Here is a 70,482-nt window from a genome sequence, read left to right on the forward strand (position 1 = left end):
CCGTGCTCCCGCCTTACGTGCGCTGATTGGCTGGTGCAGAAGCGGAAGTAAGAGGAGGGGGCCCTGAGCTGGGAGGCGGCCCCAGAGCAGTGCAGGGCCTGAAGTGGGAGCTGGGCTGAGCCTGGGAAAGGGCGTGAGCCTGGAAGGGCACCTCAGCTGGGCCAGGTCCTGAGTGAAACTGGTCTGGAGCCTTGGACTGGTGTGGGATGTTAAGTGGTAGAGAGTCTGGGCTGGGCCTGGGCTGGGCCTAGAGGCCTGGGCTGAGTTGTGACTTGAAGTGGTGCAGAGCCCTAAACTGGAACAGCTGTCAGCTGGGCTGAGACCTGAACTGGGCCAGGAGCTGAGCTGGGACTGCTGAGAAATTCTTTTACCAAACAAGGATTAGCTTTGAATGTAACAAGGCCTATGAGTAATTAACGTGTACGGAGAAGATATCCTACCCTTGAGAACGGAAACCTCCTGGCAGGATTGCCCAGACAGGGTTGATCAGGAAGAACAGCTTGGCTGGACAACAGAGTTGGGAAACATCCCAGGAGAACAAACTGTCCTCAAAGACTTGTGACCATAAAAGGGACAAAGGAGTGGGGGGCTAAGTCCCCAAATGGCCACCGGCAGCCACCTGAGACCCCGCGCATGCATAGTGTAGCTTTGCAACGCCGGCGTTATGTACTAAAACAAAGTATTGGAGAGTTTCTGATCCCATATTTGTTGACAAAGGCTCCGGGGAGACCTAATTGTGGCCTTCTAGTACCTGAAGGGGCCTACAGGAAAGATGGGGAGGGACTGTTCATCAGGGAGGGTGGTGAGAGGAGAAGGGGGAATGGGCTTAAGCTGACGGAGGGGAGATGGAGATGAGATGTGAGGCAGAAATTCTTCCCTGTGAGGGTGGCGAGGCCCTGGCACAGGTTGCCCAGAGAAGCTGTGGCTGCCCCTGGCTCCCTGGCAGTGTTCAAGGCCAGGTTGGAGGGGGCTTTGGGCAAGCTGGGCTAGTGGAGGGTGTCCCTGCCCACGGCGGGGGGGGGTGGAACTAGATGATCTTTAAGGTGTCTTCCAACCCAAACCATTCTATGATTCTGTGATTCTATGAGCAGCATGACACAGTGACTTATCGGGCCACCAATGGGATGGAGTGACACAGGGCTGGTTGTTAGAGGGGCCAAAAGAAGCAGCAATAAATCCAAATTTTCCACCTTTTTCTCCTGGTCATCCCACAGTTGGTGTCTGAGATGTTTTCCTCCACAATCGTTGGCAAGAGTGCACCAAGTTTCTCTCTGTTTTCCCATCACACCTCCAGAAAAAAAGTGCATTTTCCTCAAGGTTTGGGGTCCAAATGTGTCATCAGAAGGCTGCTTTGGCCAACAATGTTCTCCTCCAAGCAATTGTGGCCTTCCAGTACCTGAAGGGGCCTCCAAGAAAGATGAGGAGGGACTGTTCATCAGGGAGCGTGGTGGCAGGAGAAGGGGGAATGGGTTTAAGCTGACGGAGGGGAGATGGAGATGAGATGTGAGGCAGAAATTCTTCCCTGTGAGGGTGGCGAGGCCCTGGCAGAGGTTGCCCAGAGAAGCTGTGGCTGCCCCTGGCTCCCTGGCAGTGTTCAAGGCCAGGTTGGAGGGGGCTTTGGGCAACCCACCAGGTTTTGCCTTTTCCTTCCCATTCTCCTGCCCACCTCAGCGGGGGTGAGGAGTGAGCGAGTGGCTGCGTGGTGCTCAGCTGCCAGTGGGGCTGAACCACGACAGGGCCCCACGGCGGCCACCGGTGAAACAGGGCATCGTCTCAGCACCCACTCTTAGCGCACAGGTGGGAGCGAGCGCGGGCGCCCTGTGTCGGCGTCTCCCCGTGGGGTTTCCCTGTTCTTCGACGATCTGTCACAGCTGCCCACCCCAGCACCAGGCCAGGTGATCACCAACACACAGGTTATATAGAATCAAAATGTACATATTCATCATCTTTCTCAGAAAAGGCAGTCATATGAGAATCATTTCTTAGAATTCATTTCCATATTCTCCTCCCCATCACGCATGCTCAGTGATTTGAGTCGGTGGTCCTCAAGGGTCTCTGGTGGTGGTCAGTGGTCTTGCACCCATGTCCGCTGGATGACCCCCTTCATGCAGGCATGCGCAGTATCCTTGTTGCAGGTGCACCTGCACGTGTCCATAGAGGTGCACCTGCACCTGTCCATAGCAACTTACTTTCTAAGATTAATATTCCCGGGCCTATTGTCCGGTTGGGTAGGGACTGTACAAGGAACATAGCAGCATTGTATCTTGCCACGGTCACCTTGCCACTTGCCATGGTTTGTTAGCTTCATTACCTATTACCTTGGTTACAAACTACGGACCCCTATCCTACGGTTACAACACCAGGGCTGGTGGTAACCCCCTGCGTGTCTCCCCTTAGCTCCCCAAACCCCCGACCCCTCCGAGGTGCTGGAGACGGCGCTGTGTGGTGCTGCCATGGCTCTGGGCATCCTCCTGGGGCTGCTCGGCATCGCCACGATCCTGGCGGCGTGCCAGAGCAGCCACGGTAGGGCCTGGATGCTGGGGTGTCCCCCCGGAGAGGGGGTGTGATTGGGGGGGGAGGGGTTGAGGAGGGGACTGTCACCAAATCCCCTCTTGTGTCCCCTGCTGTGGTGGGTTGACCCTGGCTGAGGGCCAGGTGCCCACCAGAGCCGCTCTATCACTCCCCTCTTTCATTAGACAGGGGAGAAAAGGTACAATGAAAAAAAAACTTATGGGTCGAGATAAGGACAGGGAGAGATCATTCTCTAATTATCATCACGAGCAAAACAGACCGAACTTAGAGAGGGAATTCATCTTATTTATTACTAAGCAAAACAGAGTAGAGGAATGAGAAATAAAACCAAATCTTAAAAACACCTCCCCCCACCCCTCCCATCTTCCCGGGCTCAACTTCACTCCCGGCTTCAACCTCCGCCCCCCCCAGCGGCACAGGGGGACGGGGAGTGGGGGTTGTGGTCAGTTCCTCACGCGGTGTTTCTGTCGCTTCTTCCTCCTCAGGGGGAGGACTCATCGTTCCCCCGCTCCAGCGTGGGGTCCCTCTCACGGGAGACAGTCCTTCACGGCCTTCTCCAACGTGAGTCTCCTCCACGGGGTGCAGACTTTCAGGAGCAGACTGCTCCAGCGTGGGTCCCCCACGGGGTCACAAGTCCTGTCAGCAAACCTGCTCTGGCGTGGGCTCCTCTCTCCACGGATCCACAGGTCCTGCCAGGAGCTTGCTCCAGAGTGGGCTTCCCACGGGGTCACAGCCTCCTTCAGGTGTCTCCACCTGCTCCGGCGTGGGGTCCTCCACGGGCTGCAGGTGGAATCTCTACACCCCCTCATCCTCCCTCCATGGGCTGCAGGGGGAACAGCCTGCTTCACCATGGTCTTCACCACAGGCTGCAGGGGAATCTTGCTCTGGTGCCTGGAGCACCTCCTGCCCCTCTTTCTGCACTGACCTTGGTGTCTGCAGATGTTCTTACATCTTCTCACTCCTCTCTCTGGCTGCAAAAGCGCTCTCTAACTGTTTTTCTCTTTCTTAAATATGTTCTCACAGAGGTGCTGATTGGCTTGGCCTTGGCCAGCGGCGGGTCTGTCTTGGAGCCGGCTGGCATTGGCTCTGTCAGACACAGGGGAAGCTTCTAGCAGCTTCTCACAGAAGCCACCCCTGTAGCCCCCACGCTACCAAAACCTTGCCACGCAAAACCAACACACCCGCCCAGGCTGAGCACAGGATGGTGCAGAGACCGGCGCCGCTCGTTGCAGGAGTGGAGATGGTGGGGGGGAGGGGGAAGGTGGGAATAAGCTCCCTCCTGCCCCGCCCCAACCCCCCAGCAATTAAACTCCTCATCCGTGGCTGCACCCCGTGTCCTCGCCTGTCCCCCACCCCGTGCAGTGCTGGCTTCTCCACTGTCTGATATTGGGGTTCAGCTGCATCACGCCCCCCAAAGAGCCATCCCAGAGGAGAGTGCCTCAGTTTCCCCACTGGGGAAGGCCGGGAGATGGCTGCAGCCATGACTTCTCCGCTGCCTAATATTGGGGTTGGGTTGGTTCATGCCTCATCCCCAAAGAGCCATTCCCCAGAGGCGTGCCTCAGTTTCCCCACTGCCAAAGGGTGGAAGGGCAGCAGCTGGCCACAGGGAGGACGTGGTGGTGGCTTCTCCGCTGTCTGATATTGGGGTGCAGCAGGATTGCGCTGCCCAGAGAGCCACACCCAAGAGGTGTGCCTCAGTTTCTCCACTGGGAAGGGACAGGCAGGATTCCCGCGGTGCCAAGCCCAGCCCTGGGGCACAGTCCCCTCGGGGCGAAGCCCTGCGCTGCCCATCGCCGGTGATGTGGGGTGCCGGGGCCAAATCCCTGGGGATAAGCCCTGAGGAGGAGCAGGAGGAGGAGGCGGAGGAGGAGGAGGAGGGAGCGGGCCGGTGGCGGAAACGAAGGTCGGGCACTGCAGGGAGAGGCCGGAGCTCATCCGCCATGCCGGACGCACCGGCACCCACCACCGCCCATGTGGGTGGTGGGGGTGCTGGGGCTGGTGCTGAGCTGCTGGGGGGCAGGTAGGATGTGGGGGGACAGCGGCGTGCAGCAGGTTTGGGGGGGTCCAACCCATGGGGACCCTGCCCACCCCCGTGTCCCCCTCGTAGATGCCTTCCTGGTGCACGTGGCCAGCTCCTGCCCGCTGGCAGCCAACGGCTCCATGCTGGATTTGAATTTGGCCCTCGTCTTCAACAAGAACCCGCTGGTCTGCTACGACCCCGAAGCCCGGCGCTTCGTCCCCTGCGACTGGGGGCTGCTCCGCCCCGTTGCCACCCAACTCGCCACCGTCCTCAACAATGGCACCGCCTGGGTGCAGCGCGCCGAAGCCCGGCGTCGGGCTTGTGACGACCTGGCCCCCTAATTCTGGTGATGCGGTGGAGTGAGCCCTGCGGCGCACGGGGGCTTTGCACGGGGGCATTGTGCACAGGGGCTTTGCATGGGGACGTGGCGTAGGGTGTGGGGTGGGGTGTTGCATGGGGATGTTGCACGCGGGTGTTGCATGGAGCATTGCATGGGGATGGTGCATCGCACGTTTCACGAGGACGTTGCATGGAGCATTGCATGGGGATGGTGAATCGCACGTTGCACAAGGACGTTGCACAGAGCATTGCACAGGGACATTGCATGAGGGCGTCGCATGGGTGGGGAGGGGGCTCACTGACCATCCCCCCTCCTTGCTCCAGCACCACCCCAAGCCCGCATCATCCCCTCCACGACGGGCAACGCCCGGGCGCCCGTCCTCCTCATCTACCACGTCTGGGGCTTCTACCCCCACCGAGGTGACCCGTCATCTGGCTGCACAACGGGGACATCTTGGGCCCCGGTGAGCACCTCCCCATCCCCAACGGTGATTGGACCTACCAGATGCAGGTCACCTTGATGGCGGCCCTGGTGGCTGGAAACACATTCACGTGCTCGGTGCAACATGCCTGCCTGGACCAGCCCCTACTGGAGCACTGGGGTGCATCGGGGGGGGACGAGACACCCACCAAGATGCTCGGGTCCTCGCCATGTCATTGCTCACCCCCACCGTGTCCCCACAGGTCTCGGCTTGTCCCCAGGGCTGACGGTGAAGATGGCCGTGGCCACAGTGCTGATGGTGTTGGGACTCAGCACCTTCATCGCCGGCCTCTACCAGTATCGGGCCAGGCCACCGGCACCGGGTGAGCAGCTGGGGGGGTACAGGGACGTAGACGATGGCTGAGGGGCGACAGGGACTGTGGTCTGCGGTGACACAGAGCCTCCTCACCCCCTCTACTCCCTCTTGCAGGTTACACTGCCCTCCCCGGAGACAACTCCCCTGCAGGTAACGGCACATCCAGCCCGTCCCTGCCCCATGTCCCCAAGGGGCATGTCACCCCTTCTGCTACCCCGTCTGCTCCCCAGGCAGCATCTGAGGACCCCCAGGACTGTGACCTCCTGGGCCGGATGGCCCCCCATGTCACCGTCACCCCAGGGGTGACGGCTACTCCTCTTCCCCTCCTCTCCCGCAGCAGAACTTCCAGAAGGAAAAGAGGGAGACACCCGCAAGCCTGGAAGAGGCGCAGAAGGTAGAGGGGAGAAGGAGGCCCGTCCTGACAGGCTCCGGGAGGGGGGTGCCAGTGCACCCAGCTAGCGCAGGCTGAGCCGGGCACAGGGCGAGGGACCGCTGGCCGGGGGCGGGTGTGCAGGCGGCTGATGGGCGCTGGGGCGTGGGAAGCTGGGGCAGCGCCACGGGCGAGGCGGGTCTACGTCTGTGCCAGGGAATCTGATGGTTCCCCATTCCTGCAGGCAGCAGAGGCTCCGGGGACCGATGGAGGAGCCGGCACAGATTCTGTGCAGAGCTCCACCAACATGGCAAAGAGCAAGGAGCTACTGCAGCATATGGTAGGTGTGGAGTGGCTCCCGGTCCGCGGGGGCCGGGGCTGCAGGCCCTGAGCCCCTGCTCTCCTTTCCGCATGCAGGAGGAGACGCATCGGGATGTGCGTGAAGCAACAGACAAGTTCAACAGCAAGGTCGGTGTCCTCTCCTCTGCACAAGTCCCAGGGCAGAGTCGGCTGGGGCTGAGAGCTTTGAAGGGACTTCTGGAGGTCATCTTGTCTTGTCCAAACCCCCGCCGCTCAAGGAGGGTCACCTCACGCCGGTCGCCCAGCGGCTCTGGGCAGGAGCGTGACCGGGGAGGACGTTTTCCCCAGACACTGGGGGCATCCACCACTTACTTCCCTATGCCTGGCCCTGCCAGTCGCCCAGTCTCCCAGTGCCCTGGGGCTGGAGGGGGGTGAGGGTGCCCAGGTCCCAGCCCAGCCGCCCGCACGATGCGCCCGTTGTTTTGCAGGGGGACAAGCACTATGCCCAGATGAAGGCCTGGCTGCAGGAGGACAAGCGCTACAATGAGGTAGTGCCAAAAGTGCTGGGGGAAAACGGGTGGGTGCCCACGGGCCCTGCGCGACTAGGGGGGGCTGGAGGAGGGCCGCGGCGGGCTCAGGGACTCAGACCCTTCCTTCTCCCAGGTGCTGCGCCAGGAAATAGGGCAGCTTGAAGAGGCAGTGGAGCAGGAAGAGATCTGGTGAGCTGGGCCCCTGCCCCACACGGCTGTCCGGTGGGGGGCCTCTGCGGCACCCGGAGCGATGGGGCTGCCAGTGCCGGTGCCAGGCAATGGGGTGGGGGGGGACGTGCAGCACGCACATGTGCAGCATGTGTGACAGGGGAGCCCAGTCCCTGCCTGGGGTGGGGTATGTTTGGAAGGGGACCCCCCGCGTGGCCGTGGAGGTCCTGTAACTCGTCCAACCAAGCCCTGTTGCCTGCAGGCAGCAGCAGAGGAAGAAGGAGGCAGAGGCGCCGCAGACTGTGCTGCCGGAGGTGGTGGAAGCACAGCTGGTAAGCGGGAGAGGGGTCCGTGGAGGTCAGAGCCATGCGTGGGCTGTAGTCCCGCGCAAGGCAAAGGGGCACCGCGCAACCCCAGCTGTCCCGACCGCGCGGCAGTGCCTGACAAGTGTCCTTGCTCTGTGTTGACCTGCAGGAGAGGGACCTGCTGGCAAGGAGACGTGGCTTCACGTATTGGCTGCAGTGAGTGTCCCCTCTGGGTCCCCTGGGGCCCGCTCCCGGGCAGCGGCTGCGATGGGCCGCACACCTGCTCCAGCCGCCGGGGCTCACAAGTCCAGGCTGCTGGGGAGCTGCTGGCCGGCTGTGGCCTTTGCCGCTGGCGAGTGCTCAGCGTCCGTTTACCCTGGGCCGGGGCGTTCTCCCAGGCTTGCGGAGTCTCCTGCCCCACCCTGCCCGAGGCAGCAACGCGAAACGGCTGGGGAGGCAGCCCCCGGGACTCCCAGGACAGCCCCCTCCATCCCATAGGCAAGATGGGCTGGCGATGCATCCACCCTGCCCTCTCTCCCATCCCTCTTCTGCCCCACAGGATACTCTGCCTGCTCCTGCTGGGCCTGCAGCTGGCCGTCGGCTTCACTCTGGCTGCTGCGGTGCTCTACGCCGCCTCCTACGACCCCGAGCTCTTCTACCGCCTGCTGCCGCATCTGCTGTGTGAGGAGACCTACACCCACCTGGCCTACGCCCTGGGAAAGATCCTCCCCGTGGCCAGTGAGGGGCTGCTGCCCTTTTGACAGCCCCCGCCAATAAAGCCTTTTCTGTCTCCACCTCCATCTGCTCGGGCGTCTTTGCTGGGGCGCAGGGAGAGGGTCCTGCCCCGCGTGCCGCTCCCCCCAGCCCCTCCAGGCCAGGCCCAGTCTCATCTGCAAGGCACCGGGCGCCGCCACACTGCCTGCCGCAAGCCAGGCCCCTGCGTGCCAGCCTCACCCGGCATCCCTCCCTCCCTCCTCCCTCCCTCTGTCCCCGCAGGATTGATGGCGCTGGATAGTCAGGTGGAACCCCTGGTCTCCTCAGGCCATGGTCGGGGTTTTACTCCCCCTTTTCGGCAGCCCTTTAGCAATGTGCAGGCCACCCCGTAAGCGTGGCTGAGACTGCTCGGGCTCCAGCAGCCAGGGACTCATTTACACTGAGGCAAACCGACACTGACAGCAAATGCTGTCACCCACAGACCCTCCAAGCCCCCTCCCTCCTCCCCACAGCTCCCCACTACCCCCATAGCCCCATCTTATGGCCCCGTACACCACAGCCCAACGGCCTCACAGCCCCACAGCCCCATAGCCCCACAACCCCTGCCCTTCTCCCTCCTCACAGCCCCATGGCCCCTGGCTCCTCCCTCCCCAGACCCCTATTCCTGGTGGCCCCACAGCCCCAGCAGGCCCCTCTCCCCATCCCCAGCGCTGCTGTCCCCACGGCCAGTTGCCATTTGCCCCCCATCCCACGGGGCCCGTTGTTCCCAGTTCCCTTTCTGTGTTCTTCCTCTGTGTCACCACTCCCTTTTGGGCAGGAAACAGCTCCCCCCCTCAGCCTCTCCCTTTTTTGTGGGAAATAGCTCTCTGCCATCTCCCCCTGCCCAGATTGCGGGGGTGGAAGCACTCCCTCCCATCACCCTTCCCCTGTAAATGCTCCCCCAGCCACATCTGACCCCGAGTGTGCCGTCCTGCCGGGTACCATGAGCGTTGGGCCTGGTCAGGGCCTGGGCCGGGGGAGTCTGGGGGGAGCAGGACCCTGGGGGAGGCAGGTACCAGGGGTACCTGAGCGGGGTTTGCGGGGGGGAACTGATGGGATCGAGAGGGTCTGGGGGGATGGGAACTGAGGGGTCCGGGTTGTCTGGAGAGAACTGAGATGATGGGGGGTGTCTGGGGAGATGTGGAGGCAATGGAGGGTGTTCAGCGGGGGAGTGAGGGAGTCTGAGAGGACCTCAAAAGTTTGGGGGTGTCTGAAGGGGGGAACTGAGGGGATCTGGGTCTTCTGAAGGGGAAACTGAGGGGATCAGGGGTATATAAGGGCATTTGAGTAGACTAAAGACATCTGAGCAGGAGAGCTGGGATGCCTGGAAGGGTAACGGAGGTGATCGGGCTGTCTGGGGGGAGCAGAGGCATCTTGGGGGTGGAGGTTTCTGGGGTGAACCAAGGTGATCGGGGGCACTGAGGGGTAACGGAGAGAATCAAGGGCATCCTGAGCAGGTCTGGGGTGTGTGAGGTAGCAAACAGGGTGTATGGGGAGCTGGGGGGGCAGGTGGGTGGAGGCTGTTACTGTTACTGAAAAAACGGAAATGAACTCCTAACGCTGATGTAGCATTAAAGAGCAGGCATTCTTTATTATGGCGACGGATGCACGGGGGATAACTCTGCCTATCGTGCATACCCTAAAACAGAAGTTCATCCTTTATATACCATAAGACATGAATAGTCATAGATTTTCTGAGAAATCTCCGCCTCTCTGCCTATCTACTACATTTACGTAACGCTGGCATTGCAAAACTACACTATGCATGCGTGGGGTCTCAGGTGGTCGCCGGTGGCCATTTGGGGACTTAGCCCCCCACTCCTTTGTCCCTTTTATGGTCACAAGTCTTTGAGGACAGTTTCTTCTCCTGGGATGTTTCCCAGCTCTGTTGTCCGGCCAAGCAGCTCTTCCTGATCAACCCTGTTTGGGCAATCCTGCCAGGAGGTTTCTGTTCTCAAGGTTAGGATATCTTCTCCATACACATTAATTACTCATAGGGCTTTTGAAATTTAAAGCTAATCATTGTTTGGTAAAAGAATTTCTCAACATGTATGTAAGGGGTTTGCATGGCAAGGTGTTGGTAGTGGGGGGGGGGGGCGGCGCTACAGGGGTGGCTTCTGTGAGAAGTTGCTAGAAGCTTCCCCCATGTCTGACAGAGCCAATGCCAGCCGGTTCCATCCAAGGCTGAGCCTATCAGTGATGGTGGTAGCACCTCTGGGATAAGATATTTATGAAGGGGAAAAAAAAAAAACCCAAACAACTAGTGGGAGCTTTTGCAGCCAGAGAGAGGAGTGAGAAGATGTGAGAAGGTGTTTTAAGATCTGGATTTACTTATCATTGCTTTACTCTGTTTTGCTTGGTAATAAATTAGATGACTTTTTTCCTCTAAGTTGAGTCTGTTTTGCCCATGATGGTAATTGGTGAACGATCTCTCCCTGTCCTTCTCTCGACCCACCGCCTTTCATTATATTTCTCTCCCCTGTCCAGTTGAGAAGGGGGTGATGGAGCAGCTTTGGGGGCACCTGTCCTCCAGCCTGGGTCGACCCACCACAGTGACTAATTTGACGGGGGCTCATCAGAAGTCATCCTTGTTTCAATTTGCAGAGCTGAGCTTCTGTAAAAAGGATTCTCTTGCCCATGGTTTCCTTTGAAGAGGCATCTGGTGTTCAGCTGATAGAGAAATCAGAAACCTTTAACTAGAATCCATGATTTTATTTTTTCCTTCTTTTTGGGTTGATGGTAGTGGATCATTTATCAGCTAGATAGGTCAAGCTTGAAGTGCAGGAGAGTGTGTTTAGGAACATGGTGGAAACTTGAGTGCGATAATGGAGCTGTGGTTTAATTTAGAGATGTGTCATTCCTGCACTTCATTTTTAACTAGAGTCTTAGTAACTAGTTTTAACAACTCTATTTGGATGTTACATTATGTCCTTTATCTGTTGTGGTTGCTTTAGCCATTAACTCCATCAAACATAACCATAGTTCTGGAATTTCGGACATTTTCTTCTATTCTCTTACCATCAAATAGCTCTATGCAACTATGCTTTAGTTTTGCAATGGACAATATTTTTTGTCGGCATATTTCCAGTAACTCCTAGAAGTGCAACCGTGGTGTTTAGTTTGCTTGGTGTTTGCGTTTTGGATTTGGTGTTTTTGGTTTTTTTTTTAGTGTACACCATTTCATCAAAGTTTGAATGGATTTCATTGGCATAAGTCAGAAGACAAGAATGAGGTTGCAGAGAATCCCGACCCTCTGCGAGTATCACTTGCTTGTTGATATCTTTCCAATTTTTGAAATGGTCATGATCAAATGATGTATAAATATTTAGCCATGTAAATATTGATTGTACAGGATGCTGGGTAGTGTTTGAGTAAGTGCATATGGAAAGAAATTTTGTGCCCAAGAAGGAAATTTCTAGAGCCCTGTGGCAGCAGGCAGGAACTGTGTTGTGTGCTGCAAGATACCCTTACCCATTGAAGAAAAACATCAGGATACAAGCTCATGGCACTGCTAAACCATGCGTTTTGGAAGTAGCTCACTGATGATCAATAATTAGAAATGCATATGAGCTAGTCTTACTTTTTCATGGATGTTAAACAGCCCGTGGTAGGCTGCACCTAAGCAGTGCGTGGTTGGTATGTGTGCCAATGGCAAAATAATTGGTACTGGACTTAGGTCTAACATAAATGCAAGGCATTTGACACTGTCCCACATGACATCCTTGTGTCTAAATTGGAGAGACACGAATTCGATGGATGGACCACTCGCTGGATAAGGAATTGGCTGGATGGTATCACTGAAAGAGTTGTGGTCAACGGCTGGGATGGATCTGATATCTCGTCTCATTGCACGAGTGAATCTGCTAACGTAGTTTCAAAAATCTTAGCCATCTTAGATTTTAATTAAACAGCAATTTTAGATCTCTGCAGAGTTGAACAGGCTATGACTTGCCTTTACTACAGCATTTTCAAATTGTCTTTTAAAACCTGCCTTAGCCATACTTTCAAAATTTCACAGAACCTAAAGTCGGTTCCTCTCCTAAATGAACAAAGAACAAAACAACAAACCTGAAAATTGTCACATGGCTGTGGCAGTGCATTGAGCTGCGTACCACTACGCTGAGTCAGCTCATTTGGCACTGTCGCGTAAAGGGTAGAGTCTGATGTGTGGCTGCGGGAGGCCCCCCATTTAAGTCCCCAGGTTCAGAAAGGACCCCCTTGCTTTCTAGACTCCTTCTCAGAGAGGAGCCTAGGTGCAGTTAGGTCCAGTCTTAGTCCCAGACTTGGTCAACGGTCCATGTCCAAAGGATTATATATAGCCACATATGCGAGGCAATGTTTGCCTGTCAGAGCCCCCAAAGGACTTTCACTGATGCAATTTCACAAAGATGAAACTAATAGAAAGTTTGTTAAAGTGACAGATATAAAATGAGTTCAGAATTGCCGTTGATAAATGCACTTACTGCAAAAGCGCTAATATATGATTACAATTATAATGCTAGCAAAAATACAATCCCGGGTATTCTCACCGAAAAGCTGAAGGCACAATGCTTACCAAGAAGGCATCCCTATCTCAGGTGGAGGAGAAGGAGCATAGCCCATTGACCACCTCTTCGGGGTCTGCAATTTCTTCTCTCCCCCCATGGAGGTAACTTCCTCAATTTCCTTTATACCCCAGCCGTAGCTGTCCCCTCCCTGGGGTGACGTTTAACATGATTTGGATGGAGAGTCATATATGTTTAGCATGTACTCCTTTTAGCTCATTACCATATCTGATGGACGTATGTCTGCGTGGGTTCAAACCCACGCGGTTTGAAGGTCCTGAGTAGGTTCACTGAACTGTCTTAAACCAAAACTAGGATTTTGAATTATTTTATTTCAATATTAAAAATCATTATTAATGCATATTCAAGTATCATTCACCCTATTTTAAAGAGTCTGCTGTAAAATGGATGGTCTCAAAATGAGTCTTTGGAGACCCGAGATGGGGCTTGGACCCTAAAAATGACAAGCTCGATTTGACAAATGAAATTTTGGACCTTAAAAATTAGGCCTTGGACTCTAGAAATGGGGCTTTGGACCTTCAAAGTCAGACTTTGGGCCTTACAAATGACACTCTGGGCACTGAAGATGAGTCTTTGGACCTTAAAAGTATAAATCTTGGAACTTATAAATGAGGGTTTGGACCTTAACAATGAGGGTTTGGACCCTAACAATGAAACAGTGGGTCCTGAAAAAATGCTATGTGTACTAAAAGACAGGCTTGGACCCTAAAAATGAGGATTTTGGCCCTACCAATGGGGCTTTGGGCCCTAGAAATGATGGGCTAGATGCTAAAAATGAGGCTTTGGACCCTGAAAAAGAGGGGAACCTATTGGTGCCTCTAAGGATGCAAGACATGAAGCTTTGGTCCCTAATACAGGGCTTTGGGCACTACAGTTGAGGCTTAGAGCTGTAAAAGAGGGTTTGGACCATAGAAATGAGAGTTTATGACCTGGAAGCTGAAGGCTGGGGCCTTCAACATGGATCTTTGGGCCCTTAAAATGGGGGTTTGGAAACGAAACCGGTGTTTTGAAGCCTGAAATTGTGCTTTAAAATAACTCTCTGGTACCAAAACTAAGGCTTTGCACCCTAAAAAGGAGTCCTTCGATGCTCCGAATGAGTCTTTGGACAATAGGAAATATAGACTTTAATCCTTAAATGAGCAGTTTGGATCCTTTATTCAGGCTTTGTACCCTCAAGATTCATATTCTGTCAAAATGAGGCTTTGTCCTTCAAAATTTGAGACTGGATCCTAAAAATTTAGCTCTGGTTTCTTGAAATAGTGCTTTGGTCCCTATTAATGAGGCTTTGGAAAATAAAAATAAGGGGTTTTTTTCCAAGATTCGGCCTTTGGACCCTATAAATCAGCCTTTGGGCTCTTTCAGTGAAGCTTTGGACCTTCAAAATCAGGCTTTGGTTCTTTGAAATAATTTTCTGGGCCCTTAAAATGAGTCTTTGAATCTTAAAAGTGGGCCTTGGAGGTTATAAATGAGGTCTTGTGCTCTAAAAACGTTGGTGTGGTCTTTAATAATTCGTATTTGGACTCCTCAAAGTTGGCTTTGATGAATTAAAGCCTATGCTTTTTGCCCTACTATTGAGTCTTGCATTATAAAGTAAGGGTTTGCACCTTAAAAACTCAGGGTTGGATCTTAAAAATCAGGGGTTTGACCTTGTAAATGGTGGTGTAGGCTCTACATTTTTTCTTTTGGGCCTTTAAATAGTTTTTTTTTTATTATTAAGATTTAGGTTTCAACTCCAAGAATGAGATTTTTTAATCTAAAGATGAGGGTTGGGACTTCAAAAATTAGGAGCTGGATGTTAAAAAGGAGGGCTTTTTTACCAAAAGCATGCGCAGATCTTGTAGCCAGAGGGGCAAGACTTTGGTGGTGTTTATATCTCAGGTGAGCATGTCCTTGAGCAGCCTGATGGGACCTGCTCTGAGCATGGGATTGGGCTGGAGACCTCACGATGTCCCCTCTGACCAAAATTATCCCATGATTTTAGAATTTCCCTCTGTAGAAAGACCCAATTTGACAAGCTCAGCTGGACAGGGTGACACTACAGATTCCCCGAGGAGACGCATCTCCCCTCAACACTGAGCTCCCGGTTCTGGGTAGATCTCTCAATTTTGGCTCTTCAACAAGATCTTCCAATTCCCAGCCGGGCACCCTCGACTGCCCAGCTAGTCCCTGAGCATGACTTTATATGGTATGGATATCCCTTTCATCAGTTAGGGTCAGCTGTCCCAGCTGTGTCACCTCCCAACTTCTTGTGGACCCTAAACTATTCACTGGCAGGGCAGCGTGAGGAGCAGAAAAGGCCTTAGTGCTGTGAAAGCACTGCTCAGCGGTAACTAAACCATCAGTGTGTTATCAGCACTCTTTTCAGAACTAATCCAAAACACAGCCCCATACAAGCTACTATGAAGAAATTTAACTCTATCCCAGACAAAACCAGTACAGGTGGTCAGCTCTGGTTTTCCATCACCCCTTAGGCCCATCACCCTTGGGGTAGTTAAACGTGGGGATCAATCAACCATGGGTTGGTAAAGCCCAGCATCCAGTCTGCAGAGGGGCCCATCACCCTTGGGGTAGTTAAAGGTGGGGATCAATCAACCATGGGTTGGTAAAGCCCAGCATCCAGTCTGCAGAGGGGCCCATCACCATTGGTGTGTTTAACAGTGTTGGACCATGATGTCTTTGGCCCATGACCCTGAGGGTGCTTAACCCTGGGACCCCATAACCCCTTGGATCCATCACCTTTGGGGTGATTAACCATGGGGGTCCATCACCCCTTGGGCCAGTCAGCCTTTGGGGTGGCTAACCCCAGGTGCCCATCACTCCTTGGGCCCATCAGTCTTGGGGTACTTAACTCTGGGTTCCCATCAAACTTGGGGTAGATAACCCTGGGACTCCATCACTCCAGGGGCCCGTCACCCTTGGGGTGGTTAAAGCACATCAAACATTAGGCCCAACACTGTTGGGGTGGTTAACACTGGGGGCCCATCACCACAAGGGCCCATCACATTTGGAGTGGTTAATGCTGGGGGCCCGTCAACCCTTGGGTCTATCACCCTTGGGGTGCTTAACCCTGGGGCCCTTTGTGCCTTAGGGCCATAACCTTTGGGGTGGTTAACCTTGTGGGTCCATCACCCCTTTGGCCAATCACCCTTAGAGCTATCAACATTGAGGAGGGGGGCCATCACATGGGGTGTGCTTAACTCTGGCAGCCCAATACCTTACAGCTCAATCACCCTTGGGGGATAAGCACGGTGGGACATCTCCTCCTGGACCAATCTATTTTGGGGTGATTAATGCTGGGGACCCATCAACCCAGGGGCCCATCACCCTTGCGGTGGGCTGGGGACCCGTCACCCCTTGGGCCAGTTATCCTTGGTGACTTAACCCTGGGTGGCCATCACTTATTGGGCCTATCACCCTTAGGACGGTTCAACACTTGGAGGCCCATCACCTCTTGGGCCCATCACTTTTGGGGTGATTAACCCTGGGGGGCCCATCAGCCTGGGAACTCATCGCACTTGGGGTGGTGAAACCTGGGTTCCCATCACCTCTTGAGGTGGCTAACCATGGGGGCCCACCAACCCTTGGGCTAATCACCTTTTAGGTTGTTAACCCTGGAGTCCCACTGCCCTGGGGTCCATCACCTCTGGTGGGGTTCACCTCAGGGGATATCACCCTTGGGGTTGATAACCCTAGGGACCCAACACCATTTCAGCCTATCACTTTTGGGGTGGTTAACCCTATGGGGCCATCACCTCAGCGGCACATTACCTGTGGGTTGATTAATACTGAGGGCTTACCAGGCCTAGGGCCCATTATTCTCTCAGTGGTTAACCCTTGTGACCATCACCCTTGGGGTGGTTAACCCTGGGGTCTGTCATTCTTGTTGTCATTAGACTTGGGGACCCCTCAGTGCATGGACCTATCACCACTGGGCTAGTTAACCCTCGAGTTCCCATCACCTCTTTAGCCCCATCACCCTTAAGGTGGTAAACCCCAGGTGGCCATCACCCCAAGGGCCCATACCCCTTGGAGTGGTTAACCCTGGGACCCATCATCCCTTGGGCCCATCACCCTTGGGGTGGTTAACTCCTGGGCCCCATCAGCCAAGGCACTCATCAACCTTGGGCTGGTTTACTATTGGGCACAGCACACATAGTTTTCTTAACCTTGGATGCCCATCACTGTGGGGGCCTATTGCCCAAGGGGTGGTGAAACTTGCTTTCCAATCACCTCTTGGGCCTATCACCCTTTGGATTGTCAACCCCCACCAACCGCAGGGGCACATCACCCTTGGAGTTGTTAACCCTGGGCGCCCATTGTACCTTTGGCCCACCAACCTCGGAGTGGTTAACCTTGGGGCCCCATCACCCCTTGAGCCCATCACCCTCAAGGTGGTTAAACCCCAGGACCAACCACCCTTTGAAGTGGTTAACACTGGTGCACGTCACCCTTGGGGTGTTTAACTCTGGGTTCCCATCAATCCTTGGGCCCTTCGCCCTTGGAGTGGTTAAACTTGGGATCCATCAGCCTTACGGTGGTTAACCCTGGAGGCCCATCACCCTTGGCGGGGTTAACCTTGGAGGTGGTTAATCCTGGAGGCCTATCATCCTTGGGGTGGTTAAAGCCAAGGCCCAACACCCTTTGGGTGCACCACCCTCGGGGTGGTTAACCCTGGGGCCCATCACCCCTGGTGTTTTTTACCCTTGGGGCCCATTAGTCCTTGGTCCCATCATCCTTGAGGTGATTAACTCTGGGCCCATCAGACCTGTGGTGGTTTACCCTTTGGGCCTATCACATCCAGGGCCCGTCACCCTTGGGGCTGTTGACCCTGGGGACCCATCACCCTTGGGGTTGTTGACCCTGGGGGCCCATCACCCTGGGTGCCCATCACTTTTTGCTTGGAAGGACCTTGAGGCTGTGGTGCCCACTAAGGTGGCGATAAGTAGCAACATGTGAAGAAGGCTGTTACCATCCTGGGTGGCACTCGGAGGGGTTCTGTGCTCCTTCCTCTCCACTCAGCACTGATGAGCCCACCCTTTGAACACTGGGTCCAAGTCCTGGGCTACCAGTACAAGAGAGATGGAGCGACTGTGAGAGAATCCAATAAAGGGCCCTTGAGAAGCTCCACGGCTGGGAGCTTCTTGGAGGGGCAGCGTGAGCCAGAGCTCTTCAGTCTGGAGAAGATTTGGCTGTAGGGAGTCCACCCAGGTGAAAGCTCAGCAGTGGCAGTGACAGGACAAGAGGCGCATGGCACAAACCTAGATACAGAGTGATATGGGAAGACACTTTTTTACTGTGGGGGTGACTGAGGCTCCTTGGGGAGGTCCTGGGGTCTCTAACTGTGATGGGATAAAAGGCCAGCTGGATGTGGCTGTGGTGGTCTCCCTGGGGCTTGCCGGAGCCCCCCAGCACCCCTTGAAGGGCCCTGCCTCCCCCCAGGGTCTCGCAGGGGCCCTCCTGAGCAGCCCAGGACCCTTTGAAGTTCCCTGCAGTCCCATTAGGAGCCCTCCGGAGCTGTCCCAGGACCCTGCGAAGGTCTTGGCTGACCCCCAGGGACCCTCCTGAGCACCCCCAGCACCCTATGCAGGTCTCTGCTGACCCCCAATGACCCTCCCAAGCCCCTCCAGGACTCCATGAAGGTCTCTGCTTCACCCTGGGGACCCACAGGGGTGTTTCTGGGAAGGGGACAGCAGGTGACACCCAGGATGCAGTGCGGGGGGGCTCAGCATCTCCCCCAGGCCAGCGCGTGGAGGCGGTGGGCAGCATCGCGCAGTCGCCCACGGTGCTCAAGGCAGCAGTGCAGCCCCGGGGGGACAGGCGCCAGCCCCCCCCGCAGCCCCCAGCACCCAGCGGCGATGGTCCCTGTCGAATCGTTGTCCCCGCCATGCAGGACCCCCCTGGCACACAGGTCCTCCCAACATCCGCCGGCTGCCAGCAGGGCCTCCAAGGCCACCATAGGTGCATCATGGCCGCTGCGCCCTGGCCACCCCTCCAGTGCCCAGCCAAGGTATGCTGCATCCCGCTCGGCCGGTGATGGAAGGGATGGCACCTGCGGCGGGCCACGACCCTCCAGAAGCCCCCGGGATTCCAGGTACCTGCAGGGACATGGGGACATTGAAGTCACTGTGAACACTGGAGTCACTGAGGACATGGGGATGCTGGGGTCACTGGGAATATTGGGGTCAGCAGGGACACCGAGATCAGTGACGCTGGAGACATGGGTACACTGGAGTCACCAGGGACATTGGTGTCACTGCGGACACTGGGGTCATTGGTGTCACCAGTGACACTGGGGGTCACCAGGCTGTGGCTCTCCAGTGGCCCCAGTGACACCAGGTACCTGTGGGGACACTGGGGACAATTGGGACACCTGTGGGCATCATGGCAGTGGATGCAGTGGGGACACCAGTAACACCAGGGAAAGCAAGAGCAGCAGGGACATCAGGGACCCTGAGGTCAGTGGGGTGTTCAGTGGCCCTGGGCCACAGTTCTACAGCTGAGGATGGCAGCACTGGTGGGGACACTGGGGACATGGGGACACTGGGGGCAGCAGGGACAGGATGCGCACCGGTGACCCTGCGGGCAGACTGGGCACCAGAGTCAGCTGTGACACCAGTGGCAGTGGGGCAGGGGACACTTGGGGACATCGAGGTGCTGGCGCAGAGCAGCGACACCAGTGACACCGGTGCGCTGCGCTGCCAGGACTGGGAGAGAGCCTTGCAGATGTCAGTGACACCAGTGACGCCCCGAGCCCCTCCCAGTATCCTCCCCAACCCCTTCCAGTGCTCCCAGTGACCCCACAGAACCCTCCCAGTACCCCCTCACCGGTGCCAGGCATCTCCAAAGAAGGGCCAGGCGGCAGCGTTGTCCCCCACGGCCACCCCGGCACCTTCCACGTAGTCCCATGCGAGGGGCAGGACCCGCAGCAGCTCGGCCCCCCAGCGCTCTGGGGGCTCCCCCCGAGCCCCCAGTGCCCCAAAGAGGGCCACTGCCAGTGCCCCGAGGTACCCTGCGGGGACAGGGGATTCAGAGGGGCTCCAGTGTCCCCTCCTCCCTGTCCCCTCCTGCGTGGCACCCACCTGTGGGGTGGTGATGGGTCATGCGCCCACTCTCGATGCTCACCCGGATCAGTGTTGGCAGCTCCCAGGCATGCGGGTACCTACATTGGCATCAGCCCTGTCGCTGTCCTCCCCTGTCCCCTCCCTGTCCCTGTATCCCCAGCCTTGTCTCTATCTGCATCCCACCTCCCTTGTCCCCACTGTCCTTGTCCCCGCTGTCCCCACCCCCCTGGCCCCACCACCTCCATGTCCCCCTCCCATCTGCTCCATGACCCCTCTGTCCCCCCTCCCTGTCTCTGTCCTCCTGTTCTCTGTCCCCTCAGGCTCCCCGCCCCATCCCCACTGTCCCCTGCCTCCTGGCTCCAGCACCACCATGTCCCCAGTCCCCGGTCCTGGTCCTCCCCCACGTTCCCATCCTCCTCTGTGTCCCCGCCCCCCCCACCTCTTCCACCCCCATGTCCCTGGTGCCCCGTCCCCATCACCTCATGTCCCCTTCCCTCCAGCTCTGACACCCTCACGTCCCTCTTCCACAAGCTCTGACATCCCTGTGTCCCCATCCCCATGTGTCTGCGTCCCCCCTTGTCCCCGTCCCCCATGTCCCCATCCCCCCAGCTCCGACACCCCCATGTCTCCATCCCCGACTCCCCTACGGCCCCGACACCCCGTCACCCAGCAGCCCCATGTCCCCATCCCCACCTCTGACACTCCAGTGTCCCTGTCCCCCTGTGTCCCCCTCCTCGCCGTGCCCCATGCCCCCCCAGCTCTGACACCCCCATGCCCCCATTGCCCCATCCCTGACATCCCCATGTCCCCATCCTGTCCTCGCCCCCCCCAGCCCTGATACCTCAGTACCTGCCATGTCCCCCCCCATGTCCCCCCCCCCAAACCCGGCTGCTCTCCTTTCCTGTGTCCCCGTCCCTACCGGAGGCCGATGGCCAGGCTGCGCATAGCAGCTCCGCAGCCGGTGCCGGTGGGGTTGAAGGGGATGCGATAGCCCCCGGGCTCCCCAGGCCGCAGCTGCGAGGTGCCTGGTGGGGAGGTCTGGGGCGTGAGACCCCCTGACGCCCCCTAACACCCCCTGAGTGCCCCCAGACCATTGGACCCCACTCACCCAGGATGCTGGTGGGCCCCGGCTTGCGGCCCTCCATGTCACCCATGGCGGCCACGTAGCGCTGAGCCAGCTCCTGCAGGAGGGGTTCCCCCTCCAGCCCTGGCGGGGAGGGGGGGAGCAGTGAGGACTGCCCCTCCAGGCCACCTAAACTGGAGGAGAGGAAGAGGCCCCACACCCCCCAGAACTGAAGGGGAAGACCCCCATGGCAGGGAGAGGAAACACCACCCCACAGACAACCCAAAACTGAAGGGGAAGGAGGACACCCCCCCCACGGACCCCCAAAAATGGAGGGAAAAGGGGACACCACCAACAGGCTCCCAAACTGGAGGGAAAGGGTAACATCCCCCATGCACACACCCCCCAACGGGAGGGCAACTGGGACAACATCCACGAACACCCCAAAACTCAGGAGAAGAATCCTCCTGAGTACCACAAATCGGGTGGGCTCCCCCAAATTCGGAGGGGCAAATGAGCCCCCCCCCAGCACCCAATATGGGAGGAAAGGGAACAGAAATTCCCACAAACTGTGGGGAAAAATAGGACCCCCCTGAGGGGAAATGGGGACCCCCCTCCTGGTTTTTTTTTGGGGGGGGAGAAATATAGAGCCTCACTGGAGTGTCCTCCCTCCCCCTGGGGGTGGCTGGAGACACCCAAAAGCCCCCCCCAGGGACCATCCGGTTTGGGTCAGGGGTATAATGGGGACCCCCAAACCTCAGAGGTAGCTCAGAGGTATAACGGGGACCCCCCAACCTCCCCAAGGACCCCCCCCCATACAGCCCAGGGGTATAACAGGGACACCACCCCCCCCCAACACTGCACTGTACAATGGGGATGCCACCCCCTGGGGACCCTCCCCTGTGTTTGTGGGGTGCAATGGGGTCCCCTGCTGCCCCCCCCCCCAACCTGTGGCCAGGCCCTCGGCGGTCGCAAGGTGGAGGATGGTGTCATCGCTGACGGGCCACTCGGGGGGGCTGCAGGGTGATGGCCTCCAGCCCCCCTAGCTCGGCCAGCTCGGCGTGGATCTGGGGTCCCGAGGTGCAGTACTCCCAGCGGCCCCCCCGGTAGCCAAGCGCATCCCCCACCCCGCTCAGCACCATGGCCGCTTCGTAGGCTTCCACCGAGGGCACCCTGGGGGAAATGGTGGGTTTGGGGGGGGGTGTCAGCAGTGGGGGGTATGGCGGGACCCCCCCACCCCGGGGGCACTCACGTCTCCTCCATTGCGGTGGCAGCTGGGGATGCCCATCAGGATCCGGGCACGGGGCCAGCGCTGGCCGGGGGCCCTTAAGGAGGAGGAGGAGGAGGATGAAGACATCCTGGGGATTGGGGGGGGCACAGGGGCGCTGCCCCCACGGCAATGGGGACGAGTGGTGGGGGACCCCAGGCCCTCTGTCCCTGGGGGGTGTCAGGGTTGGGAAAGGCTCTAGGGGGGCCCCGAAACGCACTGAGAGGGGACTGGGGGTGCTCTGGGGGGCACCCAGAGGGGCACCCAAAGGGGCAGGGAGGGGGCTGTAGCCAGAAAGGGCTGGGGGTACCCAAAGGGGCATGGAGGATCCTGGGGAGCAACCTAAGGGGGCTGGGGGACACCCAAGAGGGAGATGGGGGGGACCCAGAGGGGTGTGGAGGCATACAGGGGGCACCTAAAGGGGCCGAGGGGGCACCCAAAGGGGCCTGGAGGCACATGGGGGACACCCAAAAGGACCTGAGGAGTACCCCAGAGGGGCATGGGGGCACATGGGGGGCACCCAGAGGGTCATGGAGGCACATGGGGGGCACCCAAAGGGGCCTGAGGGACCTAGTAAAATTAATGTTTGGTTGTCGGCAGCGAGCAATTAGAAGATTGTCCTTAAATTTCAGGGCCTTAATTATGGAGTGAAGCAGCAAAGCCTTGCACAGGCCCCCTGCCAGTCCCGGAAAAGTGGAACTCTCGGCTCCCCAGCACTCACTTTTCATCCTTTTTTTGGGCCAAATTACACCAAATGAGACACAAATCTTTGATCTGTTGGTAAAAATCATGTTGGGGTGGGGGGAGGGGGCGGGTGGTAGTAAAATAGGTGAATAATCAGGTTTAAAATTCATCGTCAATTTGGAAAAATTAAAAAAAAAAAGACAATTGGGGCACAAACCCCCACAATTTTTTGGACAATTTTTTTTTTGGACATACAGAACTTGAGGTTTCATCCTGCCACGCTCAGAAGAGCATGGTCATGCCCTGAACAAGAATCTACAGACCCCGTGGTTCAGGGTCAGGAAAGGGTCAGAGCACCCCCAAACCCTGCGGGTCCAAGACCAGACAGGAACAGGGCACCCCAAATCCATGGATCAGGGACAGGGCTCCCCCAAACCCCACAGGTCATGGACCAGACAGGGACAGGGCACCCTAAAATCCAGTGAGTCTTGGGGGTAGCAGGAAAAAGGAACCCCCAAACCCTACAGGAAAGGCCAGGGCACCCCAAAACCGCAGGAGTCAGGGCCAGGGCACCTCCAAACCCTGAGGTTCTTGGCTGGCACAGGGCAGGGCACCCCCAAACCCCAGAAATCACCCCCAGGGCAGGTGAAGGGAACCGCCAAATCCCACCGATCCTGGGGCCAGGGCAGGGGAGGGGCACACAGACGCAGCGGGACACCCCCAAACTGTGCAGGTCATTCCCTGGACAGGGGAAGGGGCAGGAGCCCCCAGACCCCATGGGTGCCGGCCAAAGCGAGGAAGGGCACTACCAACCTTTTCGATGTCACTGGTGGTTTAGCGTGTGATGTGGCAGGACCAGGCTTTGGACGTTTGCAGGTGCTTGTGATGGCATGAGCGGCTGATATTGCAGGATCGGGCCCCTGGCTTGTGCAGGTGCTTGTGACGTCGGTGCTGGCTGAGCCGCAGCTTTGGCGGGATCAGAACTTTGATTTTTGCAGGTGCTTGTGACGTCCGTGAGGCTGGGTAGCTGATAAGGCAGGATGAGGCCCCTGGCTTGCGTGTGATGTCATGCGAGGCTCAGTGGCTGACAGGGCAGAACCAAGCACCTCGCATCTGGTAGTACTTTTGATGTCACTTGAGTTAGAGCGACTGATAGGGCAGGGTCAGGCCCCTGGCTTGGTAAAGTTCTAGTGATGTCGTGTGTAGCTGACAGGGCAGAACCAAGAACCTGGCCTGTGTGACGGCATGTGTGGCTGAGCAGGTGATGATGGCGGGGTCAGGCCCCTGACGCGTGCAGGTGCGTTTGACGTGTGTGACTGTCACTTTCTGTGACAGAAAGAGCTGAAAGGGTCTTCGGGTTTGCGTGGCAAGGGTTTGGTAGCAGGAAGGAGTACGGGGGTGGCTTCTGCCAGGAGGTGCCAGGAGCTTCCCCCATGTCCGACAGAGCCAACACCAGCCGGCTCCAGGATGGACCCACCACTGGCCAAGGCTGAGCCCATCAGCAATGGTGGCAGCACCTCTGAGATAAGATATTTTAGAAGGGGAAAACCCTGCTGTGCAAGAGCAGCCAGAGAGGAATGAGAAGATGTGAGAAACTCTGCAGACACCCAGGTCAGTGCAGAAGGAGGGGCAGGAGGTGCTGCAGGCGCAGGAGCAGAGATTCCCCTGCAGCCTGTGGTGAAGACCATGGTGAGGCAGGCTGTCCCCCTGCAGCCCATGGAGGAAGGATGATGGTGGAGCAGAGATTCCACCTGCAGCCCCTGGAGGACCCCACTCTGGAGCAGGTGGAGGCACCTGAAGGAGGCTGTGACCCCGTGGGAAGCCCACTCTGGAGCAGACTCCTGGCAGGACCTGTGGCCCCATGGAGAGAGGAGCCCACGCCAGAGCAGGTTTGCTGGCAGGACTTGGGACCCCGTGGGGGACCCACGCTGGAGCAGTTGGTGAAGAACTGCAGCCTGTGGGAAGGACTCACGTTGGAGAAGTTGGTGGAGGACTGTCTGCCGTGGGAGGGACCCCACGCTGGAGCAGGGAGGAGTGTGAGGAGTCTTCCCCTGAGGAGGAAGGAGCAGCAGAGACAAGGGGTGATGACCTGACCACAGCCCCCATTCCCCAGAGGGAGAGAAACGGGGGGTGGAGTTGGGCCCAGGAAGAAGGGAGGGGTGTGGGGAGGGGTTTTCAAATTTGGTTTTATTTTCCATTACCCTGCTCTGACTTGATTGGCAATAAATCACATTAAATTCCCCGAGTCGAGTCTGTTTCGCCCAGAACAGTAATTGCGGACTGATCTCCCCGTCCCTATCTCCACCCCCTCTCCCTGGATTTTCTGGCCCCTGCTCAGCTGAGGGGGACGGACCCGCCTCAGGGGGCACCCGGCCTGCAGTCAGGGTCAACCCCCCCCCGGTTCTCCTCGTCCCTCTGGCCATCTCCCGCCGCTCTCCGGCCACCCCTCCACCCTGCCCCCCCCCCCCGCCTCCTCTTTCTTCCCCCCCCCTCCCCCGCTCCACCGGGGCTCCAGGGCCGGGGCGGCCATGGGGGCTGCGGGGGTGGGGCCGGGCCGGGTACGGTGTCCCCGCGGGGTCAGGCAGCAGGAAGGTGCGCCCCGGGGCATGCCGGGAGCTGTAGTCCTGAGGCATGGGGTGCTGGGCAGCCATATTGTTCTCAGGGCATGCTGGGAGCTGTAGTCCTGGGGCATGGGGTGCCGGGCGGCCATATTGTTCTCAGGGCATGCTGGGAGCTGTAGTCCTGGGGCACAGGGTGCCGGGCGGCCATGTTGTCTCGGCAGGCGCAGTCTTTGCTCCATTTGCGGCTCAGCTGAGGTGAGGGCTGGGGCTGCTCGCGAGGAGCGAGGCCCTTGGGCAGGTTCGGGGGTGTCTCCTGCTGCTGGCCACCCGGGGTGGCGGCAGGGAGCTGTTGCAATGGGCTCCTGGTCAGCTGGAGTCAGGCCTGGCTGGAGTAGCCCCAGGGGACCCCAGAGCTGGGGAGGGGAAGGAGACAGATGACAGGGACACACACAGACCTCCCTGGGCACAGGCACTGGGCACCCCAACTCCCACAGCCCCCTTGATCCGCCTCAGCCCTGCTCACGCCCTGCAGCTGCCCTGGCCCCAGCACCTCCCCTGAGGCCTGTCCTGCAGCCCCAGGCCGCCCCACGGCCAGTCCTGGCAGCAGCCAGCAGGGCCTCCGGCACGCTCGATCCTCTGTTAAGGCAGGTTCTGTCAGCGCGTCAGCAGGGAAGGAGCAGTTTCTGCAGGAGCTCCTGCAGCACGAGGGGCTCCAGCCTGAGGCCGGCTGAGGTGGTCATGGTTGCTTTTCCTCTCCCAGAGGCCATGCTGAGAGCTCGTGGTCCGTTCCTCCCTCAGGGATGTCACTGACTACATCTAGCTCAGGTTTGCGTGGGCTCTCTCTGGCCTCATTTTCCTGGCAGCATGGGTGAAAAGGGGCAGGTGGACACTGACTGGCTTTGGAGAGGAGCTGCCGCAGCTGAAGCTGAAGAGACCAGTAAAAGGTAAAGCAGGAGGAGGATGAAGTGAAGGGGATTCTGCCAGCTGCTGCCCTCAGCTGCAGACAAGAGGCAGCTGGCCTCTCTGGGTGAGGAAGGATCCCTCTGACAAGTCCTCAGCAGACCAGATCTCCAACATGCACCATCGGGTCTGTATATGTAAGGAAAAGTACAGTCTGACCATGTAGTGTGGGCGCGCGTGGCTGTGTATTAGGAAGTCTCATGTTCCAAAAGCTGTAAGACGCCAATGTATTCTTTTAGGTGGAGTCAAGCGACTGGAGCTACAGAAGAGGAAGGGAGGAAAGGACAGACAGACAGATAAAGAAGTGCCTGAACTGTACAATTGCCTGGCAGTGCAGATAGTTGGAGCTCCAGTGAGTCCCAGGCCTTTGGGGCCATGTCACCCCTCTTCTGCATCTCCGTACCTCCCTGCCCCCTCCCCTTTCCCTCTGTGTAATTTTTTTCACTTCCCTGAACCTCTCTTTCTCTCTCAATTATTGACCTCTGCTCCCTGCCCCCCTTTCTCTTTTCTCCAAGCCTCTCTCTGTCACCCTACCTCTCCCTTGTCATTCCTTTCCTGCTCCCTCTGCCTCTTTTTTTCTGTGTCTCTCTGTCCTGCAGCCCATCACAGGTTTTTTTCTTCTCCATCTCTTTGTCCTGATTTCCATCCCTCTGTTTTTCACAGTCTCTCTGGCCTGTTCCTTTGTCTCTCTCTGCCTATATGTGTGTCCCCCCCATCCTTGTCTTCCCCTCTCCCTCCTTCCTTCTGCTTCTCTTTCTCTCTCTCTCACTCTGTCCTGTTAACTGTCACTGTGGTTTTTTCAATCTGTATCCCACTGTCCCTATTCTTCTTCTTGTTCATCTCTTCTTTATGCCTCTCTGCTGCTCCCTGACTGTTACTCACCTCTTCCTCCATCTCTCTGCAGGACTCCTAATACCTCTCTCTCTCTCTCTCTCTCTCTCTCTCCATCTCTCTGTGCTGTTCACTGTCCCTGTTTTTCTCTTTGTTATTCTTGTCCTGCTCCCTGCCCCATTGTTTCTCGCAGTATCCCTCTGTCCTGCTCCCCGTCCCTATTGCTGCCCCTATTCTTTTTTACTCCCTCTCCTTGCTGCCCACCCTAGGCTTTTTTTGCAGTCTCTACCCTGCCCCCAGCCCTTATTTTTCTTTCTCTCTCCTACTGTGCTGTTATGCGCTTGTTGTCCCTCAGGACACTGCACAGAAACGGTGTTGGGATCTGCAGGGACAGGTGGGACCTGCTGCGATTCCTCATGAATGTGAACTGGACTTGATGGACTTGAAGGACTTGAATGAAACCAGACTGACTGTGTATGGTTTTCTTCCCAGCTCCAATTCCAACCTCCATGTTCGGCACCAATGAATAAGAGACCTTGTGCTGTTTTCCAGATGTCAGTGGCTGCCAGTTAGCGAAGAACATCACTTAGGTATCGGTGCAGTTGGTCTGTGAACAGTGCAAGACAGACATTGAGTCCAGAGGAGGCCACGAAGTTGATCTGAGGGCTGGAGCACCTCTGCTATGAGGACAGGCTGAGAGAGTTGGGATTGTTCAGCCTGGAGAAGAGAAGGCTCCGGGGAGACCTTAGAGCACCTTCCAGTGCTTAAAGGGGCGTACAGGAAAGCTGGAGAGGGACTGTTTGTCAGGGAGTGTAGTGCCAGGACAAGGGGTAAAGGGTTTAAGCTAAAAGAGGGGAGGTTTAGATGTTAGAAAGAATTTCTTTGCTGTGAGGGTTGTGAAGCGCTGGGACAGGTTGCCCAGAGAGGCTGTGGTGGCCCCATCCCTGGAAGCGTTCAGGGCCAAGTTGGCGGAGGCTTTGGGCAACCTGATGTAGCGGAGTGTGTCTCTGCCCATGGCAGGGGGGTTGGAACTAGACGATCTCTGAGGTCCTTTCCGACCCAAACCATTCTATGATTCTATGAACAGGGATGAGCATTTGCGTGATGGTGCTTTCATGAACATTCTCTCATCTCTCCACTTCAAAGCTCTTCCTTTTTCTGGAAATTTTAAGATGATGTTTCTTACTCTAGGGTTCGGACTGGAGTTGGACTTAATGTTGAATGGCTGATATAATGGGCTCCATAAAATGTGAATAAGAACCGTGCTTTTTTGCTGTTGTTTCCTAACATGCTCTGAAGTTTGGTAAGCAAGAGGAAGAGTGGTTGAAAGAGCCTGTTGTTTGAGAGTAAGACATTGCTGTAGCGTGCCTGTCTTTGTATGGTGAAGGTTTCCTACATGAAGTACGATTGTGCTGGGCTGTGAGGCCGTATTGGAGTAGAAGAGGTAAGAAGTGTCATCTTTAAAGCTAATGAAGCTGTACCAAAACTAGCAGGAAAAGCTAGTTTCTTCCTAGAACGCTGCCTAACAAAAATAGTAGCAAGTAAAGGCACTTGCAGTTGGCTTTTTTTGCAGTCTTCATGCAGAGCTTTTGGTATTGATTGATTTCTGGGAAGCAGGGCAGCAGTGAGGACAGAAAACTGGGACTTGTCTAGACAGCTTCTTCACCATAGGCAGGGTTTGAGCCTTTGCACTACAACAGGTCTTTGCTACTGTTTATGAACAGAGACAATGAGCTGTCTGTAAGGAAAGTTTCAGCAGAAGTAAAGCTCAGTTTGCTAAACTGAGTCCTCTGTATGTGATGCAAGTAAGAGCTGACTTGGCAGTGTTTACATCTGAGGTGCGTGCTGGTGTGCTGATGCGTGCCATGGAGGTATTTCAGGGGTCCTTCTGGACTGCAGGTCGCCTGCTGGAGTGGTACCGAGTGCCAGGATGAGCCAGCTCCTGTCGACAGTTTTAGCTCAGAGGATGAGGCTGCACCTTGAATACTCTGTTCAGTTTTGGGCCCCTCACTGCAAGAAGGACACTGAGGTGCTGGAGTGAGTCCAGAGCAGGGCAACAAAGCTGGTGAAGGGTCTGGAGCACAAGTCTGATGAGGAGTGGCTGAGGGAACTGGGGTGGTTTAGCGTGTGGAAACGAGGTTCAGGGGAGACCTGATGGCTCTCTACAACTACCTGAAAGGAGGTTGTAGCCAGGTGCGGGTCAGTCTTTTCTCCCAAGTAACAAGTGATAGGACAAGAGGAAATGGCCTCAGGTTGTGCCAGGAGAGGTTTAGGTTGGATTTTAGGAAAAATTTCTTCACCAAAAGGGTTGTCAAGCACTGGAACAGGCTGCCCAGGGAAGTGGTGGAGTCACCATACCTGGAGGGATTTAAAAGATGGGTAGATGTGGTGCTTAGGGACATGGTTTAGTGGTGGACTTGGCAGTGTGTTGCAAATGAGATTTTGTTTCACAGCTTTGGGTTTAGCAGCAGTTTAGGATTTATTAATATTTTTGAGAAAGATCACAATATTTTTAGGTTGTATAATTATTAACAGCACTTAATCATCAGCCAATTTAACAGAATGATTCAGTGGAATTTGTTACAATCAAAATAGCAACTTAGTTAAAGATTCAAGAATGGTCACCCAAAACTTACAGCAGGGATGCACACACAGATGGAGGTTAAATTAAATCACATGTACAGACAGGCAGACAGACGATCCTGAACCAAATTGTACACACCCACAGGTGAACCTATCATTAAAATGTCCCTTTTTGTGAGTTTCATTAATTACTCACTTTTATGTGCCAGTGTTCATCAACAGACAGTCAGTGAACTTCACAAAATCAGGCCTTTTAGTCCTCGCAAAATCATCGACAGACAGTCTTTGAATCCTGGTGAAATCTCCCTTGAGAGGCGTCCCAGCTCAGGGAAGATCCTGGGTCACACAGCCCACTGTGGTCCTGGAGAGCTCAAAAGGTCTCACTTTTGGATCGCTGTTTATAGGATCTCGAAATGATTGGCTTTGGTCAGGATTTTTCATTCTGGCCACAAGTCCTGCTGAGCCGTTCTGGTAGTCAATTCAGGCAGCAGGTGGCCCAGATGTGTCCAGGGGGGTGCCCGCCCACCCCGGCTCCAGGCTCCTGCCCTTGTGACCAGGATGAGAGCAGAATGAAGCTCGTCCTGACGTACCGTTCAGGCAGCAGATGGCCCAGGTGTGGCCAGAGGGCCTGACACTGCCCGAGTCACTGCACATGTCTCCAAGATAGCAGCACCATGGGGCTTATCCTGACATCTCACAGTGGCCCAGGGGGTGTGGGGGGGTGTGCACCACTACACAGCGCTAAGTCAATGGTTGGACTTTATGATCTTAAAGGTCTTTTCCAACCTAAACGATTCTAGGAATCTATGATGTGACAGAATGGAAACTTGGATGATTTGTGATGGCAAACCAAACAGATACTCCAACACTGCCAGTGTATGCTGCTGTGGAGCTTCCAGCTGAGCTCACTGCTCACCTGGACACAGCTGCTTTCAACACTGCAGCGATCCCCTCGCTGGCTTCCACACATCAACTCTCCATAGTCCAGCACCTGCAGAAAAGTCTCTCCCAGCACCAGCATTACTGTGCTCATCTCCTCCTTCAAAAACCCGCATAGGATTCCCTCCCTCCCTCACTTCAGTTAGTGGGTTACCTTTCTTCTCAAAAGACTCAGCAGGCAAACCCTCTGCTGTGCTCTGCGAATGCTACGTCGCTTCTCATTTCTGTCATTGAGTGCAAGGACAATGTAAAAACCAGGTGCTTTTGAAAGTCCCTGCTCTCTGCTGTTGTTCGAAACTCTGTTTCGCATGCATCCTGGAAATACACAGGTGAAGTATTGAGACTCATCCTTCCTTGCCATAGTTTAGCATCAATGATAAGGTCCATTGCACCTGTTGAGATTTTCATCAATAGGCTTGGATTTTATTCTATAGGATGAGAAATAATTTCAGACTCTTCTTTATTAAGAGGCAGAACTTATACGGTGGCAGTCACTCTCCTTTCTCTCCCGTTACAGGGAAAAGCTGCATGCGAGGTGCACAGAGCAAATTACCCATCCAGGTCTGAGGCAAGCACAAGCCAATTAGCTTTTAGATGCTCCTCCCTGCCTAGTGAAAGGGACATCTTTCATTAGATCAGGTGGCTCAAAGCCCCATCCAACCTGACCTTGAACAAATCCAGTGATGGGGAACCCACAACTTCGCTGGGCAACCTGGGTGGCTCTCGCCACCCTCATCGTAAAAAATGTTCTTTTGTCAAGAGCATTGGTGTTCTCTGGTAAGACAGGACTTGGATGGTACAGGACCAAGATGACATGAATGGGTGATTTAGATTGCTTAAAGAACCACCGTCAAAGGTAGTAGCAGAAGTGGTTTTAATATGATGTAAGGGTGCGACTTTACACGATGGCAAGGTTTCCTCTGTTACTGTACAGCACAGTCATTTGAACAGTGATTCAAAACTACTAAGGCACAAATCAGAGTTACCAAAACACAAATCAAAGTTACCAAGACAGAACCAGAGTTACCGTACTGCAAGTTTATGTGCAATATCGGTTGCTTGCCAAAGATCTGCTGCTGGTAAAAGGTTGAGCTGGTTGCCTCAAGGAGCAACCTGGAGAGGCGGTCCAGCTCAAGGGGAGAAGAGGTCTCTAATGTCTCCAGGGAGACATTAGAGCACCTTCCAGTCCCTGAAGGGGCTACAGGACAGCTGGAGAGGGACTGTTGACAAGGGCAGGGAGTCACAGGACAAGGGGGAATGGCCTTAAGATGGAGGAGGGGAAATTTAGATTAGATATTAGGAAAAAAATCTTCACTATGAGAGTGGTGAGGCCCTGGCACAGGTTGCCCAGAGAAGCTGTGGCTGCCCCTGGCTCCCTGGCAGTGTTCAAGGCCAGGTTGGAGGGGGCTTTGGGCAAGCTGGGCTAGTGGAGGGTGTCCCTGCCCATGGCAGGGGGGGTTGGAACTGGATGGGCTGTGAGGTCCCTTCCAACCCAAACCGTTCTGTGATGATGATGACGACGATCACTGCCATACAGCCAGGCTACTTAGCTGGGAGAGCTCAAAGGCGGCTCACAGAGGTTGTCATATTTATGGAATAAAGTGATTGGCTTGTGGTCAAATTACACGCAGTGGAAAAGGTATGCATCAGACTCCTTGTACCCATGACTTTCTTTGCTCCTTGATAAATGAGTCTTGTAAAAGCCACCCGCTATTCATGTGTTAATTGCATGATTGGTGTTCCAAGCTCATATGCGTCGATGCTTACTGTGTTACTCTGCTCCTTTGTGGGTTTTCAGAGAACAGATTGAAAATAGAGAAGTTCTTGGCCTGTTCACAGCTTCCGCCTTTACCTCTTTGGAGCCTGTACCAAACTACAGCTAGTTTGGTTAAGGACTTGAGTGCATCTGTCACACAAGACCAAGTGGAGAAATTTTAACTGAAATAAAAAAACCCAACAAAACTAAACTAAACAAAACCTGGCTTATTTCATGGAAGCCTGTTAGTAACTCTTTTGCTTTTTCCTCAGGCTTTGTAAGAATCTCCCAGCATGGATGGAGCCTGGGTGAGGACTTGGAGACCTCATCACCCATGGGACCCCATCCTGGCCCAGTTCACCAGCCCTAGACCCAAATACTCAGTCCCAGGGACAACAGGTAAAACAAGGATCAGAGTGGGGTGTGGCGCCTTGAGAACACCCCTGATAAAATCAGCTACAAACCCATTTCCCTTTTCCCCGCCTCTCCCTGCCCCCTTTTTCCTCATAAAGCTCTACTTTGCCATGGCTGGGAGAGGGCTGCTTTTCTTAGCAGTAAAAGGACCTGACTGTGCAGCATTTGCTGGTGATCTTCCCATCTGGGTTCCTGGGAAAGCATAAAATAACACAAGAAATCTTTACACTTGCTTCAAGTTATCTTAGCAACTGCTTGTAGGGCTAAAATACTTCCTAATGACAGAATAGTGGTGATACTGCAATTAATTATCAAGTGCCTACACTGTTGTTTCAGGTAGTGTGATGTGCTGGGTTGACCCTAGCTGGGCACCAGGTGCCTACCAAAGCCGTTCCACCACCCCACCCCCCTCAACTGGGCAGGGGAGAGAAAATAAAAGGAAAGACTCATGGGTCGAGATCAAGATGGGGAGAGATCATTCACCAATTAGTGTCACGGGCAAAACAGACTCGACTTGGGAAAATTAATATAATTTATTGCCAATCGAGTCAGAGTAGGGTAATGGGAAATAAACCCAAATCTTCCCTCAGCCCTCCCTTCTTCCCAGGCTCAGCTTCAGTCCTGATTTCTCTACCTCCTTCTCCAGAGTGGCGCAGGGGGACGGGGAATGTGGGTTGTGGTCAGTTCTTCACACGTCGTCACTTCTGCTCCTTTCTCTTCACACTCTTCCTCTGCTGCAATGTGGGGTCCATCCCATAGGAGACAGTCCTCCATGAACTTCTCCAGCATGGGTCCTTTCCACGGGGTGCAGTTTTTTGCAAATAGTCCCCCCTACTCCAGTGTGGGTCCTCCATGGGGTCACAAGTCACAGAATCCCAGACTGGTAGGGGCTGGAAGGAACCTCTGGAGATCGTTTAGTCCAACCCCCTGCTAGAGCAGGATCACCTCGAGCAGGTTGCATGTGATCGCATCCAGGCAGGTTTTGAATCTCTCCAGAGAAGGAGACTCCACGATCTCTCTGGGCAGCCTGTCCCAGTGCTCGGTCACCTTCAGAGTGAAGAAGTTTTTCCTCATTTGAGATGGAAATTCCTGTATTCTGATTTGTGCCTGTTGGCCCTTGTCCTTTCACTGGGCACCACTGAGAAGAGTCTGGCCCCTTCCTCTTGACATCTGTCCTTTAGATATTTATAAGGGTTGATGAGATCCCCTCTCAGTCTTCTCCAGGCTAAACCGCCCCAGTTCTCTCAGCCTTTCATAGAAACATAGAATCATCAAATGTTTTGGGTTGGAAGGGACCTCAAAGAACATCTAGTTCCAATCCCGCTGCCACAGGCAGGGACACCCTCCAGTAGACCAGGTTGCCCAAAGCCTCATCTAACCTGGCCTTGAACACTTCCAGGGACCCAGGGGCCTCCACAACGTTTCTGGGCTGGTCATGCTGTTCTTAATGCACCCCAGGATACCATTGGCCGCCTTGGCCACGAGGGCACACTGCTGGCTCATGGAGAACTTCTTGTCCATCAGGACTGCCAGGTCCTTCTCTGCAGTGCTGCTTCCCAGCAGGTCAGCCCCTCACCTGTTCTGGTGCCTGGGGTTACTCCTCCCTGAGTGCAGGACCCAACACTTGCCCTGTTGAAGTTCATTTGATTTCTGTCTGTCCAGATCTCGCTGAATGGCAGTGCAGCCTTCCGGTGTGTCGGCCACTCCTCCTAGTTTTGTATCATCAACGAATTTCCTGAGGGTACACTCTGTCGCCTCGTCCAGGTCATTGATGAATATGTTGAATAAGACAGGACCAAGCACTGGCCCTTGGGGCACACCACCAGCTACAGGCCTCCAACTAGACTCTGCACCACTGATCACAACCATCAGTCCTGCCAGCAAACCTGCTCCGGCGTGGGCTCCTCTCTCCATGGGGCCACAGGTCCTGCCAGGAGCTTGCACCAGCGCAGGCTTCCCACAGGGTCACAACCTCCTTCAGGTGTCTCCACCTGCTCCAGTGTGGGGTCCTCCAGGGGCTGCAGGTGGAATCTCTGCTCCACCATCATCCTTCCTCCATGGGCTGCAGGGGGACAGCCTGCCTCACCATGGTCTTCACCACGGGCTGCAGGGGAACCTCTACTCCAGCGCCTGGAACACCTCCTCCCCCTCCTTCTGCACTGACCTTGGTGTCTGTAGAGTTGTTCCTCTCACATCTTCTCACTCCTCTCTGGCCGGTGTTGTGCAGCAGGGTTTTTCCTCTTCTGAACTGTGTTATCCCAGAGGAGGTGCTGCTGTAGCTGATGGGCTCGGCCTTGGCAGGTCTGTCCTGGAGCTGGCTGGCATTGGCTTTGTTGGATGTGGTGGAAGCTTCTAGCAGCTTCTCACAGAAGCCACTGCTGTATCCCTCCCCGATACCAAACCCTTGCCATGCAAACCCAATGCATGTGTGGTTTCTTTTTTGTTGCGTTTTGGTTTTAGGTTTTTTTTCTTTTTTTCTTTCTCCGTTATTAACAACTGCAACCAGGCTGGCAGGAAGTCCAGTTTCTTTTAAAGATTATTTATCAAGGCAGTTGCACAACCACTTCTGTTTAGGGCTTTACTCTTTGGCACTACAAGGCATTGTATAGCTTGCCTTTATTACTCTTGGAGGAAAAAGGAGGGGAATTTCATGAGCTTGGCAGCTCAGTCACCTGCAGTTACAAAGGAGCTTTGAAATGCAGTTACCTGCAGGTGTCTTTTCACATACTGTTCTTCCTAGGTTACCTGAACCACAATCGTACCACAGCAGAGCCTCCCCTTACACATTTAGAGGGGCAAAATCTCCCCCCGAAGACAGCTGTTCTTCAGGTCCTCATTGTTTTGTGGAGCCCTCCATGGCCAGGAATGGGAAGTATATGGCTCCAGCCTATGCCATCTGTGGACTTCCCAAGATAAACACCAAGACGATGTCTGGACCAAGTGAGTAACATTTCTCCAGCTGTTTGTTCAGACAAGATCTTAAGTACGGTTTCGTGTTTCCCTGCAGTAGTGGTACAAAAGTATTGGGTCTGGCTGAGATGGAGTTAATTCTCCCCACAGCAGCCCTCACAGTGCCGTGCTGTGTATCGGTAGCTAGCAAGGTGTTGGGAACACACCAGTGTTTTGGCTGCTACTGAGCAGTGCCAGCACACCTCAAGGCTGTTTCTCCAACATTTCTTTCCCCCCCTCAGCAGCAGGCTGGGGGTTGGCAAGATCTTGGGAGGGGACACAGTCAGGACAGCTGACCCAAACTGACCAAAGGGATATTCCATACATGACGTCTGCTCAGCAATAGGAAACTGAGAGATAGGGGGAGGAGCAGGGCAGGAGCATTTGGTTTTTTTTACAATGTCTGTCTTCCAGAGTAAGGAGTACGCATATTGAAGCCCTACTTCCCAGGAAGTGGCTGGACATCGCCTGCTGATGGGAAGTAGAGAATAATCTTTTGCTTTTTGCTTGGCTTCCGTGCGTGGCCTTTTGCTTTAGCTACATTAAACTGCCTTTATCTTGACCCACGAGTCTGGGGTTGTTTTTCCATCTTATTTTCTCCCCTCCCTGCCTTGCTGAGGAGGGGAGTGAGAGAGCGGCTTGGTGGACACTTTGCGTCCAGCCAAGGGTAAACCACCACAGTCCTTTTTGGCGCCCAATGTGGGGTATGAGAAAATCGAGAGAAGGATAGTAATTGGAAGACGTAACAGGCAAAACATAGACTGAATGTAGGCAGAGAGTGACATAGTGGTGAAGGGACAAGAGGTGGATTCTGTGTGTGAATTGTTCACTTTTGTGTGGTGTTGTGATGATGTTATTTTGATTTTGGTGTGGGGAATTCTTTTTTTTTTCTTGTTGATGTTTGTGAAGTTTTTGTGTTGAATGTATATTTTAATGATAATTCTTAAATATGTGATTCACAGAGGCGAGGGGTGGAATGTGTTGGGTTTGCATGGCAAGGTTTTGGAAGCGGGGGGCCTACAGGGGTGGCTTCTGTGAGAAGCTGCTAGAAGCTTCCCCTGTGCCTGACAGAGCCAATGCCAGCCAGCTCCAAGACGGACCCGCCGCTGGCCAAGGCCAAGCCAATCAGCGCCTCTGGGATAACATATTTAAGAAGGGAAAAAACCAGTTAGAGTTTTTGCAGCCAGAGAGAGGAGTGAGAAGGTATGAGAAACTCTGCAGACACCAAGGTCAGTGCAGAAAGAGGGGCAGGAGGTGCTGCAGGCGCCAGAGCAGAGATCCCCATGCAGCCCCTGGTGAAGACCATGGTGAAGCAGGCTGTCCCTCTGCAGCCCCTGGAGGAAGGATGAGGGGGTGTAGAGATTCCACCTGCAGCCCGTGGAGGACCCAACACCGGAGCAGGTGGAGGCACCTGGAGGAGGCTGTTACCCCGTGGGAAGCCCACTGTGGAGCAAGCTCCTAGCAGGACCTGTGGCCCCATGGAGAGAGGAGCCCACGCCAGAGCAGGTTTGCTGGCAGGACTTGTGACCCCGTGGGGGACCCCACGCTGGATACTGACAAAAACAGAGCTCCCAGCTACTCTATGGGAACGCGAACGAACCATGGAGGAGACAAGACTGTAAACCAGGGCCAGCAGACTACTGCGCAGGAAGGGCTAGGCAGCCTGCTATCTGCTCCTTTGCTCCTCTCCCAAAGCCATCCCTTAAGCATCTCCCCCTTCCGCCAGGGATTCTGAGAACTGAAGAGTGTCGTACTGGAGTGACAGGTTGCAGGACAGCAGTCCCGCTCCCTTCCCTTGTCCTGAACCCGAGCAGAGGGAAGGCAAGGAACACATCTTTTCCTTTCCACTGTCTCAGCCATTAAATGTTACGGGCTCATACATTGCAAGCTCTTCAGGAGGGCACACCTCAGAAGGGACAAGCAGACACAGGTCCCTGCCTTGGTAATGACGGGAAGATGAACGTGGAGGGGAGGGAAATCTAGCAAAGTCTGGCTGGAGATAGATGTCCTCTGGACTTGGAAGGAGTTCCAGCTGAGCTCCAGCTGAGCTTTTCACACCAGCTCTAATGGGCCTTTCAGTCTATTTGCTGTTGAAAACCAGATATTTTTTTTTACTGTCATTAAAAAAAAAGCAAAAGAGAAGGAAATGCCAGTGAATAACAGCATCTTAGACATCTTGAATGCCCTGATAATACTTGAGGTTTCAAACAAGCGTGCCAGGGGAATGGGTGCAGTGAGCTGGAAGCTGCAAGGTGCACGTACAACAGTGTGCAATGAGGAATGGCCAGTGCACATCAATACCCTTGTTCTAGCAGATGGCCGTCACTGAAGACAAGTCTGCTGGGTCAGGACGCTGAACCTCCACTGCGCCCACACCCAGCCCTGACCGAAAAGGGACAGAGAGACGCAGAGTGACTGTCCAGAAATGGCATTTGGCTCAGGGGGCATGCAGGACAACAGGCACCCGGACAAGCTAAGAACGAGTGCCCATGGGCACCTTTTTGTCCTTTTCTCCTTCCATATGACACAGATCAAGCCTCAGGCACCTGCAGCCATGTTTGAAGTCCACCATTCGCTGTACATGTCTCCTCTGATATTTTTTGTCTTCACCTTGAGACGTGGGGAGTAGGTTTGTGTGGGTGAGGAAGATTTGCTTTCTCTGTTTAATCTTTATGCCTCGGCAAATCACTGCAAGATTCAGACTGAAGGAGAGCACTGAAGACAAAAGGTACAATCATTTCACCAGACCTGAAAAACTGGAGGATCCCTGTAGTTTCACAAGAGATGGGAAATTCCTCTAACGTGACAACAAGCAAAAATCTACTTGGTTCGGAGAGAGACAGCACGATCCTCGTGTGAGTCTGCCCTTCTACATTGGCAGTACAGCTTATAGTCTCTCCAGCATCTGTACAAACATGTGCAGCATCTACCTAAAGAGATGACCATGTCAATGTAAGAGACAGCCCCATCTGCCTGCTCCTTCCTCTCCTCCCGTCCTGCTGGTACATGCGTTTCTGCAGTGGCACCGTGAGCTGCAGGAGGTGATGCACAGGTCAGCTGTAATGCTGGCTACACCGCTGCTTGTGCTGCATGAGTTTTAACCCCAGTTAACCGTTCAAGCTCCCGAGTCCCATCCAGCAGTGCAGCATGTGCTGGACCAAGCCAGCGGCACACAGAGAAGCAGCAACGTTCGCTGAACAGCACCCAGGGAAAGGCCGTCATGAAACCGCAGAGTCAGCTGCTCCTGGAGAACTACCAGCAAAGTGATCTACCTTGGGATGCAGGAAAAATGGCAGCCCAATCGACCAGACTTTTCCTTGTTCTAATGAAAGGAACATATTTCTGTCAGTTAAATCTTCATCTTCATCCTGGAGAATTGCCTGTAGTCCAACAGGTTTTTAAACTCTGACCTAAGTGAATGTCCTGATGTGCCACGTCTACCCGTTTTTTGAACACCTCCAGGGATGGTGACTCCACTACCTCTCTGGGCAGCCTGTTCCAATGCCTGACCACTCCTTCGGTGAAGAAATATTTCCTATTACCTAATCTAAATCTCCCCTGGCACAAATTAAGGCCATTTCTGCTTGTCCTTTCGATAGTTACTAGGGAGAAGAGACCAGCACCCATCTCCCTATGAGGCAGTTGTAGAGGGTTGTAGAGAGCAATAAGATGGAAGAAATTGCATGTCAAGTAAAATGTTACAAAGATCAGTTGTTAAAAGTTTTTCCTCACTGAGATGGAACTGTGTTCCAGTTTGTGCCCATTGCCCCTTGTCCTCTCACTGGGCACAACTGAGAAGAGTCTGGCCCCATCCTCTTGACACCCACCCTTTAGGTATTTGTCAGCGTTGATCAGATCCCCACTCAGTCTTCTCCAGACTAAACAGCCCCAGCTCTCAGCTTTTCCTTATATGAGAGACGTTCAAGTCCCCTGATCAAACTCGTAGCCCTCCACTGGACTCTGTCCAGCAGTTCCCTGTCTGTCTTGAACTGGGGAGCCCAGAAGTGGACACAGAACTCCAGATGAGGCCTCACCAGGGCAGAGTAGAGGGGGAGGAGACCCTCCCTCGACCTGCTGGCCACGCACAGGCATAGGCAAGCTTCTAAGGCTACGAATGGCATTAAGAAGCCACACTTTAGTCAGAGAACAGAAACACATCGAGCACCTGAATGCGTTCAGACCAGCTCAGCAGCACAGCCAGGGTTTTGCATCTCAGGGAGTTTTATTGTTTCCATCCTAAATGTCAAGCTTGGTGGTTAGCATTCTTTGGGTAATGCTTCTCTGCAGCCTTTGATGGTAAATTGCAGGATGTTATGGCAAGCTCCGTCACAAGTACTGAACGCTTCTGCACTTTTGCATCACCAGAAAGCTTGTTGTTGTTTTTCGCCTTTTGCTGTCTGGCATGCCTTCACCCCCGTCTGCACAGGAATGCTTTCTCTTTCTGTGTGCTTGTTTCTCATTTGCCTGGCAAGGGCCCGCAAAGTCTGGGTGACCTGGCACTGGTGGGAGCGTACGTTGTCCACTGACGTAGGCCAGCTGATGGTGACTGGCCCGCTGTGTTTCCGCGCGGCAAGTGCACCTCCGCTTGGGAGGCGGACAGACTGGTTGGCTTCTCCTCAGCTTCTCCCACCCCTCAGAGTCAGAGTGCACTCTCTTCCTGCCGCAGTGCTGAGAGGGACTTCCTGCAGAGTCACATGCTTTTCTCTTCCCTTTGATCCTCTGCACGTTTTCGTCACCTCCTTGATTTTGCAGTCCTATGATGCCTTCAGGAAATAGGCTGTTCAGCACTTGATTCAGCTCCAGCTTGGAAATGCTCTTTGTCTCCTGGCATTTGGCACCTGCCCTGGGGGTCAAACCAGGGCACCTGGAGAAACAAGAGTGATCTTAGTTCAGGGTTGTTCGTGTAGCCTCCTCCTCATGGCTTCAGTCCCATCCTGTCATTTTCCGGCAGCGCTCGATACCACACGCAGAAGACTGAACCAGCACTAGGCGCTGGAAACCAGATCATGGTCTTCCAGCCACGTCTGTCCCTTTCAGAGCAGGAACTCTGCATCTTTATACCCGCTGGGACCTGTGTTTCACAGTGTAGTGCCAAGCAGGGAAAGAAGAAAGGACCTGGCAAACTGCAGAACAGACAGAACACAATTGGACCAACAGTCATGCTCTCCTAGGACAGGAAGCACCACCATGGGAGGAGAACAGCAACAAGAAGAAGAAGAAGATGATCAGGAAGAGGAGGGGGAGTGTATTCTGACCACCCTTTCACGCTTGTTCTCACCTGACATAGAAGAGTAAATATGCACGCTGGCAGAGAACCGTTTTGATGCCACAAAGATCTACAGAGGCATCATTCATCTTGTACCAACATCCATTGCTGGCCTGCAAAGAAAGGCGACACTATCTTTAGATGAACTACAGGCGCTGGGAACAAGAGCACAGGCAGGACACCACTGAAGGACACCAGGCACCAGCACAAATCAAAGCAAACACCTCCGAAGACATTCTCCCCGAGCACAGTGCTTCCCAGGAGCATTTGCATCCTAGTTTCTCTTCACCGGCACTGACTTTTACACTGCTGGAAACAAAGTTGCCTTTTACCTTCACGAAGCAGTAATAGTGTCCTTCCTGACAGCTGAAACCTTCATGGACCAGGACGGCGTACAAGGAATAGAGCAGTGGTTCTCCAGTCGCTTCAGACATGTACACGCCAAGGTCCAAATATTCGGGATACTGCACAACCTAAAGAGACACCAAGGAGACTCAAAAATTGTCTTGAGAGTCTTTAGGAAGCAGCCTGAGAAAACCTTGTCACCAAACACAGGCTAGAGCCTGGATAGATAGATAGATAGATAGATAGATAGATAGATAGATAGATAGATATAAATCTGTCTTCTCGTTTCATTAAAACTAGGCGTTGCCATTTCATCACTGAAGTGGCAGAAAACTGCTCTTGGCCCAACCAGCTCTTTACAAGCACAGTACGTGCTTATCTTCATGTTGGAGCTTCCCTCTTAGCACAAGGGAAAGAGCAAGGCCCAGCTATTGCCTTGATTTTTCTTAGACAGCTGCACTCGATAGCCATGGTGGGCAGATGCTAACAACTTCCAAGCAAGGATTCCCCTTTGGGACATGTCTCCTTCCATGCAGACAAAGTTGCACTTGTCGACATACCTTGCTGATCTTTGTGCCAGAGAAAGCATCAAATCTCTTCAAGCACACTGTCAGGACATTGGAGGAGCGATGGAGTGTCAGCCTCTTGGACGCAGCAGCCAGCCGTTTGCACCTTGAAAACAAGCGCAGAGCCAAGACTTGCAATGTATCTTCTCTCCACTCCGCCCCCCATCCAGCAGAAAGGAATGACTCAAAACAGGTTTTCACGGCTCACACATGCCTCCGCTACTCGAGTGATGGTTTCTTGCATAATACCAGTCATCTTGCCGTGAACCCATGCACTGCTTGTCAGGCTTGCTAGCAGGGGGAAGGTAGCAGGCTGTAAGAGGACAGCCCTACAGCACACCGAAAGCTTGCCAATGGTTCCCAGCAGAGCAGGAAGATGAACCTCTCGCTGGAGCATAGCTGCACAACGTAGCACAGGGCAGCGCCCCTTCTGATGCCAAAGGAGCTACTCCAAACTCCTGCCATGGAAAGCCTCTTCCAGCTTTCTGTTCAATAGCAAGGCTAGGAGAACTGGAAGAAGGCAGCTCCGTCCTCTCCACTAGCAGCTGTGTCGGGTTCCCGTAAGAGTTCATTGATCGACCCTGGAAACCCCAAAGAAGCAAACAGCCCTCCTCCAGGACAAAGACATTCCACAGCCCTCTGTCTTCATTGCACGGAGGTCTCCTGGACAGAGATGCAACCATCCAAAAAGCCTTGGAAATGAAAGCGGTGATTGCTTTCTGGAGGAAGCTGCTATTGTCTCCCACCGCAAATCTCTCTCCAGAGCTCCTCCTCGCTTTGGCTCACCACTGCTGCATAGGGGACATGTCTTTTCCCTTCTGGCCATAGGGGTAGTAGGTCAGAGGGCACCTTCATAGCTGGGAAGGTTGACCACCCCCAGGGCAGGCAATGGCAGGAATAAAACTCTCATCCAAGCTTTCCAAACAGGCAGAAGGATCAGTATTACCCGTCTTCAAAACAATTGCATTATTTTCCAACTTCTGGATCATTCAGGTGTATTAGTTGTATGCGGAAGGGAAAAGGGGGGAAGAAAAAACCTAAGCAGCTGCCTCATGACTTTCTAAATTAAGTCAAAACATAACTAGTGCTCCCAGACATGCAATCTGGTCACCCAGTCTTCCTCCACTATGAAGATGTCATTAGTGATAATCTTACTTGCTACATTTATATCCATTCTTGCCATCCAGCCGCTCAGGTTTGACAAAGTCTTCCAGAGCTCCAGTGACAGATGAGGCTGCCTGGAGGGGGAAGAAAGGAGAGCGCTAAGCTCCTGGGAACGCAACCTCCCACGAAGTAGCTACCCGTGTGGTACCAGCCTTATCCCAATAAACAGCTACCCCTGGGCGGTACCCGAGTGGCCTGTGGTACGCATGGTCACAAATAGCACAAGCGGTCCAACCCATGCGTCCGGTACTCAGACGCCTGTCGAGGTGGTCCAAAGCAGAGAGGTATGACAGTGTCCTCATGGCTGTAGAGACCATCCTTACTCCTTGCCCAGCTGAAACCCAGCACCCAGCACAGGGAGACCATTTGGAGGGCTTCCTCCAAAGGAGCACGGAAGCCCGCTTGCCTTCCCATCCACCACCAAGTTCTTGCGTGGTAACAGCCCAGAGTTTTAAGCCAACAGGGTTTACTGGAGATAAACTAGGGCCTCTGCAGGGGCCTTGAAACGTTTTGCACCACAATTTCCAAACATCTTACGTTGACATCCAAAGGAATATCAAAGAATGCCTCGTAGGTGTCGGAAATGGCTTTGCAGCTGAAGCACGTTACTGGAAGGCAAAGAGAAATGCTTAGCAGGATGGGAAGGAGACTAACTCTGCCCATTTCGGTGACCCACACATTCTTCTTTAGCCACACTGGACATACTGCTGCATACTGGAAGCTCCTCTACCACAAACAGTAGAAGAGCAACAGATCCTTGTAAGCATAAGAGTATTTTCACAAAGTACCTCTGGATCTTAGAAGTCCTCCAAAGACGTGATGAATGAGCGTGCTAGCTTGAGAAGATGTGTCCCAGCTGGAAATGAACGGTAATGGGAGCTCAGGAGGTGGAAGGCAGACAGTTTGCTCTTCCAGCAGTTTTCCTTGTTAGGAAAGCCCCGGACAGAGGTTTTTCGCTGGCAGTCACGAAGGAGGGAGTCAAAGGGCACATTTCAGTGCTCATGTGCTTATGCTTACCCACTGCTTCCGCTCAAACAAGCTGTCTGCATGGCACCCAGGACGTAGCAGAGGAATTCATGTGCGTCTTGCTGGGTGCCGAGCTGGAATTGATCTCCCATTCCTAACCAAGAACAAGGTTTTCACATTGATCTCAGAGAAAAAGGAAAGAAAACTTGCCCTTCTAAAAGTTCTCCTCCTTAGCATGAACCCGGCAGAAACAGTTAATACCGGGTTCTTCAGAAATCAACCATACCTCCAAATAAAACCATCTGAAATGACTCACCTAGAAGCACACTGATGACAGGCACGGGTATGATGGCACTGCCTGAGCAAGACAGGACCTCCTCAACGTGCACTTCCATTGCACACATCATGCAGAAGCCTTGCTCTGCACCTGAAGAGGGAAGGAAGGAAGGAAGGGAGGGAGGGAGGGAGGGAGGAAGGCAGGCTCTCAGCTGGGTAAAATATACACAGCTGTGGACAATCTTCAAGGCAAAAAGAACCAAACCACCCCATGTCTATGCTACAGGTACAATCTCCACTCTCCCTTCTACATCCTCTTCTCCTCAGATGCCAGTGGCTCAACAGCCCTGTGGCAGTGTGTTGCACAGAGTCGTGTAGAAGAAGTATATCTGTTATGCCTGTATTAAGAGAGTCTGCATGAAAAAGGACTGACATACCAGCCTAGAAAGCACAGAGGTGCCTTTGTCAGAATGAACACCCATCGATATGGCAAGAAGCTTCAAGGCTTACTACATCTAAGAATTAAAATCAAATCCAAACACCACAAAGTCGAGGGTTGGACAAACAAGGAAGGAGTTTCTCCTCCGTAAAATTCCAGCTTTTAATTCAAACCCACACAGGTATTTAATTGAGTTTGTGTGAGGCCACCTCACGTGGCTTTCCAGGGTTTTTAGGATTTTGGGGGGTTTTTTCCCTCCTCATGTTTCACCAGCAACCGTATCATTTAGCACAGTAGTAGGGAGGGCACCATAGAGATGAACTGCGGAGCAATTCTGAGAAACAAGGATGCCCACATCCTCTCTTGTAGCATCTTTCCAGCAGGAGCAGGAAATCCAAATGCCAAAGCCTCACTAAAGGCACCTCCTCTCGAATGCACTTCATTAGCCAGAAATGATCTTTCCTGAAAGTTTGAGCACGGCACATGAAATCAAACAACGCGCTCCCTACGCCACGCCAAGCCTGCTCTGAGGACAGCATTCAAATCCAGCTTTTAGAGAAAAATTGAGCGCTGTCTTATAGTTCAGGAAAATAGGAATTTTCTTCCACATATCCTGCTATAAGGTTGTGCTAGAAACACTTGAATCACTTGAAAATGAATACCTTCAAGTTGAAAAGAAATACTTTAAAATCTTTTTTTTAATTATAGTAATGAAAAATACAAAGTGTCAGTAGTTTTTACCAGGTTCAAAATACCATAATGCAATAGACTTTTTCATCATGTGATGATGATGACGATGATGATGATGATGATGATGAACCCTGCCCAGGCAGGTTCTGGCAGCCCCATCCCTGGAAGTGTTTAAGGCCAGGTTGGATGAGGCTTTGGGCAGCCTGGTCTAGTGGAAGGTGTCCCTGCCCATGGCCGAGGGGCTGGAACTAGATGATCTTTGAGGTCCCTTCCATCCTAAACCTTTCTGTGATTCTATGACTCACAGGACTGGCTGTGCTCATGCGACAGCAAGTAGTTGGCCAGTGGCGGGGTGTATGTCAAACACTGCAGGACAGCGTTGAGGAAGCAGGTGTTGCCCAGGTTGTCGAGGCCCCCTCCGACACTGCATGTTTGCTGCCAGGCCATGCAAATCTGCTGCGGAGGACACAGGTCCCTTTCTGGCAGAGCCATTGCAACGCTCATGTCTGCAAGGAAATCAGGTTTTAAAGAGATCCTCTGGTTTTGGTTTCAGAAAGCCCTCGACCGATAGCCCTAGGCTTGTCCCTCTTAGGATGTGCTACATAAACGATATCGAGGAACAAGGAATTCTGCTGAGAGCCTGCAGCTACCCCAGCCCTAAGGGCAGAGCTCAGCTGACAGCTGGGAAGGCCCCGGCCCAGCCAAACTTCTACCCTGTCCCTGTCTAGGCAATCCCCTGTCCAAAAGGCAACGAAGCATTACCTCATCAGCGGGAAGGGGGGGAGGAAAAAAAGGAGGGAATTTCCGTGAAGGGAAGGAGAATGTAGACCGCAATGCAAACGGCAAGGAGCTGAGGCACCCCGCCGTTGAGCACAGCCCACACTCACTCTCACCAGCACAGCCACCCGCCGCAGGCGAGAGTGTGGCAGGAGCTGCCCGGGGACACCCCTTATGCCCCCCCCGGGCCTGGGACAGGGCATTGTGATACGGGGCCGTGCGGGGCCACGCGTCGCCTGTGACACGGGGCCGGAGGGGGTCGCGTGTCAACTGTGACATGGGGCTGGGTGGGGCCGCATGTCGAGTGTGACACGGGGCCGGGCTGCGGTCAGGGGGCCTTCCCCAGGCGCCCGCTGTGGGGAAGGGGCTCCTCCCTGGGCAGAGGCCCCACACAGAGCCAGCCCCGGGGCGCATGGGCGCACAGACGGGGCCACTGCTGGGGACAGCTGGGGCTGGCACAGCCCTGCTGCGGCCCTGGGCTCCTGCCCCGCTCTGTGCAGGAGAGTCAAATGCTGCAGGACGGTGTTGAGGAAGCAGGGATTGCCCAGGCTGGAGAGGCCCGCTCCCACACTGCCTGTTTGCTGCTGCCTGGCCATGCCAACCTTCTCGGGAGGAAGCAGGAGCCTTTGTGGCAGAGCTGTTCCCTCGCTACTCCACACCTTAATTCATGTGCCTCAGACATTTTTCAGACTAGGCCTCACTGCTTTTGGCAGGTCCTTTCGGAGTGGGATAAAGAGCAAGCACTGAAAAAAATCCACTTTGTTAAAATGTCAGCTGAGAAAGACGAAACATAATTTACACCTCTAGCAAAGGATTACCCTTTCTAAACCATTTGCACCTGTAAATAACAACTGACAGGTTAAAATAAAAACATTTACCTAGAACCAATTGAAATAAAAAGTAAGGATGGAATTGAGTATGAAATACAACCATACAATCATGGTACCAATACTGTCAACTATGGCATGGATTCTATTTCATACCCATTTGAATTCTAACCAAGTATTGCCTCCACAACAAGCGGTCATTGTAGAAATTTGCCTCCTATCTCTGGACTGTATTAGACAGAATGGCAGACTGGTGGGGGTTGGAAGGGACCCCTTGAGATCATCTATTCCAACCCCCTGCTAGAGCAGGATCACCTCGAGCAGGTTGCATGTGATCGCGTCCAGGCAGGTTTTGAATCTCTCCAGAGAAGGAGACTCCATGATCTCTCTGGGCAGCCTTTCCCAGTGCTCGGTCACCTTCAGAGTGAAGAAGTTTTTCCTCGTTTGAGATGGAAATTCCTGTATTCTGATTTGTGCCTGTTGGCCCTTGTCCTTTCACTGGGCACCACTGAGAAGAGTCTGGCCCCTTCCTCTTGACATCTGTCCTTTAGATATTTATAAGGGTTGATGAGATCCCCTCTCAGTCTTCTCCAGGCTAAACCGCCCCAGTTCTCTCAGCCTTTCATAGAAACATAGAATCATCAAATGTTTTGGGTTGGAAGGGACCTCAAAGAACATCTAGTTCCAATCCCGCTGCCACAGGCAGGGACACCCTCCAGTAGACCAGGTTGCCCAAAGCCTCATCTAACCTGGCCTTGAACACTTCCAGGGGCCTCCGCAACGTTTCTGGGCAACCTGTGCCTGGGCCTCACTGCCTTCACAGTAAAGAATTTCTTCTAACATCTAATCTAAATCTCCCCTCTTTTATTTTAAACCCATTACCCCTTGTCCTGTCACCATGCTCCCTGAGAAACGGTCCCTCTCCAGATTTCCTGTAGCCTCTTTAGGTACTGGAAGGCCACAATTAGGTCTCCCCAGAGCTGCCTTTTCTCCAGGCTGAACAACCCCAACTCTCTCAGCCTGTCCTCATAGCAGAGGTGCTCCAGCCCTCGAATCAGCTTCGTGGCCTCCTCTGGACTCGCTCCAGCAGCTCAATGGCTTTCTTGTACTGGGGAATACTGTATAGTACTCCAGGTCATGTTTCCAGTTTGTGCCTGTTGATAAGATCCCCTCTCAGTCTTCTCCAGACTAAACAGCCCCAGCTCTCTCAGCCTTTCCTCATACGAGAGATGCTCCAGTCCCCTGATCAAACTCGTAGCCCTCTGCTGGACTCTCTCCAGCAGTTCCCTGTCTGTCTTGAACTGGGGAGCCCAGAACTGGACATGGAACTCCAGATGTGGCCTCACCAGGGCAGAGTAGAGGGGGAGGAGCACTTCCCTCAACCTGCTGGCTACACTCTTCTCAACGCAGCCCAGGATACCATTGGCCTTGGCCACGAGGGCACGTTGCTGGCTCATGGAGAGCTTGTTGTCCACCAGGATGCCCAGGTCCTCCACTGTAGCGCTGCTTCCCAGCAGGTCAACCCCTAACCTGTACTGGTGCTTGGGGTTATTCCTCCCTACATGCAAGAAGCTACACTTGTCCTGTTGAAGTTCATTTGGTTTCTGTCTGCCCAGTTCTCTAGTCTGTCCAGGTCTCACTGAATGGCAGTCCAGTCTTCTGGTGTGTTGGCCATTCCTCCCAGTTTTGTATCGTCAGCAATCTGCTGGGGATATATTCTGTCGCCTCGTCCAAGTCATTGATGAATATGTTGAACAAGACGAGACCGAGCACTGACCCTTGGGGCACACTGCTGGCTACTGGCCTCCAACTAGACTCTGCACTGCTTATCACAACCCTCTGGGTTCTGCCATTCAGCCAGTTCTCAACCTACCCATTCTCCACTCACCCAACCCACACTTCCTAAGCTTGCTTATGATGATGTTATGAGAGACAGTGTCAAAAACCTTGCTGAAGTCAAGGTAGACAACATCTAGTTCTCCCTTCATCCACCTAGCCCGTCTTGGCATTTGTCCTGGTTTCAGCTGAGAGGATTGATTTTCTTCATAGTAGCTAGTGTGGGGATGTTTTGGATTTGTGCTGGAAATAGCATTGATAATTAGAGATGTTTTTGTTCTATGGACCTATTGTTGAGCAGTGTTTACACAGGGCCAAGGCCTTTTCTGCTTCTTGCACTGCCCTGCCAGCGGGATGGCTGGGGATGCACAAGAAGTTGGGAGGAGACACAGACAGGACAGGTGACCCAAACTGACCAAAGGGATATTCCATACCATATGACATCATGCTCAGTTTATAAGGAGCTTGGGGGAAGAGGGGGGGGGGGCAGCAGCGTTCGGAGCGATGGCGTTTGTCTTCCCAAGTAACCGTTACGCGTAACAGAGCCCTGCTTTCCTGGAGATGGCTGAACATCTGCCTGCCCATGGGAAGTGGTGAATGAATTCCTTGCTTTGCTTTGCTTGTGCGCGCAGCTTTTGCTTTACCTATTAAACTGTCTTTATCTCAACCCACGAGTTTTCTTACTTTAACTTTTCCAATTCTCTCCCCCATCCCGATGTGGGGGAGTGAGCGAGCGGCTGCATGGTGCTCAGCTGCCAGCTGGGGTGAAACCACGACACCATTATAGAAGGCATCAGATTGGTCAGGCATGATTTCCCCCTGGTGAATCCATGCTGAATATTCCCAATAACGTTCTCCTCCACATGTTTATTGATGACTCCCAGAATAAGCTGTTCCAAATGCTGATAATTCACAAGAGTTTGGCCGCCTCTGTTTTTAGGAGCCCAGTCCTTTATATGAGCTTGTAGTGATTGCTTTAGAGGACTCTGAAAGTGTCTGGACAAAAGAAGATGGCCCAAAAGAAGGGCTTGCTGAGGACACCCTTGAGTTTCTGAAAAACAGCGTGATGAAATGTTGCAAGGATATTTCTCTTGAAGTTGGTGAGGTGGCTGCTGCTATTACCTCTGACCGTAAGGGAAACCAAGTTTTGGTAACACAAGGGCAACAGTTTGCTTGTTTGAGGAGCAGTCCTGAGCGGGTGAGGTGCTTACTCTCAGAAAAAACTCATTCAAGTAACACCTCAGGAGCTTTCCCACGGACACGGGCGCACGGCCGGGGCCACTGCTGGGGACACGGGGCACTGCTGTGGCCCCAGGCTCCTGCTCCAGAGGTGCAGCCCTGCCTCCTGACAAAGCCGCACAGCTGTGGGGCAAAACACTGCCTTTTTCTGCTGGGCTCACACCCAGGGCCCTCTACCCGTGTCAGGAGATAAAGCTGTGGGCTGATGGGAAACCCTGCTGCCAAAGAGACCCCACCGCAGCCCACAGCTGCCCCAACGCTCTGTTCGGAGCTGGGGACGAGCTCCGACAAACGCCCACGTGTGCTTTGTCAGCAGCTTCCCAATTTCACCTGCTGCCAGTATGCGCTATGTTTTGGTCTACCACAGCTTGGTTTCCCTCTGGCTGAGTTTGCTGGGCAGCTGTGAGGAAGAAAAGCTGACTTTCCTCTTTGCTGCCAGGGCGCACGCACGTACACATGCACGTGCACGTCTGTGTTGGTTTTGCGTGGCAAGGTTTTTGGTAGCGGGGGGGGGCTACAGGGGTGGCTTCTGTGAGAAGCTGCTAGAAGCTTCCCCTGTGTCTGACAGAGCCAATGCCAGCCGGCTCCAAGACGGACCCGCCGCTGGCCAAGGCCAAGGCAATCAGCGCCTCTGGGATAACATATTTAAGACAGAGAAAAACAGTTAGAGAGGGGTTTTGCAGCCAGAGAGAGGAGTGAGAAGATGTAAGAACATCTGCAGACACCAAGGTCAGTGCAGAAGGAGGGGGAGGAGGTGCTGCAGGTGCCGGAGCAAGATTCCCCTGCAGCCCGTGGTGAAGACCATGGTGAAGCAGGCTGTTCCCCTGCAGCCCATAGAGGGAGGATGAGGGGATGTAGCGATTCCACCTGCAGCCCGTGGAGGACCCAACACCGGAGCAGGTGGAGGCACCTGAAGGAGGCTGTGATCCCGTGGGAAGCCCGCGCTGGAGCAAGCTCCTGGCAGGACCTGTGGCCCCATGGAGAGAGGAGCCCACGCCAGAGCAGGTTTGCTGACAGGACTTGGGACCCCGTGGGGGACCCACGCTGGAGCAGTTTGCTCCTGAAGGTCTGCACCCCGTGGGAGAGACTCACGTTGGAGAAGGCCGTGAAGGACTGTCTCCCGTGAGAGGGACCCCACGCTGGAGCAGGGGAACGATGAGTCCTCCCCCTGACGATGAAGAAGCGGCAGAAACACCGTGTGATGAACTGACCGTAACCCCCACTCCCCGTCCCCCTGTGCCGCTGGGGGGAGCGGAGGTTGAAGCCGGGAGTGAAGTTGAGCCCGGGAAGATGGGAGGGGTGGGGGGAGGTGTTTTTTAAAACTTGGCTTTATTTCTCACTCCTCTACTCTGTTTTGCTTAGTAATAAATAAGATGAATTCCCTCTCTAAGTTCGGTGTGTTTTGCTCGTGATGATAATTAGAGAATGATCTCTCCCTGTCCTTATCTCGACCCGTAAGTTTTTTTTCATTGTACCTTTTCTCCCCTGTCTAATGAAAGAGGGGAGTGATAGAGCGGCTCTGGTGGGCACCTGGCCCTCAGCCAGGGTCAACCCACCACAACGTCACTTCAGGCATGAAACAGAGAAATGCTTGTCCTCACTACTTTGGACTAGCGGCCTGTGGCAACCTAAGCCTGTAATTGAGCAGCAAGGGAAATGCTCTGTTCCCAGGCATTTTTCCTCCTCCTTCCATTAAAGATGGACTTGTGCTGCTTTTAGAAGAGGGCTATAAAAAGACGTCTCTATTCACTGAGTTATCAGATAAAATATGATAGTCATTGCTTTGGGACCTAGAATGTAGACCTCTCCTAGGATCATAGAATGGTTTGGGTTGGAAGGGGCCTTTAAAAGCCATCCAGTCAACCCCCAATGTTTGTCTTTTGTGAGTCTTACACTTATTTTTTCATATCTTTGTCTTTCTCAGTCTTGAAATGGTGGCAACTGACTCTTCTTTGCATTTTTTAGTTTCTTTTTTACTATAATCCCATATTTGAAGAGAGATTTTCCTCACCTGCTACAAGCGGGTAAACCGAGTGCTGGTGTAAAAGACAGAGCACCAGCCACGTTCCCCCTGGACCCACAGTTTAAGGAAGGCCGCCTGAGAAGAAGCCCAGCTGTCCAGGCTGTGGTGGGAGCTGCTTCTGGATAGGAGAACCATCCCTTGGCAGCAGCTCCACGGGAGGACACCCAGACATCTGCAGCCAGAGAGTCCACACCTACCGAGCAATGAGCTAAAGCAACCACCCAGATTCCCAGATTCCCAGATTGGGAGGGGTTGGAAGGGACCTCTAGAGATCATGTAGTCCAATCCTCCTGCTAGAGCAGGGTCACTTAGAGCATGTTGCATAGGACTGAGTCCAGGCGGGTTTTGAATCTCTCCAGAGGAGACTCCACAACCTCTCTGGGCAGCCAGGTGGGAAGTGCCTGTACATCTGCACACAGCGTCGATGACACTTTCAGGCCCTGCTGCAGCAGAGGGCAGGGAGAAGTTCAAGCTTAGTGACCCATGGTTTTCCACGTCTGCTCTGGCAGCAGCTTCTGCTGTTGCTCTGCCAAGGCCACCTCACTGCCAAGCTCCAGCGTACCCCCGTTGCCCTACTTGCGCCTGCCGTCCAAACAGTGCAGCTGCAGGCGGCGGGGCTGGACCCAAATGTGGGCCACACTAGAGAAAGCAGAGGTGCTAGGTACCAAGCAAAGAGAGTGTCATAGAGCTAGAAACAGATTGCTGTAGGAATAAATAAGAGTAATAAAGTGTTTCTTCTTCTCTAGAATAAATAAATAAATCTTTTCCGGTTTTCTTGGTCTGGCTCTACAGTCTCACAGTTACTGTCTCTGCACCCCGGGGAGTTGCTTATGGGGAGATGAACGGGTTTGTTCCAGGCCAGGGAAGCCAAAGGCCCCAGGCACTAGCCGTGCCCTCAGCAAAACCCAGCAGAAGGGCAGCAGCGTGTGGCTGATCCAGTACCTGCAGCACCAGCAAATGCGACACAGCTGTGCTATACAGTGCAGCCTGATCACAGGAAGATTCCACAAATCAGCTCCTAAGATAAAAGGGCTGAGTATTTGATTCCACCTCCCAATTTAAACATCCCTGCGCCAGACAAAGAGGACAACAGCCTATTAAACTTCAGCTGGGCTTCACCAGACAAAGATATTTCATCTCATGCCTTGTCCCAATTCCTTTAAAATAGTGTATTGGGTCTGGCTGAGATGGAGTTAATTCTCCCCACAGCAGCCCTCATGGTGCTGTGCTGTGTATCGGTAGCTAGCAAACTGTTGATAACACACCAGTGTTTTGGCTACTACTGAGCAGTGCCAGCACACATCAAGGCTGTCTTTCCAGCGTTTGGGAGGGGACACAGCTAGGACAGCTGACTCAAACAGACCAAAGGGATATTCCATACCATATGACGTCTGCTCAGCAATAGGAAACTGAGAATAGGGGGAGGAACAGGGTGGGGGCATTTGTTGGTTTGTTTGGGGTTTTTTTGCAATGTTTGTCTTCCGGAGTAAGGGGCACGCATACTGAAGCCCTGCTTCCCAGGAAGTGGCCGGACATCGCCTGCTGATGGGAAGTAAAGAATAATCTTTTGCTTTTTGCTTTGCTTCCTCGCACGGCTTTTTGCTTTAGCTACGTTAAACTGCCTTTTTCTCGACCCACGAGTTTGGGGTTGTTTTTTCCATCTTCCTTTCTCCCCTCTCTGCCTTACTGAAGAGGGGAGTGATAGAGCGGCTCTGGTGGGCACCTGGCCCCCAGCCAGGATCAACCCACCACAAATGGCTACTGCTGAATCGGTGGCGTGGATTACAGAGATCAGAGACCTTTAATGGAATTCGACAGCTTTTCAGGTTTGTCATCTAGAAGCAGATCAAAGCGGGGACACTAGTTCCAGTCAGGTTCACATGGGGAAACAGACGTCCGACAGAAATGTACCCCACAGAGTCATCGATGTTACAGAGATTATCTTCCCTGCACATGTCCCACAGCAAGGATCCCTCCTGGCAAAAGTGTTCTGCAAAATTACATGTTGCTGGGTCAACACATAACCCAAGGGCCATGCCAGCATTCAGCCTTCATTCACTCTTCCCCAACAGTCCCCGGGTACTGTCCTCACAAGACCAAAAAGGCATCATTCCTCTTTTGTCCCTTTCCTTAGGAAAAGAGAAGCCCCTGGTGAGGCCCTGCATGAGCAACGAGGATGGCTGGATCATCTCCTCTGGCTTCCTGCATGACAGATGCCACTGCACTTGATCCAGCTGTTCCTGCCCCTGGCTCCTGCCTTCCACTTAAGATGCACCTTCGCATCAGTTAGCACTGGAAAATCCACCACAAGCCCTGGTGTCCTGGTTCTGGCAAGGATAGAGTGAATTTCACAAGGAGCCAGGACAGGTGACAGATTGGTCTCTGTTATCACCCATTGTTAATATTTGTTATCAGCACTGTTGTTGATTGTTTTCCCTCTCCCTTGCTGTCCCAGTAAACTGCCCTTATCCCAACCCTCGAGGCTTTCCGTTGTTTTTCCGTTCTCCGCCCCATCCCGCTGGGGGAGAGGTGAGCGAGCGGCGCGTGGCGCTCAGCTGCTGGCTGGGCCTAAACCACGTCAAGAGGATATACAAGTGCTAACAGTGCCACCTGGAGTTAAGCAGGATTGAGAGTCCAAATGTTCTGGGACTCATACTCCTAACCCTCTGATTCTGACTCTTCAAGTCACAGTGATCCAGAGGGAGGAACGAGTCCCGTTGCTGGTAGGACGAGAACCAGAAAAGCTCATTTACAAGCCCCTCTTTGGCAAGCGATGGGGCCAGAGGGACCCATCTGGGTGAAAGTACCTTTCTCAGTCTCTGATTTAAAAGCCTGGAAGGAAATGGCTGGAATCTATTGGGAAGATCCCGATAGAGTGGCCAAAGTAATGGAAACTATTATTAATAATCAACACCCTGATTGGAAAGATTTGCAAGTTATCCTGAATAATTTGATGACATTTGAGGAAAAGCATAGTGTGCTGGCAAAGGCAAGGGAAGAGGCGGAGAGAACTCACCCAAAAGGCAGCACAGGGTTGACAGCTAGATAGACATTTCCCTGAAAATAATCCAAACTGGTACCCAAATAACCCCCCCAAAGACTGATGTTAATATCAGAGATTGATTCTATATGGTATAAGGAATGCAATACCAAAGGCTAAGAATTGGTCAAAATTGTACCAGGTCATTCAGGGAAAAGATGAAAAATCCCTCGTCCTTCCTTGAAAGACTGTTAGAAACGGCACGAAAATATACCGATTTGGATCCCGAAAATGAAAGGGACCAAGTTTCCCTGGTTCACATATTTATGGGACAATCAGGTACAGACATAAAGCATAAATTGCAGAAATTAGAAGGGGCTGATGCACGTTCTCTGAACAAAATGTTAGAAAATGCCTGGAAGGTATATAATAACAGAGAAAGAGAGGAGGAGGAGCATAAAAAGAAAGAAAGAAAGAACAAGAGAAACAAACCCATTAGCTGCAACAATAGCTTTGGAAACAAGCAAGGTTAGAGGACAAGGGTGTGGGGGACCTAGGAGAGGGAATCCCAGACCCCCAAGGTTCCAATGAGAAAAGGATCAATGTGCATTTTGTAAAAAGAAGGGTCATTGGAAAAAGGAGTGCCCTCAACTGAGGAAGGGGGAGAGGGAAGCAATGCCTCTACTCACCCTGGACTCAGACTGAGGGAGACTGGGGGCTGAAGACCGTTCCCCAGTAGATGAGCCCCTGGTTATAGCAAAAATGGGGAACAATGATATGGAATTTTTAGTAGATACAGGAGCAACCTACTCAGTATTAAATATTTGTAAAGGCAAAATGTCTAAGGAGAAAACATGATTGGTGCCAGAGGAGAAAAAGGAAAATAGGCCATTTTTCCAACCTATTAAATGTAAAATTGGAGAAAGGGTATTAACCCATCAATTTTTTTTATATACTGGATCGCCCTACGCCTTTGCTGGGACGAGATGTACTGGGTAAATTAAATGCACAGATAACTTTTGAAAAAGGAAAAATTCAAGTAACAATACCGAAAGATAAAGGCTTGTATGCGCAGGTGTTTATGTTGCAGAAGGAGAAGCCACCACCAGAACTACCTAAAGAAGTCAAGGATGCCGTGATTCCTTTGGTTTGGGCATCAGGAGCACCCGGAAGATCTAAGGCAGCAGAACCCGTTGTAATTCAACAAAAACCAGATGCCAAACTGCTAAGATGAAAACAGTATTCTGTGAAATTAGAAGCTAGAAAGGGAGTGGAGCCAGTAGTTGAACAACTTTTCAAATACGGACTTTTAAGAGAACGTCAATGAGAATATAATACTCCAATTCTGCCCGTGAAGAAACCCCACTCGGAAGAGTATAGGCTGGTACAAGATTTAAGGGCAGTAAATCAAATTGTCCAAGATGTACATCCAGTGGTGGCCAATCCCTATACTTTATTAACAACCTTGAAGGAAACTGGTAAGTGGTTCATGGTACTGGATCTAAAAGATGCTTTCTTCTGCCTGCTGCTGGCTACAGAAAGCCAAAAGATACTTGCCTCTGAGTGGGAAAACCCCACCACTGGAAGGAAAACCCAATTGTGCTGGACTGTGTTGCTGCAAGGCTTTAAAAATAGCCCAACCATTTTTGGAAATCAATTAGCAGAAGAGCTGGAGGAATGGCAGAAAGATCACAGAAACTTAACCTTAGTACAGTATGTTGATGACATTTTGTTGGCAACAGAAACAAAGGAAAAAGTATTACAAAACACAATTGAATTATTCAACTTTTTAGGCCTAGCAGGGTACAAAGTGTCCCGAAAGAAAGCCGAGATCGTGAAGGAAGAAGTAGTTTTCCCGGGATTTATTATTTCTCAAGGGCAACAAAGTCTGGGGCAGGAAAGAAAGGAAGCAATTTGTCAAATTCCTGAACCAAACCCAAAGAAAGAATTGAGGGCTTTTCTGGCCATGGCCGAGTGGTGTCACCTTTGGATTGTGAACTTTGGGGTAATAGCGAAACCTTTATATGAGGCTCTCCAAGGAGAAGAGCAAATATTAACCTGGACACCTGAATGTCGGAAAGCCTTTCAGAAATTGAAAGAATCTTTGATGAGTGCACCCGCACTAGGGCTTCCTGATTTGGAAAAACCATTTGAACTGTTTGTGCACAAAAGGTTTCATATTGCATTAGGAGTCCTAACTCAAAAATTACGATCCTGGAAACAACCAGTAGGATATTTTTCTAAGCAATTGGATAACGCGAGTAAAGGATGGCCCACTTCTTTGAGAGCAGTAGCTGCGACGATTTTGCTGATACAGGAATCTCGAAAACTAACACTAGGACGAAAGATGACTGTCTATGTACCCCATGCAGTGACCACAGTATTGGAACAAAACGGGGGGGGGGGGGGTGTCATTGGTTATCTCCCAGTCAAACGTTAAAATATCAAGCGGTGCTGCTAGAACAAGATGACGTGGAACTTACTTAAGGTAACAACCATAACCAATCCTGCAATGTTGCTAACAGCCAAGGCAGAATCAGGAGAATTAACTCATAACTGTTTACAGACTCTTGAACAGGTGTACTCTAGTAGACCTGATTTAAAGGATGATCCCCTGGAAGAAGCCAACTTGGAGCTGTATGTGGATGGAAACAGTTTTGTGGAAGGTGGTACGCGAAGGTCTGGATATGCAGTGGTAACAGCAAGAAATATCCTGGAGGCAAAGGCGCTGCCATCGACAACGTCGGCCCAGAAAGCAGAACTGATTGCTCTACTAAGAGCATTGGAGTTATCCAAAGGAAAGAAGGTAAATATATGGACTGATTCAAAATTTGCTTTTGGAATTGTGCATGCCCATGGAGCTATTTGGAAAGAGCGAGGACTCTTAGCGTCACAGGGCTCACTGGTAACATATGGGCCCACCACTGAACTTTTGTTAAAAGCAGTCCACTTGCCAGCTAAGGTAGCTCTCATGCATTGCAAAGCTCATCGGCATGGACATTCGCCAGTTCAAATGGGGAATCGAAGAGCTGACATGGCAGCAAAAGAAGCAGCAGGGTAACAGGTACTGCTACTCCTACCATGGGAGCAACAGAATTTAGAAACAAAAGAACCAAAATCTACCCCTGGAGATGATAAGTTGGCAGAAGTGACAAAAGCCAAGAAAAATTATGAAGGATGGTGGGTTACGCCGACAAACCAGGTAATTGTAACACAAGAACTAATGAGGGAACTAGCTGAGAAAAAACATGCAGAGACTCATTGGGGAACAGAGTCCCTGATCAAAGCTTTAAAACCACAAGTCATTAGTGTTCGAATGACAGGAATTGTGAAAAGTAGAGCGCAAAGATGTGAACTGTGTTTAAAGAATAATCCTCAAACTTGTCAAAGGCTTTTACAGGAAATAACCAGAAGAGGAAATTCACCAGGAGACTATTGGCAGTTTGGCAAAATGGGTCTCAGTATCTTTTAGTATTGGTGGATACATTTTCAGGATGGCCTGAAGCCTATCCATGTTGTACCAATCAATATATATAGTGTCACTTTTTTGTGAATTGTACCTCAAAATGTGAAAGTGTGAAAACAACTCCAGCCCCCTTTAACCTGTGATAAAACACAGGATATAAGTTATGGCTGGAGTCATACTAAATTACCTTTAGGGTGGTTTTTACTTTGTGGAAGAATTGCTTCTAATTATGTACCAGCTAATGCAACAGGAGGTCCTTGTTCAATAGGTAGATTAGCTCCTTTATTATTGAACAAGGAAGATTCGTAACACAAAAACAGATCCAAGAGAGATGTTCATGAGTTGCCTGAAGATTGTGATTCTCAAGTCACCCTATATAGCAGCAGTGAAATGGCGGCTGCTGCAATATTGACTCCAGGAGTAGGAGTAGCCATGCATTATCATACATTAAAGAGGATTGCTTGTGCCTTGGTAAAAGCTATAAATTATACTTCACAATTATACTTTGATGCCTATGGGAACTGAAATGATTCAAGTCAGAGAGGCTACTATGGAAAATCAAGCGGCTATAGATTACCTATTATTGAGGCATAATCATGGGTGTGAAGAATTTAAAGGAATGTGCTGTTTTAACCTCTCTGATAATTCACTATTAAAAGAAAAGAAAATTCGGCAGTTAAAAGAATTGGCTTCCTCAGTTACAGAAGGAGAAGGATTGGACTTATCTTGGTTAACTTCATGGCTTCCTAATTTAAGTTGGTTGAATCAGCTATTTGTATTTGGTTTATTGTTTATAAGCATAATTATCATTACCTGTTGTCTTATTCAGTGCACACCTTTGTGTAGGCTAAGAAAATATAATGAGTGGAAGTATTGAAAAGTGATTATTTCAAAACTTCCAAAGGGGGGAATTGTAACCGAATGAATAATGGTGATGGGAAGAGAACATTCTGAGCAGAACAGTATGGTGATGGTTGGGCGATTGTAGTTTTTTTTGTGGTTGTGTGGTGGGTTGACCCTGGATGAGGGCCAGGTGCCCACCAGAGCTGCTCTATCACTCCCCTCGTTCACCAAACAGGGGAGAAAAAGTATCACAAAAAGCTTATGGGTCGAGATAAGGACAGGGAGAGATCACTCACTAGTTATCGTCACGAGCAAAACAGACTGAACTTAGAGAGGGAATTCATCTAATTTATTACTAAGCAAAACAGAGTAGAGGAATGAGAAATAAACCCAAATATTCAAACACCTGCCCCTACCCCTCCCATCTTCCTGGGCTCAGTTTCACTCCCAGCTTCAACCTCCTCCCCCCCAGCAGCACAGGGGGACGGGGAATGGGGGCTGTGGTCAGTTCATCACACGTTGTTTCTGACGCTTCTTCATCCTCAGGGGGAGGACTCCTCTCATCGTTCCCCTGCTCCAGCATGGAGTCCCTTCACGGGAGACAGTCCTTCACCAACTTCTCCAACGTGAGTCTCTCCCACGGGGTGCAGACCTTCAGGAGCAAACTGCTCCAGCGTGGGTCCCCCACGGGGTCCCAAGTCCTGCCAGCAAACCTGCTCTGGCGTGGGCTCCTCTCTCCATGGGGCCACAGGTCCTGCCAGGAGCTTGCTCCAGCGTGGGCTTCCCACAGGGCCACAGCCTCCTTCAGGTGCCTCCACCTGCTCCAGAGTGGGGTCCTCCACGGGCTGCAGGTGGAATCTCTGCTCCACCATCAACCTTCCTCCATGGGCTGCAGGGGGACAGCCTGCTTCACCATGGTCTTCACCACGGGCTGCAGGGGAATCTCTGCTCCTGCGCCTGCAGCACCTCCTGCCCCTCCTTCTGCACTGACCTTGGTGTCTGCAGAGTTTCTCACATCTTCTCACTCCTCTCTCTGGCTGCAAAAGCTCTCCCCAACTGTTTTGTTTCCCTTCTTAAATATGTTATCACAGAGGCGCTGATTGCCTTGGCCTTGGCCAGCGGCGGGTCCGTCTTGGAGCCGGCTGGCATTGGCTCTGTCAGACACAGGGGAAGCTTCTGGCAGCTTCTCACAGAAGCCACCCCTCTGCCTCCCCACCCTGCTTCCAAAACCTTGCCACGCAAATCCAACACAGGTTGGTAACCACTTTGTGGCTGCTAATTATGTCCATTGTATAGCCCCAACCTGACGTGAACGATAGAATAAAGCTTGTAGTTGGCAGTGGGTGCAAGTAATATGTCCTTTGATTGAACTTTGTTCATTATAATCTAATTCTAATACCAAAACACACCTCTATTCTATAAGCTACCTGCCTTCGAGGTATGAGCACCCCTCACTGGGCATGCTCTTTAAATTCCTCTAAGCATATAGCTTGAAATCGAAGAGAGAAAACTTTTTACCCATCACAATAAGGTAACTATGTGATGCAAATGTTATTTTGTAATGGTTTTGTAACCGAAGTGTATAAATGTATAAGGGATTAAAGGCTAGGTGTGCATGTTAGGGGGAGAGATCCCCCATGCACCCAGCGCTGAATAAACCAACGATGGCTTTCTAAACGGCATTTCTGTTTGGAAAGTTGTTATTGCCGTTTGAGCGGTAACAAGGGGGACCGGCATGAGTGAGGTGAGTGAGAGGTTCTGTGAGTGGAGAAATAAGCAGGGGTCCTAAGCTTTCTTTCATGGTTCTTGACAGTTTCTCACTTTTTTTTTCCTTTTTGAGGACAAACACTGAGAAAAGAAACAGCCTGTGGAAACACAGCATTCTGAAGAAAAGTATATGGCAGGAGTTAAAACTAAATCTTAACTCAGATATGCAGGTACCTATTAACGGAAGAGATCCTCTTTCTGCAACTTCTGGAACTAGGTATGAAAGGAAACATTTGGGCTTTCTACTGCAGGCAGCAGTAAAGACCAGGACTGATGCTGCTGCTCAGCCTGCTCTGGGTGCTCCCTGTGTGAAGGACACCATAGGAGTGGGATGGGGGTTCCAGCTTTATTCAGATGCAGCCATTTTCCCCAGGAGACCTTTTCCTCTCGCTGTCTCTGCAGAGCCCGCAGCTCCGTCTTCGTAGGACGTAAAGGAGGGGGCTGTAACTGTGTCAAGGTGAAGAGGAAGCGCTGGGGAAGGAGCAGCAGAGCAATTAATAGATGAGAAAAGGAATAATAGTAACTTTCCAATCCATCTTTACAAGTGAAGATGAGAGGGAAATTAAGTCCTATTAATGAACCCCCAGGTCCCGCATGGCGTGGGCCACATCCAGACGAGCTGGACAGCGAGATCTGGACAGCCGAGAGAGCTGGACGGAGAGGAACCAAATGAAATTCCAGAAGGGCAAGTGTAGGGTCCTGCACCCAGGGAGGAACAACCCCAGGCACCAGGACAGGTTAGGGCTTGACCTGCTGGGAAGCAGCGCTGCGGAGAAGGACCTGGTGGACAACAAGCGCTCCAGGAGCCAGCAGTGTGCCCTCGTGGCCAAGAAGGCCCATGGTGTCCTGGGGTGCCTTGAGAAAAGTGTGGCTGGATGCTGGTCCAGGGCGCCAAGGCCGGAAGGTGCTTTTCGCACCCCTATGGCAGATAGGCGAGCCCATAGCCCCAATGTCAGTGGGGCTGTGAAAAGGCTGCTGAGGGGGATATATATTCTTAAATATGTTATCACAGAGGCGCTGATTGGCTTGGCCTTGGCCAGCAGCCTTGGAGCTGGCTGGCATTGGCTCTATCAGACACAGGGGAAGCTTCTGGCAGCTTTTCACAGAAGGCACCCCTGTAGACCCCGCCCCCACCCCACTACCAAAATCTTGCCATGCAAACTCAACACAAGGGTGCTGGAAGAACTGTGCACGGCACACTCTGCCCATCTTCCTCTTCACTTTCCCCCTTTATCTTAATACATAAGGACCTTTTGAAAATCAAAAATATCCTCCTCTTCCCAGGGTACGTTCCCAAAGTGTCTTTCTGAAGCTAATCCATCTGCTAGCAGAGCCCCGGGCTGGATGTTGCTATTCTGGTCCCTGCAGTAACAGGAACAGTTTTGCATGACTTGTCAGGACCTGCTTCATCCCAGACATGAGATCACAATCTCATTTTTAATTTAAAAATAAATACCTTTCTTCCAGGGCTCGAACCATGATGGAAGCATAACTGAAGGCTTCCTGAGTCTGCCGGCAGCCAGAGACCTCCTTGGTGCTGGGCAGGGGGAGAAGATGCTGCAGGAGAGGATGGCATGTGTTGTCAGGCCAGACCTCCAGACCTGTCTGGAGGTGTTTGAGATCTTGGGCTCTTCCTCCAGCACTGGTCTGCTTGGGACAGGAACGGGCAGCGGTGCCACACTGCCAGGCACTGGGACTGTGGTCCTTGTGTGTCCCTTTGCAGTGCCCAGTGCCTGATCAAGGAGAGAGAAAGAGCATTAGATAAGACTTTAAAGTGTGTGGGATGTTTTTTTTAATATGAAGGCACCAGTAAGGAAAGCTATATTTTTTTTTCTCCAAAGAAAAAAAAAGGAGAGAATAAATGGGAGCACATCAACACATGCAAACCACAACCCAGGCCACTGTGCACAAATATCAGCAGGTGTGCCAGGCAAGATGTAAATGAAATGTGGGCCATGGTTTGCACAAAAAAACCCCCACAATTGCAGAAAAGGGGGAGGGGGGGAGAAAAAGAGATACTGGGAAAAGAAAGTGATACAGAAAAGTCAGAAGACCAGAAGGAAAAAAACAGGAACCAGTACAATAACAGGGGAAAAAAAAAACCAAAGCAACAAAAAAACCCAACAGACTAAGAGAAAGCAAGAGGAAGAGAAGCCATTGCAAAGGATTATTGTTCTCGCCTGTTTTTTTTTTCCTTCTCCATTACCTGAACCTGTCCCCAGGTGACTACAGGATTTCATTAACTCACTGTGTGACCCCCTAGAAGAGTTTTATGGCCCAGGACAGACCCCAGTGGCCATGATGACCCAAAGCCACTGGCCCACTCGCCAACAGATATGCCGAAGCCCTGCCAGCACAGGGGACCCTGTGTCCACTGCTTTGAGCCCTCCAGGCTGCAGAGCAAGAGCGATCAGGGCTTCAGATGTTGCAGGGTCCTGGATGGGGTTTCCATTCCTCCCCTGGAAGGTGGTGCCCCTTCAGGGCAGAACAGGGTACAGGAGCATCCCTTAAAGCTGAGTTAAAGTGCTGTCAGGAGCCCCTGGCTGATTTTGCAACGCAGGGGGCACTTGCATGTCCCCTTCCGTGGGTAGAGTGGAACCTGGACACAGTTACCAAAGTACCAAAGAAGAGCGAGGGAAAGCATTTTCACTGTTACTTTCATTGATTTATTTACTTATTAATTGCCCAACCTTGAAAAGAACGAACGAGACTGCTAGAAGGGGCCCTAATGCTGAAGGCCAGCACTCCTTCCTGGCAGGCCTGCGGTGGTCTGCCACTCCAGAGGAGCGGCTGTCTCTTACGTCTTTGCTTGACACATTGCTGTTCTTCGTTTGCCACCATGGAGTGTCTGGCTTCCTCTCCAACCTCCCGTCGGGCAGCCTTCTCGTCTCCAGGCCGAAGACACCCCGTCTCCCAGGCCCCAGGGACCTCGGTGGCCTGCTGAGGGACTTGTCGCGGTGCAGCGGCTGAAGCTGTGACGCCATGTTGTCTTGTCCCCTTTTCTCGGGGCTCAGTGCAGAAGAGATGAGGGGTAGGGCAGAGGACGGGGAACGGGAAGGAAGCCTGCAGGCCGGCCAGGCGCGGAGGCAGGGCCGGCGGTAGGGCACTGGCCGGATGACCCTACGGCACCGCGTCGATGGTGGTGTGGAGGGGAGCCCTGGCACGATGTTGTGGTGCCAGGGGAGCCATCCTGGAGGTGGATCTACTTCCATCGGCTCCTCCTCGTCTTCAGGTGGATCCACCTCCATTGGATCTGCACCATCATCTACGTGAAAGATGACCGTGCAGCTGACGGTGCCTCCCCTCTGACGCAGCCTCTTCCTCTGCGCCTCCTGCAGCTGCTTCTGTGGGCGCCCACACAGAGATGAGTGCCCACTCGCTTTGCCTCTTTGGGTCTTCATTCTTCCAACCAGTGTGGAATTCAAGGACTCGAAAGCTCAACGAATGTGGGACAAGTGCTGGGGGCGGGGGAGGGGGGGGGCAGTATTTGTAGGGTCTGGAACAGAATGTGGTGAGGTAGCTTGTGACATCAGGAGGCCACTGTCATGGCTATGCAAAGAGCCATAAAGGGCTATCCTGGCAGTTGGGGAGCCTGTGGCCTTAAAGGTACCTACTGGGGGTAGGGGAGGGCGGCCCTTTCCTGGGCATCGCTCTCCTGTGGCCATTCCTAATGGACAGACGTTTCAGGGATCAGGTCTGAAATGTGGGTAAAGATTTTTCTGAGGAGGGATGGAAATGTTTGGACTCTACCCACCCAACATTTTGTCTCCATTTTAATGGCCAAGGGATTCGTACAAATCTATGTGAGCCAAATGGACACTTTCCACCAACTTTGGTGGAGCTTGGATCAGGCCCAATGTGAGTGGGTTCTACAGAGCTCGGGGAGAAGAGGGGGAAGCTTTGCAAGGTCTAACTGGTCCAGAGAAATGAGGATCGCTCAGCTGCCATCCCCCTGGAATGAGCACATGGTTGTTTCAGGCAAAGGCAATCTGTTCTTTCCACTCCTGAACGTTTATTTAAGTCAGGGTGGGAAAATCCAATTTAGTTGCCAATATCCCACTGGGGTGGTAAAAATATAAATACCACATATTATTATGTGTGTATTCTGAAAAGTGGTTAGTGAGTGTGTTTATTACATTTGTCCACTCACAGGGAGTTACTCTCTCTCTGCCCCCTCTCCTAAATTCACATGCTTCTACTGAATACGAGTCCTGCCGGGGCCTGTAAAACCACTGCGGGGGGATGGAGCCAGAGCGATCCTGTAGCCAGTTCCTTGCAGGGCTTCCCGCAGCACAGCCTGCAGAGAGGAAACCTCCTTCCGTGCTCTTGGCCCCACCTGACCGGGCCATTGCAAGGATGCGTTGTGATGCTTTCCCAGTGCTAAAGCTACATCATCTGTTCAGGGACCTATTTCACACCTCATCTACCAAGGATATGAATTGGTCACAGCATCATCCTTGGACCCTTATCCCCAACAGGAGCAGGCCATGTGTTTCATCATGGCAGTGCTGAATTTGACCTGTGATGGATCAAGTAAGGCAGGTGGCAAGGAGGATGAGTGCTATGAAGATGCGGTTACCATCCTTCTACCAACCTAGTAGAAGAATCCATTGCTGATTTCTCAGGGTGGCTGGCAATGGAACCCTATTGTGATGTGATTCACGTTTGGTTACTGGGAAGATGAAGAGGAGCTTTACCAACTATGTGTGAAGCCACATGACATCTAAAATCACGGCAGCTACCAATCCATCCCAAACCCACAGTGCTTTGTGCAGAGCCCTGCTTACAGATGCAGTTGTCAGCCTCTCCCAGCCCTGGCCAGAGAGGGAACAGCAAGAACCCAGAGCAATTTTGGCACTGCTAGGAACAGATCGGATCCACGCTGCTCCAGCCCTAGAACGCATCATCTCCACCCAAGAGCTACAACTGCCCATCCCAGCGCTGTTCCGGGATGCATCTTTCCACTACAGGAAACTTCATTTGGAGAAGATGATCTTTCTAACCTTTGCCTCCAAAACAATGTGATTACACCTTGGTTTCTGAGTGTTACGTAGGACAAAGGCAGCACGTCACAAAGCAGGGCCACTCACTGTGGCTTTCAAAGTGAGATGTGGGCAGGAGAGAGGGATGCTGCTTGGTGCGAGATAAGGACAACAGCGTCCAGTTCTTGTGGGGATGCTGAGACCATGTCCCTTGCTTCCAACTGACTCTTGCCAACAGGACCAACACTGCTCCTGTACCCCACAGTTGTCGCCTGCCCGTGTTGCCACCTCCTCGGGCTGGGTGGCACCATGTCTGGGTCGGTCCCTGGAAAGGTGCATCAGGATGGGAGGGAGAACAGGAGATTGTTTCCCACTTCTCTTACCCAGCACAGAGATGCATCAGCCCCAGTGCGTGAGGATTTACAACCGGTGACTCAGACTGCAGTGTGGGGCCCTGCAGAGGCCACGGGTACCACGGGCTCTGCAGGGCTACAGCCCCCTCTCCCTCCAGTGCTGCTTTGCCAGCACCCGTTTCTCCTGACTTTTGTGGTACCCACCCCACGGATAGATTTTCATTGGGCTTTTTGTCCTGCTGACTCCATCTGTTTCTCAGCCCCAGCTCTGCCTGCTTGGGAAGGGCGACGTGAGGCTGTGCCCCCTTTCCCACGGCTGGCACTCTTCCTCCAGGTGCCACCGCTCTGCCAGGACCGGTCATCTCCGGTGACACATGCCACCCTGTTTGTGCTGTAGCCAGGACTGGCTCTGGTCTGCTCCCGTTTACAGCAGTATCACTTCAGAGTAAGACCGTCCATCCCAGTGCTGTGCTTTGGGGGAGTTGCATTCAACCCCTGACAAGGAAGAAGAAAAATCACAGGTGGCATTCCAAATTTTTCACTTTAAATGGGAAAAGACTCCCAGGGCAGGTTCCCTCCAATCCGTGGGCCAGTCTCGATGCACCAGGCATTTCGGAGAGGATAGCACTGTTCTGGTGTCAGATTATGTTCTTCTGTCCTGACACCCACCAAGGCTTTGTTTTAAGATATTTATGAACTGGATCACTTTTCTGTGAACCCTGCAACCACCTGCAGGCTTTGAAACCTGCCAGTTGCATGGTCTTGGGGTGCAAGTTGGAGGGGTTTTTCAGTTCGCGCGCTCCCGTGTCTGCTCCAGCAGTGGCACGGCTGATGGTGTGCCCCAGCTGAGGGTGCCTCTGCTGATACACCTCATTTTGCAGAGCCAATAATAGGAACCCTGACAACCATCAGCATTTCCAAACCTGAACCTAGATAAACTTAGTGCCAGGTGAGAGGTGGGTGACAGGGTCTCAGCTTGGGCTGAGCGCATGTCACCAAAACCCAGGAATCAACCTCGGAACACCAATGTAGTGTTAAAAGGCAGGCATTCGTTATTGCAGCGCTGGATGCACGGGGGATAGCTCCACCTAACGTGCATGCCAGGTGATCACCAACACACAGGTTATGTAGGAGCAAAACATACATATTCCTCGTTTTTCCAAGAAAAGGCAGTCCTATGAGAATCATTTCTTAGAATCCATTTCCATATTCTCCTCCCCGTCACGCATGCTCAGTGATTGGAGTCGGTGGTCCTCAAGGGTCTCTGGTGGTCATCAGTGGTCTCGCACCCGTGTCCGCTGGGTGACCCTCTTCTTGTGGGCACGCGCAGTACCCTTGTTGTGGGTGCACCTGTCCGTAACAACTTACTTCATAAGATTAATATTCCCAAACCAGTTGGGTAGGGACTGTACATGGAACGCAGCAGCATTGTACCTTGCCATGGTCAGTTAGCTTCATTACCTATTACCTTGGTTACAAACTAATTATCTCAACCTGATTCTATAGTTTCTGTTTCATGGCCCCTATCCCACGGTTACACCCATGCAGAGGAGCTGCCACAAGGAAAGAGTCCCTTTTCCTCGATGACAAGTGGCTTGAAGGGTTTGCGTTCTCCGCTCCACAATAAATTGTAGTAAGCAGGGTGCAATCTGCTAAACCTTATTGTGATTGGTTGTTTTTACTGGTGGAAAATGGGTTTAAAACGGGTACAGATCATTATGAAAGGAGGACCACAGCCTTTCACACGTGCTGGTCCTCCAGGTACATGCAAAGAGAGGTCTGTGTGGATACCAGAGCTCCTGCGAAAGAGCTAAAACACCCAACCAGCATGTTTCCAGCCAGCTGAGACCTCTGGCCACCGGTGGCCTGGGAGACAGAGGGAGGGAGGGAGGGAGGGAGGGAGAAGTGAGTTTTCTTACCAGCTGGGGAAAATAGGCAGTGAAGCCTATGGATGGAGATGGACTGCAGGGTCAGATGCCAAAGCAGCCTTCCTCGGGCTGCTGGTCAGACCCCTGTCAAGCCCTGGTACCCTGGGAGGCAGCAGCCAGCCCTGCAGCCTGCGAGCAAAACACTTCAGCTCCAACACGACTCCTCCTCCTGTGCTTTCCAACAGCTCTGCAGCCCCCCAGCCCCAACCCACTGCACTGGTGGGCCGGGGGGCTGGAGGCATTTTCCCAGCGCTCCAATGTAACAGCACCAGTGGGAATGTTTACAGCACGCTGCCACTTCAGGGCTTATCGGCCTCCCTCCCTATCTCCCACTGCCCCAGCCTGATAAACGAGGGGCTGGTGGCACCCGGGGGAAGCACCCAGAGCAGGGGATGGAGCTGGGGACCGGCCAAACACAAAGGTGGCAGGGCTGGGGTGCTTCTCCTGTGAGCCCCTCCGTGTCAATGAGGATGTGGTGGAGGGGAAGCAGCAGGGCAGGCCCTTCCCCAAAGGGTAACGGAGAGCAAAGGGTCGGACTGGGGAGCAACCAGCTTCCAGGCCTGGGGCAAAGGGAATGTCCAATGGAGAGGTGATGGGAGCATTGTGGGAGTGAAGAAATGCATCCCCACTAAAATCAGAGGCACACCAGAGTGGCTCTAGTATTTCTGGCAAGGTGGAAACTAACTGCTGACACCTGCCTATCTTGGGCAGGAACAGGTTTTCCCTAAATTAGCCTAATTAGCAGGAGATAAAAAGCAGCTCACCTGGGGCTGTACCTCTCTGCTTTGTGTTGGAGTGGTGGCTCTGAGCTGCAATAGCTTGGGAGCATCTGCGATGTCCTAGATGCTGTGTGGATGCTAAAGGTGTGTCTCCCTTACCCACTGAGCAGAAAAGTTCAAAAAGACTTCTTTTTTTTTTTTTTTTTTAATCTTCAGGAAAGAAAGACACCCTGGTGCATCCCTATGGACACCTGAGCAGCCCCTGCACATCTGTCATGGTTTTACCCCAGCTGGCAGCTGAGCACCATGCAGCTGCTCGCTCACTCCCCCACATCGGGATGGGGAAGAGAATTGGAAGAGTTAAAGTGAGAAAACTCGTGGGTTGAGATAAAGACAGTTTAACAGGTAAAGCAAAAGCCACGCGCACAAGCAAAGCAAAGCAAGGAATTCATTCACCACTTCCCATGGGCAGGCAGATGTTCAGCCATCTCCAGGAAAGCAGGGCTCTGTTACGCATAACGGTTACTTGGGAAGACAAACGCCATTGCTCTGAACGCCGCCGCCCCCCCCCCTCTTCCCCCAAGCTCCTTATAAACTGAGCATGATGTCATATGGTATGGAATATCCCTTTGGTCAGTTTGGGTCACCTGTCCTGTCTGTGTCTCCTCCCAACTTCTTGTCCACCCCCAGCCATCCTGCTGGCAGGGCAGTGCAAGAAGCAGAAAAGGCCTTGGCCCTGTGTAAACACTGCTCAACAATAAGTCCATAGAACAAAAACATCTCTAATTATCAATGCTGTCTCCAGCACAAATCCAAAACATATCCCCACACTAGCTACTATGAAGAAAATCAATCCTCTCAGCTGAAACCAGGACAGCATCCCTGGGGGTCCCCCAGCCGCTCCCCGGCCAGCCTTCAGCCACTGTGGGTGTGGGACATACCGCTATTGTCCTCTAGCGGCTCCTGGCCTGGGGAAGGCCCAGGGAAGGCCGGCTCCCCGGCACCGGGGATGCTCGGGTCCTGCTTCCAGTCCCCCCCACTCGGGGACACCCAGGCCCAGCGTTGCGGGTGCGATTGCACCCGGCAGCAGCTTGCCCATGTCCGGAGGTGGCTCACCCACTCGGCGGCACCTCGTCCCTTCATCTCACAGGGGCCGGACCATACTAGGAACAGCTGGCGGTGGTGTTTTGGGGTTTATTTTGCCCAGGGTTTGGTGTGACAGACCTGGCTTGCAGCCCCCCGGGCATGGCTGATGTGCACTTACACCTCACACTGGGTTGTTT

At 52.8% G+C, this 70,482-nt stretch overlaps 1 protein-coding gene, 1 long non-coding RNA gene and 1 pseudogene across 6 annotated transcripts; 2 read left to right on the top strand and 1 right to left on the bottom strand.

Moving 5' to 3' along the window:
• Window positions 1–4,503: 4,503 nt before the first annotated feature.
• LOC104642158 (HLA class II histocompatibility antigen, DM beta chain-like) lies at window positions 4,504–7,955 on the top strand (annotated as a pseudogene).
• A 10,278-nt stretch (window positions 7,956–18,233) lies between these two features.
• Window positions 18,234–22,151, bottom strand: LOC142599691 (ADP-ribosylhydrolase ARH1-like). The gene is given in 8 exon segments (XM_075741421.1): window positions 18,234–18,774; window positions 19,505–19,688; window positions 19,759–19,838; window positions 20,660–20,765; window positions 20,849–20,947; window positions 21,752–21,818; window positions 21,820–21,976; window positions 22,056–22,151. Coding segments are annotated over 8 exon segments (1,077 nt in total). The 5' UTR covers window positions 22,067–22,151; the 3' UTR covers window positions 18,234–18,401.
• Window positions 22,152–24,697: 2,546 nt separating this feature from the next.
• On the top strand, window positions 24,698–33,747 carry LOC142599690 (uncharacterized). 5 transcript variants are annotated; one of them, XR_012833222.1, is made up of 7 exons: window positions 25,505–25,570; window positions 25,964–26,402; window positions 26,515–26,627; window positions 27,462–27,696; window positions 28,298–28,355; window positions 29,899–32,551; window positions 32,657–33,747. It is a non-coding gene; the product is annotated as an uncharacterized LOC142599690 (long non-coding RNA). The 5 variants fall into 5 exon arrangements; XR_012833218.1 differs by lacking the exons at window positions 25,505–25,570; window positions 28,298–28,355; window positions 29,899–32,551; window positions 32,657–33,747 and adding an exon at window positions 24,698–24,835 and having other exon boundaries at window positions 26,114–26,402; window positions 27,462–27,570; XR_012833217.1 differs by lacking the exons at window positions 28,298–28,355; window positions 29,899–32,551; window positions 32,657–33,747 and having other exon boundaries at window positions 25,443–25,570; window positions 26,114–26,402; window positions 27,462–27,570.
• Window positions 33,748–70,482: the final 36,735 nt, after the last annotated feature.

Source organism: Balearica regulorum, unplaced genomic scaffold (genome assembly GCF_011004875.1).
Source record: "Balearica regulorum gibbericeps isolate bBalReg1 unplaced genomic scaffold, bBalReg1.pri S39, whole genome shotgun sequence".
In the NCBI taxonomy this organism is placed as follows: Eukaryota; Metazoa; Chordata; class Aves; order Gruiformes; family Gruidae; genus Balearica; species Balearica regulorum.